At 39.9% G+C, this 72,089-nt stretch overlaps 2 protein-coding genes across 2 annotated transcripts; one reads left to right on the forward strand and one right to left on the reverse strand.

Annotated features, from left to right (window-relative positions):
- Window positions 1-40,684: 40,684 nt before the first annotated feature.
- Window positions 40,685-42,544, forward strand: LOC129417981 (uncharacterized). The gene is made up of 2 exons (XM_055172889.2): window positions 40,685-40,999; window positions 41,249-42,544. Exons 1-2 carry the CDS (start codon window positions 40,743-40,745, stop codon window positions 42,033-42,035), a joined length of 1,044 nt encoding a protein of 347 aa, XP_055028864.2. The 5' UTR covers window positions 40,685-40,742; the 3' UTR covers window positions 42,036-42,544.
- Window positions 42,545-43,475: 931 nt separating this feature from the next.
- LOC129417784 (uncharacterized) lies at window positions 43,476-48,933 on the reverse strand. The gene is made up of 12 exons (XM_073869450.1): window positions 48,719-48,933; window positions 47,955-48,080; window positions 47,333-47,386; window positions 46,735-46,782; window positions 46,449-46,574; window positions 46,170-46,340; window positions 45,885-46,093; window positions 45,038-45,107; window positions 44,737-44,951; window positions 44,021-44,289; window positions 43,793-43,947; window positions 43,476-43,714 (listed from the first exon to the last, which is right to left on the reverse strand). Exons 1-10 carry the CDS (start codon window positions 48,902-48,904, stop codon window positions 44,130-44,132), a joined length of 1,365 nt encoding a protein of 454 aa, XP_073725551.1. The 5' UTR covers window positions 48,905-48,933; the 3' UTR covers window positions 43,476-43,714; window positions 43,793-43,947; window positions 44,021-44,129.
- Window positions 48,934-72,089: the final 23,156 nt, after the last annotated feature.

The raw sequence follows: 72,089 nt of genomic DNA on the forward strand, positions 1-72,089 counted from the left end.
ACACGACAGAATAAAAAAGGAAAATATTGTCAATAAATACGAATAAATAAATCAAATATTTCATGACAAAATGCCTTAAGATATTGTTGGTTCTGCATTCATCCAGCCAGCATAAATTTAACAAGCATAAACAATGGGCTCTTGTTTTAAAAATGACATTTAATCCTTTAATCATATAAGGGAGAAAGGCGTTTAGCCTTCCTTTACTTTCTCCTCATTGTTCTGCAATTGCTAATGAATAAATCAATACTTAGTTTGTGAACTATCACATTTGTTATAAAAAAAACAATGTATGCTACATAATAATAGCAATAGAACTTGTTTATTTTTAACTACACTGTAAAAAAAGAATATGCTGGATTTACTTAAAAATATAGTTCATCATTTTTGCATCCAGTGTTTTTTTGTAAGTTTAAAAAAAGTTTTTTGTACTTAAAATTCCATGTAATATTTACTTTAAAAAATGGATAATGATGCACGATATTTTCAAGTAAATCCAACCTTTATTTTTTCAGTGTACTTTGAAAAAAATAATATGCTGGGTTTACAAAAAAAATAAATATAGGCCTAGTGCATTATTTTTGCGTTTACTTTCCATGTAAGTAAGTTTTACATGGAATTTTAAGCAATGAAAGATTACATTTTTTTTAAAGCAATTGCTTAAAGTTCCATGTAAAACTTACTTTAAAAAGTAAATCTTATCCAGCTAATTATTTTTAACAGTATACAAGTTCACTGCCTAGTTAGTTATATTTACTAAAATTATTCAAATAAATTAATTTAATTTCCTTTTTTAAAATATTACATGATAAATATTTAGTTAAATTTACTAAATAATGTGTTCATTTAGAATTACTCACCATTTCTGTGTTATTTTCACTCAAATTTGGTTAAAAAACAAGAATATTTTAATAGAATTTACTTTTTTTTTTTTTTTAAATTTACTAAGCCACAAAATCATTTTTACAGTGTGAAATAACAAAAATGAAGTCGGTAAAACCGCACACCCAGCTACACTCAAATCGAGTCAAAACGGCCTTGACTTTTAGACCCGCAGTCTGCAATCCACCCTAACCTGGACTGCAGGTGACATGTTAACTGCCCCCCTTCAGTGCCCACCAACCCCACCACCAGTAAATAAATAAATACATAAAATAAAAACAAGCAATTTAAACAAAAAGCACACAGAATTCTTATTTTTTATTGTTTTTTCACTTAGTGTTTCACAAAACACTAAAGTCTAAACCACCCTAAACCCTGAATTTGCAGTGTTAATTTCTAGTCCTCCCCTCGCGAGTTGTTCTTGTTCAGGGCCTGTAAATTTCCATTGAAATATAGTTTAATGTATTTCATAAAATTAATGAAAGATATAAAATTATGATTTTTTGTTGAATTATCCCTTTTCCCAAATATATATGTCATTATGCACAATGTATCAAACTTTGAAAGTGAACAAAATCAATAACTTAAAAGTTTTTCTAAAAGTTTCCAGTAGTTGAATGACATAGCTGCATATGTTGCATATGTATACTGTACATTGTATCCTTGGCACGTTTCTAATCCCCTTTTTATCCTGCTCAACTAAAGGCTTCCGCTAGACCGTTTCTCGTGACTCTCTATAAGGTTTTTGTGTTAAAGCTTTGAGTTTCTCCTGCGGACTATTCCCCCTCGCGCTCTGGCAATTGGCTACTGCGTTGGGCGTGTTGTCCGCATCCCTTACGAAAATTAACCATGGTTTTATTGTGGTAAAAGTGTAGTAACCATGGTTTTTTGGTGTATTGATTACCATGGTTTTACTACACTAACTATGGTTTAACTATGGTTTTTGAAAACCATGATTGTCAAAACCATGGTTATTTTGTAGTTACTATGGTTTTACTACAGTAACCATGGTTTTTTAGTTTTAACTGTAGTAAAACCATGGTAAATTTTCGTAAGGGATATCCAAGAGAAAAGAAGCATTGTTTTCGATTTGCTCTCGTTGTAGCAGGCCTGGAGTGGCCATAGGGACGACCGGGAGAATTCCTGGCCTCGAGGGCTGGTGTTGTTATGCCACTGGGTTGAAGGTTGCTGTCCCTAGGCTGCCAGCACTCACAGCAGCCCCCCAATTTGCGGGTGAGAGATGTCCCCACCGCTTTATGCCCAAGTTGATTGTGTCCCAAGTCCCGATCACTTAATGGACCCTAATGCAAGAATTCTTCCAATAACATCTAAAACAAATGGAAAACGCAGGACGCGCCACTTTCTTCTGGTTTTCAGTGCGCTCAGACGCGTCTATATTTGAGTGCGCTGGCTGCGCGTCTTGATTTAAAATGAACTTGAGCGCGACTTGATTCGAGTGGCCTATAAAAGGAAAATTATCTACAAACCGTATTTTATCGTCTATGCATAGTCATTATTCATATTTTATTGCAAGTTGATCAAAAATCTATTTGATCCAAAACTCATCAGCTTATTGGAAAAAAGTAAGTTTTATATGAAGGTGATGTTTTCTCAAGTAAATTTTTTTTGAAAGTCCATTATATATTTGTTCTTTTTTGACACAATGCATACATTACGTTGTTTGCAAGCGCGGGTGGGAAGGCGGGGTTATGAAATGAGGCACCTGATGACTCATTGTTTTCTCTATTCTGATTGGTTCAATATAACGCCAGGACTTTTCATAACCACTTGACCGTAGCCTGCCTGTAGTCTTGCTTACTAGAAGACTGCTGCTAGTTTTTACTTAAAACTTTCGTTTACACATTACAGTAAAACTGCTCTCATTAATATGGCTTCATTCATAAACATAATTTTGTTATACTTCTGTGATAGTATGCCTATCTTACAGTAACTTGTTTAGTAAATACGTTAAATAGAATATAGTTTTGAATTGGAATTATATGCTACACTGTTCTACTAACAATAATGAATACATCCATGTACTCCATCATAAACCATAATAATATGGCAAGGAATGGAGTAGCCTACTATTTATAAAATTACTTAATAAGAAATGACTCAATGTAGCACCAAATACTCCATCCTAGTCTATAAAATTAAAAACTGTCATGCTTTGATGTTCTTTCTCTGTTTTCTTTGTTTCTATTTTATTTGAAGCTGCTTTGGTATGATGAAAAATTGTTAAAAACGCTACTTAACTAAAATTGACTTTTTATATATTTTATATATATTCTTATTTATGTATATTACATTATTCTATATTAAATATTACAAAACACCAGCTTAAAATTCAGAATCAACACATGTCAGCCAGCTCAAAGGTTTATGTATTAAGTCATTATAGTAGTATTCCTGCAGCCTCTTGGACAATACTAAGAGAACCCCTGGGATTATTGAACCAATCAGAAAAGAGAAAACAATGAGTCATCAGGAGCCTCATTTCATAGCCCCGCCTTCCCACCTGCGCTTGCAAACTCAAATCAGTGAGAGAATCGTGACAAAACTGCAAGCGCAGAGGGACCAGTAGATGTCGGGTTATTTCAGGAAATAGTTTTCCCTTCGTATGCAACAAGTCATTTACAACTGGTTTATTTTACACACAGAGACAGATTCTGCGCGATTAATTCATATTTGCCGTTCATGAAAGTGTGCTTTTGATTGCACACCACTGTTTGCAGACTTACAATGCTTTTGGCAGTATTTCAGAGCAAAAACCGTGCCAAAAGTGTAAGTGCGGAAAAACTGAGGTCAGATGCATACAATTCATACTTATTTGCGTAAATATGAAGTTTCAGTTTTACAAGACATGAATTACACTTACGATTAACAGTAGAATGTTGCAAAACTTGTTTTCTTACGCTTGCAACTTGATTTACACCTTTACAAAACTCTTTTTGCACATGCAAATTTATTTTACGCTTGCAATGTCAAGTACATTCTTACAAATTTTATCCTGGGCATGCAAATCTTTTAGGCGTTAAATTACCTTTATATTCCAAACTATTGCAAATATGTTTTTACAAGACCTACCATTTTTTTATAGAAATATAGGGAAAAACAAATTTTTTCCCTTTTAGTATTTTTGAATAAGTTTACTTAAATAATATTAAAATACCTAGGGCTGCACGATTATGGCAAAAAGCATAATTGTTTAGGCTAGTATACTGTATATAATATAATAATTAGGGGTGGCACGGTTCACAAAACCCTCGGTTCGTATCACAGTTCTATGGTCACGGTTCTCGGTTCAGTACGGTTCTTGTCATTTTTTTAACACTCCAGAAATGTATTATCTTATTAATGTATTAATTATCCATAATTTAGGATACAGTATTAAAAAAAGTTATATCATGTAATCATGCACAAACTGAATTTGACTTTAAGCACATTATTGGGAACATCCCTGAGGAAAGCCAGGCGAGATTTTGACACAGCGAGAGGAAAGACATTGATGATTTCAACATGCTTTTCATTTATTTGGCAAAAAAGAGAATGTGTATTGCCATCTACATGAACTTTGTGTGCATTTTTAGCACACAAAGATAACTTGCATTTATCAAAATGCCAACTTCAGTGTAGCTTTAAGATTTATCACTGAGAGGCTGCTTAAAGGCGCAAAAGAGGATGTTTCCGCCGACTGAGAATACAAAGACCGTTACTGAGTTTTTTAAATAAGCGCATGCGCAAGAACAGCCTCCCTCCTTCACAGCTCATATCTAGGAAACGCCTTCCATAACTCGTGCACGAGTATTTGAACATGAGTGTTTGTTTACCACTGGCATATGCTGTGTCGCGTCAGTGGATTCATTATGTGAAAAGATATGATAATAAACACATAAGACGTAAAGTTAGATCAGTCGACGCTACTCCCATTTCAACTAGCGTGTAGCAGCCTGGTCACTTACAACTACAGTACAAGAACAACGTCGATATACCTGAATAACAGTACAACAATAATTATTCCACAAAGAAAGAATAATCACTGTTACCTGTCAAAGAGAATTTTTGCGACCTGCGCGTCTGACACCTCTCTGTTCCTTCATTGCTCTCCAGTGTTGAAATGTTTCTCCAATAACGACTCTGGTTAGATAACATTCTTCTGACAAATTTCTCCTCTTCTCAGCGACTTAAAAACTCTTTCTTTTGCGTCCTCCTTCGGGTTTCTTCTCTTCCATGGTGCAGATTCGAGGAGGAAAGCAGGAGCGAAAATGAAAACAAACCGAAACTTAAGACGGAGTTTCATGCGCTATGCGCATGCGTCACTCGTGTAACGTTACTGGAGCACGCACGTCTCTCCTAAGAAACGTAATGGCAGTGATTGACAAGCCAGAGGGCCAATGACGATTGCGATGATTGCATCAACGATTGGCTGATGTTTATAAGGCCCTACCTTATGCACAGATGACATATATTAATTTTATTACTTTCAGTGCGCCTAATAAATAGTCTTTTATCATTTAGTAAAGACAGTTTCAGGTAACATTGCAAAAATGTATTAAACAAACATCCTCTTTTCCACCTTTAAAAACTGCAGAGTATATGTGGACGAGAGAGAAACATAACTTTTACACATGTAATATTTAAATCCGTCTCTTTCGTCCACTTTTGACCATTTCTGTCCTGATTACTTTAAGGGGCAGTTTATGAAATAAGATCGCGCAACTTTCACACGCTAGCAAAATGAAACTACGCGGAAATCAGCCGCTTTCGTTTTATTAACGAAAGGATAAAAATAGCGCTGAATACGAAAAGACGTAAAACAGTGTTCATTACCTCAGATTAGATAAATGGTCGGAGAGAAGGTTGTCGCGCGTGTGGCTGTATCTATTGTTTTATTTCCGCTGTCATCATAGGTAACATGAAATAAAAAATGTTTCCACACACCAAACTTATACGACGCTGGCGCATCCTCCAACTGCGGGCAGACTTCTTTTTCTCTCCCTCTTGCCATTTCTACACGTAACATGACCGGCAGCACTCACTCTCCACACCAGTCACCTCTTCTTTCGCGCTATTCGCGAAAGGGGAACAGGCTATCTGAGGTCACATACAGGGCACGAGGCTACATACATTGCGCATGCCATGAACCGTTGAACCGTACGACACACACGTGCTCCGAACCGAGACAAGCAAACCGAACGGTTCAGATTTTTTAATGAACCGTGCCACCCCTAATAATAATATATAACAAATACTGTATATCAAATACTGCGTGACGAAATTTTGTGGCCGAGTCAGCATAAATTTGAAAAACAATGGGCTTTCGGTTTAAAAAAAATTTCAATTAACGAAAATTTTAAAATTACATTTAACCTAAGTTGGCTATGATTAATCTTTTTGTCGCAAGGTAGAAATACGTGTCGCCTACCTTTTGTTCGACTTTTCCTCGTTGATCTGTATTTCCCAATAAATAAATAAATAGTTTGTTTAAAACTGTCATATTTGTTATTAAAAAAATCACCAATATATGCTACATAATAACAGCAATAGAACTTATTTCTTTTTCACTAAAACAGGAAAGTTCCTTCAACGCCACAGCCATTATTTTGGTTAAATTTATATGTGTGCTATAGTAGTTTTTGTTGGGTAAATTACTGATCATATGCTGTATTAATATTATATTAGGCCTAAGGCCTGTTGTTTCTACACAAGGCTATAAGACACCCAGTTAAACTTTCGTTTTCTCAGTTAACTTTCGTTTCCTAATTAAAAGAGTCCAGGTGTGATCCTGCGACTATACCCTGATTGTTCTCGCCACGATTATCTTGAGAAGCAAGGTCGAAACAACTGATAAACAAGAGTACATCATTTTAGATTAGAGAATTCGTCTAGCTGTACTTCGTTACATTAACAATAAGGTATCTGTGCAAGCTAGGCCAAGGCCATGAAAACCAATAAACAGAATATATCATTTTTGATATGAGGCAGGATGCAGCTGCACTTCTGCTGCATCAAACAAATAAAATTAATTGTGGCAGACTGAGACCAATGCGAAGAACATACGTCATCTCAGATAAGAAGTGTTTGATCTTACTGTATAAAAATGGAGTCAGATGTTGGGAGGGCAGATGATCTTTTAGCGCCTCTATGAGGGGTATTGATTGTCTCACTTTGTTGGCTCGAGCGAATAAAGTAATTTTTGTTTGGCACCTGGAACCTTTGTCTCCTGAGTATTTTTTCTTATGAAGATTCAAGCTAAGACTTTTTGCCACAACAGTGCCTATTCTACTTTTTGTAAAAAGCAAAAAGAATTAAGTAAAAATAATTAATCGATACTTGATAAATGGGTGACTTGTTCATCATATTTATAATAATATAAAGAAATGCATTACATATTTGTTTTTTAAACAAAGCCCACCTTTTAATCTCGCTGGTGGCTGATCTGTCCTGACTGGAGCTGTGCGGCAGACACATTCCAAACGAACCTACAGGACAGAATGTGATAGACTATTATCAAAGTCCTTCTAGATTAACAAAAATCTATTACAAGAGTTACAAGAGTCGGCTAGATGGGTGGCAGGGATTTTTTTATTTAGGCATACTCCATGGCAGAGTCCTGCACGCGGGCGGGCGGGTGGATACGGGTATCCAGCGAGTGAGCTGTTAATATAGACCCCTTCACGGTTCACGTCACAGGCTGTTCCCACTGCGCATGTCGGGGTCAGAAAAGCCATTACAGCAGATTGAGTTGCGTATTATTCGGTATCGTCAAAAATGCATACTTACGTCGTGGGCTGTGAAAATCGCACCAGGTCTTCCGTTATGTTTTCGCGATTCATGCAGAATCTCAAAAAGAAAAAAATACAACATCTGCGGGTGCAAGCAATTAACGTGCAGACTGGGACAATGCAAAGATCAAAGAGGCTTGTGTTTGTAGTGCTCACTTCATTTGAGGTAAGTCATCATTTTTTAGCCCTGTTAGATTAAATTATAAAGCCTCGATTGTATAAACAGTTTGACCCCATGCTGCGCGCGCACCCAATAGTCATTCAATGTTTACAAACCTTGAAGAGGTCTATTTATTGTAACGGGTAGAATAATATTAACATTTCATTTTCAGTCCGGGTTAGGATGGAATGGCACAGGCAGACTGCGGGTCTAAAAGTCAAGTTTTGATTCGACTCCGTACACGCTGATAAGCAGCTGCTTTTATAAACGTCTTCTGCTTGTTTGTGTCCATGCTCAGTCTGGAAACAGTTAAAGATTTCTAATAACAGCGCGATTTGTGAGTGCATTCCGGTCACGGTCTGTATATCAAATGCTTCCGGTCAAATAGTTCAATTAGTGCTGCTGTCAAATAAGGCTCGGTTTTTTTGTTAATTACTGCAAGTTACATCAAATATAGCGGTGCACCCACTTGCTTCATGGTAGCTGCGGTCACCTTGGCTCTTCCCCTCCATCGAGACTTTTATTCTGAAATGACTTCCTTTTATACTGAAATGACTTCCTTTTATATTGAAAGTTTGTATGTATATGCGAGTGTTTAATACGTGTATGCGTGCATCTAGTTTATATGTATGTGCGAGTGTTTTAATATGTATGCGTGCATCAAGTTTATATGTATGTGCAAGTTTTTTTTATATGTATGTGCGAGTATTTTTATGTGTATGCGTGCATCAAGTTGATATATATATATGCAAGTGTTTAATGGGTGTATATGCATGGACAGAGTTAATATGTATGTGCGAATGTTTATATGTGTATGCGTGTATTAAGTTTATATGTATATTCCAGTTTTTATAGGTGTATGCGTGCATTAAGTTTACATGTATATGCAAGTTATTCACAAGTGTATATGTATGCATTACTAACTTAAGATGTATTGGTATGAATTTCACATTAGTATGCACATGTATTTCATAGGTATTTGCCTAAACATCCAACAGTATGCATGTATATGCGAGTGTTTATATATGTGTATGCATGCTTTTATATATGTATTCATAAGTAAAGTATGTTTTTTTAGCCGCACGGCCCCTCATATTTCCCTTTCATTCTCACAGTGTCTAATTTGTGTAACAACGCTCCCTATTGACCAGAGGTGTCTTACCCGGACATTTACTCGTACCTCATTGAGTCAACAGGGAAGACAGTAAACAATTTTACTTTGTATTTGAAAGTTACTTCGTATTTATATATTATGTCTTTATATTTACAGTACTGAGTGCAATTTTCCATCCAGCCATACAACTAGCCTTAGTGATTTTCTAGCAATCACTGAATAGCGTTGTTACAGAAATTTGATGCTGGGAGAATGAAAGGCACATGTTTTTATATTGACCAAATTAAATGTGTTAATGTATCTTTCACGCTCTATGGCAGGCAGGGTGGACAGATAATTACTCAACATGTTTAATCTGAGTGATTTCATAAGTTATTTACGCCTGCCGGCTGTGTAAAAACATTGCTTTCTTCCGCTATTTTCCCCCAAAAAGGGGCGGTGATGAAATTTACAGTCAAGTTCCCAGATGTGCCGGTAGTCCCAAAACTAGCGCTCTTCCCATAGACAGTAAAAGAAATGGACACAGCGACCCCATTGGATTCAACGGAGGCAAGTGAAGCCAATTAGAAGCACGCACTTCCTGGGTGTCGAGCGTACTGCGCAGACTCAAACTGAGCTTAATGACGTAGATGTCACGTGAGCAACCTGTCAGACAATTGTAAGTCTTCTAATAGCCGTGACACTGGAAATCTGAATCACCCACCGAATCTTGCAGAGACGGCGAGCATGAACAGGAGCACATTTTGGTAAGTATTCTGATTAATAATCTCCTTTGACTTTATGCCTTCACGTCCCCCCGATTGCCTCATAGTCAGTAAAAGATTGCCTCTGAGCCTCTCTCCCAGTCCATACGGTAATTTCTCTACTGTGCGACAGCGAGTCGCAGGTTATGATGCAATCGTTAGCCTATTTTTACAAAAACTGCTTCTACTGGGCCATAACGTAAGATACATGGTAATGTAGCCTTTGAAACATTTTCGTGTTTCTTTAGAAATAATTAATGGACAAATGGAGTCTTTAAAGGACAAGTTCGGTATTTTACACTTAAAGTCCTGTTTTCAGATTGTTTATGATGAAATAGAACGGTTTTGACTGAAATTTCGACATATGCGGCTGCCCCGAGAATTTTAGGGTGTTTGTGTTTCACCTCACACCTCTACAATGGGTTTAATGGTGCACTGAAACAATCCTTCCTAAAATGCATTAAACTTTCGTTTACAAAGACGTGAAACTCACCGAGTGGTCAGGGGTGTTCACTGGTATGCTCACACAAAAACGCTGCAAAATACGCATTCTAACAGGTGTTTTAGCATTCGTTGTAAACTTGTGGACCTATTTTTCCAAACGCCTCACACGTGTACATTCTTCCGCTTAGAGCTTGAATAATAGACACTCCAGCCCAGGTGGTGGTGCTAATCCAATTGCAAGAATAGAAACAAAGTTCCCGGCGTGGAGTAATACCGTACCTCACAGCACATCTAATGCAAGTCAATGGAGTTGACAAAAACTACGATAAAACCTGTTGGAATGCGTATTTTGCTGCGACCTTTGTGCGAGCATACCAGTGAACACCCCCGACCAATCGGTGAGTTTCACGTCTTTGTAAACGAAAGTTTAATGTATTTTAGGAAGGATTGTTCCAGTGCACCATTAAACCCATTGTAGAGGTGGGAGGTGAAACACAAACACCCTAAAATTCTCGGGGCAGCCGCATATGTCGAAAGTTCAGTCAAAACCGTTCTATTTCATCATAAACAATCTGAAAACAGAACTTTAAGTGTAAAATACCGAACTTGTCCTTTAAACACATCAGATGTAAAGTTATTCGCTGTCAAAGTGACGCCAAAATGAATGGGAGTCAATGGGATGCTAACATCAAGTGGGTGTTCGCTAAGCAATGGCGGCGTTTGGGGAAGCTTCAATAAAATATGAAACCCTGCCCCCCTGGCTCTTCCGCCATTGCTTTGAGTGAGCGATACCTGCTGTCATAATAAAAGTCCTCCTCCGTCTGGGTCTTTTGCACAATGATTCTAGAAAAGACTCTGTGATTGGTTGAAGGGAGATCGTGTCACGATTGGTCAGCACAGTGTGCTTGTTGTATGATTGGCTGGAGTAGACGGTGGGCGGAGTCCACCTATTTGTGGATTCTTGACGTTAGAAATGTTTCAAATCCACAAATGCACAGAACACGATCCACAAATGAGTGCAGCGATTCACAAATGCACAGAAAGCGATCCACAAATGCGCAGTAAGCCATTCACATATAAATAAAATAAGAAATATATTTATAAATATTTTTTCTTTTGCAAATCCCATTTTATTTATTTTGTGAATTTCCTTCCTTTTTATGAAATGTCTAACATATATTTATGGTTTGCTAATTGTGCATTTGTGGATTTAAAAAATATTTATGAAACTCTCTATAATTATTTGTGGATCATAGTATATTTATTCAGAAATACGAAACAATTCTGACCCCATATATATATATATATATATATATATATATATATATATATATATATATATATATATATATATATATATATATATATATATATATATATATATATATATATATATGTACAGGGGTTAAATTGGGATTTGTTTTGTGAGGAGGCTCTATTTGGAGGGAGGGTTCGAGGGGTAAAGCCCGATTTATAGTGCGTAAGTTCTATGCCGTAGGCTATCCGTAGCCTGTGCGTAGCTCTGCGTATAGCCTGACGCGCACCTCGCAAAATTTTTCACAGCGTGTCAGTTCTACGCGGACCGCAAGCGCTGTGATTGGTCCACCAGAACCCCCCATCAGGTAAAAAAACTGTGTCATAGGTATTTGCATTTGCGATGGTGAAAACAAAGAATAGCCAAGTTGAGGAGTGAATTAACTCAAACGGCAAAAAAGTCCCTGTTTATTTACTTCCATCATTGCTGGTCTTCTCAACTCATACACAACAAGTTGCTGTTTCTTCTTCGTTTGTGGGTTAACTTGCCAACAGTGTTGGGCAAGTTACTGAAAATTAGTAATTAGTTGCAGTTACTAGTTACTTCTTTTAAAAGTAATTGAATTACTCTACCAGTTACTGTATGTCAAAAGTAATTAGTTACTAGGGAAAGTAACTTTTAAGTTACTTTTATGTCTGCTTTTTAAATGTAAATATGAACAGGACTGAACAGTCAAACAATAAAATAATATGGATGGGTTATTTTACATGTAAGACTCTAATATATCACATACTGTAGGAGCCTATTTTGCTTTAGATTCAGCCGTTGAATATTTTTGTTAGAAATTATCTTAATATGTAAACTTAGTTTATTTATGTATATCATTTAGACCATTTAGGCAAATATTCTGGGTTTACATTGAAAATATAGTGTGTTAAAATGTCAACGTGTCATATTTTCTAAAATAAATTAAGAAAATATTAAATAAAAAAGATTCCATATTTATTTTAATAAGCCAGAAACGTCTCAGATGTGTTCTGCTGACAGGTGCGATGTGCGCGTGCAGCTGACGCAAATTAGACCGTCTCATTTCAGTTCTCTTTGCGAACTTCTGAGGCTTCCACCTTGAAAGACCGAGTGCCGCTCACCTTTTTAGGTCGCATGCTTAGCAGGGCGTGGCCATGGAATTGGGACACAGCTTGTGAAGCTTGCGGCGGTAGTGCGCTCTTTGGTCATATTGGTCATATTTGGTCTTTGGTTTGTATATGTTTTCTGTTGGATTTAATGCACAGGATTAAAGGAAGATATTTAATCAGAAAACGGAATACGTGAATTGTTTTGTCCGACGGACACAGAGCGAGTGGATTGTTTTGTCGGACACGGAGCGAGTGAAACTGAAACTAAATGCGCACTCACACATACTATGGAGTTTTAACACGTTTTAACAGTTGTACAGCACAGTGTGAATATTTTTCTGGAAAAACAATCGCGGATCGTTCTTCGTTTTATGAAGGCTGAATGAAGGCTGATGTAAAGAAGAATATATTAACATTTCTCAGATTTATTGCTTTTGTGGATTACAAATGCAAGTTAATGTCATACTGGGATTGCTTGGCAAAGATAATTTACAAACATGAGACCGGATGGATTATCACTTGCGCACAATTTTTAAACAAAGGTATTGTCCCGTTTAGATTTTTCATGTTCATTCTATATGCACTGTCAGCCATGAAGTTTAATAATTCATTGCGCCGCCCACCACAGTCCTGCGACGTTAAATCAGAAATGTCTTGTCTGTAAGTGTTCTTTTTTACAAAATAGAGTGACGCGAGTAACGAACTCATTTAAATTTCAGTAATTGTAATTGCGTTAATTGATTTAAAAAAATACTTCGTTACATGCTCGTTACTGATAAAAGTAGTTGAATTACAGTAACGCCAACCCAATTAATAGCAGACCTGACGTCTCTTTCTTACTTGTTCCCTATGAGCAGACATCTGACTACTAGCAAAAATGCTCCTAATATCTACATTTGAGCATCTTAGGAAAAAGGCTTCAGCATGGTGTGCAATGCTCTTTTCATGTTCCTCTATGCGTTGGTGAACATGCCTCCAATCTGACATTCCAGTATAAATATGTTGTCAGTCTTCCCAAACCCCATACACACAAAACGTCTCGGTTACGTATGTAACCCTCGTTCCCTGAAGGAAGGGAACGGAGACGTCACGTCGTGACCGACGAATTGGGAACTCGCTTAGAGAGACCAATCTGCTTCGTACTCTACTAAAACGGCAATGAACTTGGCATTGAGATATTTGCATAATGCTGGCGCCGCCCCACCAGGTGCGCATATAAGCCACAGGTGCAAATATGGAAATTAGCTTTGTTTCGCTGAGAAAGCCGGAAAGTGTGACCGGCCGATAAACAGCAGGGAGCAGCCCTGTGGCGACGTGACGTGACGTCTCCGTTCCCTTCCTTCAGGGAACGAGGGTTACATACGTAACCGAGACGTTCCCTTTCAGTCGGTCACTACGACGTCACGTCGTGACCAACGAATTGGGAATCCCTACCAAAACGCCACTGAGGGCTTACCTCTTCCAGTGTCTGCGTAAAGCCCTCCGGTTCCACTTAGGATAAGGAGAATTAGGTTTTAAGGCAGAAGGCCGGGCACTAGATGTTCCTTTAACCCCACAGTAGTGCCAGCGACTGGGAAGCACCCTATCTGAGCGGTATAGGAACGCTGCGGAAACCACCTCCCCTGTTAAGGGCTATTGGTGGGCGAAAGTCAACCGTAGTTGAGGTATAAATGACAGCCGTGGCTGTGTAAGCAAAGCAGTGCTCTGCTGAGGGAAACGTGGGCTAGTAGGATTAACCCCACGGAAAAATACTCACAAAGGAACCCGGTGGGACGCAATGTGGATGCACAAGCCAAACACAGGTTCGCGAGGATGCAGCCAGTGAGAGGCTGGCAGCGGATGCTCCGCAACATCAGGCTGCCAAGGCAGCGGAGGAAGGCAAAACAAATTATTACACGTTTTTGCCTCGATGGCCTTCCATACTGAGCTCAGTTTGGAGCAGCAGTCGGAGGCTGCAAGCCGACCTGCGAGCCTGTTCTCTGTGCTTCCCCTAACAAGGAAAGAACACGAGAGGAGACAGGCTCGACACGAACACTGTAAAATCTAATGAATGTATTAGGTGTCGCCCAACCAGCAGCTCTGCAGATGTCTGTTAGCGAGGAACCACGAGCGAGTGCCCAAAATGAGGCAACACTTCTAGTAGAGTGAGCTCTCAAATTAAATGGACAAGGAATGCCCTGCAGATTATAAGCAAGGGCGATAGTATCAACTATCCAATGAGACATCCTCTGCTTAGTGACAGCTTTCCCTCTCTGCTGACCACCGTAACAAACAAAGAACTGATCTGAAGTCCTGAGGCTTTGTGTGCGATCCACGTAGATGCCTAACGCTCGTACGGGGCATAATAAAGCCATGATTGGGTCTGGCTGCTCTGGGGGAAACGCTTGCAAGCTCACCACCTGATCTCTGAAGGGAGTGGTGGGAACTTTGGGCACGTAGCCTGGTCTGGGTCTCAGTGAGACAGCAGGACCAAACTGAAGGCACGAATCGTCAACAAAGAATGCATATAAATCCCTTACTCGCCTCACGGAGGCCAATGCTAGCAGGGTCAGAGTTCTCATTGACGAAAACTTCAGACTCGCAGACTGCAAAGAACGTGAAACCTGTAGTAGGGAGGGCGCGAGGGGTTTAGCCTGCGAGCGTCTCTTAAAATCTAATAACCAAATCATGCTGGCCAACTGATCTGCCGTTAATAAGTGAGTGATGAGCAGAAATAGCGGCGATATCAACTTTAATGGTGGAGGGTGACAGCCTACCATCTAACCTATGTTGAAGATATATAAAAGCACAATGTTAAGCATTCTCTGGGGTCCTCGCGTTGCGAAGAGCACCAGGTGGCGAAAAGGGTTTCATTTAAGCGCGTAAGCCCGTCTTGTGGACGGTGCTCGTACCGCGTCGATGGTGTTAGAAACCGCTTGCGATAAATCACCTAAACCTTGCGCGCACTCAACGACCATACATGGAAATCCCACAGGTCGGGGCGCGGTGCCATAATGTGCCCCTTCCTTGAGAAAGAAAGTCCTTCCTCAGGGGAATTTGCCAGGGAGGGGCTGTCGCGAGGAGCATTAACTCTGAAAACCAATTCCTGGTCGTCCAGTACGGGGCGACTAATAAAAGGCTCTCCTCGTCCTGCCTGACTTTGCACAGTGTCTGTGCGATTAAGCTCACTGGAGTGAATGCGTATTTGCGCGTCCCCCGCGGCCAGCTGTGTGCCAACGCATCCACGCCGAGGCTGCCCTCGGTTAGTGAATAAAACAGGCGACAGTGGGCAAAAACCGCCTTAACGGTAAATAACGCAACAGTCGCAATGTTGTCAGTGCCGGCTAATACATCCTTCCCTCGCATCTCCATAGCGGAGCGTACAAGTCCCAGATATACAGCGCACCGCTCGCGGCAGTTGGGGTGCTAAGCACACCCCTGAGACTGCAAGCCCGTCATACGTGGCTGCTCATCCCGTGCTGGGGGCATCGCATGTGCGACAGAATGCCAAGAGACCCGACTCAGGGGCATATCTTGCTATCAGAAATGCTGGGTCTGACCACGGGGTAAAATAGAAATGACACGCAGGTGTAATGGTTACACGGAGTATGCCGTTGCGCCACAGTCTCCTCGAGACTCGATCGTAAAACCAACGCTGAAGCGGTCTCATATGAAGCAGCTCGAGCGGTGTCAAAGCCGCATCTGCTGCCATATGTCCAGGAGCTTCTGAAATTGTTTCAGAGGGACCGCGTACTTCCCTCGAATTAAACCGAGGCAAGTCAGAACTGACTGGTTGCACGCTCTTTTAAAACACGCCAATTAGTCGATCGAGTCTATTTCCATACTGAGAAAAGGATCCTCTGCACGGGGCAAAGCTGCTCTCTTCCCAGTTGACCTGATGATTTAAACGAGCGAGATGCCGAAGCATTAAATCTCTGTGTTCGCGCATGTCTGCCAAGAACGAGCTATTATTAGATGACGTAAATATAAGCAGAATGCAAACAACGCTCTCTCTCTCTGAGATTTTAATGCCGTGACTGGCACTTTCATGGAGACACAGGGAGAGAGGGACAGCTCGAATGGTGTACTTAGTATTAATATACCCACCCGCAGAGCGAAAAACGGTCTAAGGCGAGGGGAGATGGACACATGAAGTACACGTCTACAGGTCTAAGGCTGCAACCGATCTGAATATAGAAATACGAGCCTCGGCGTATCATCCTAAAGGATCACATTTGTAGAGCCGGTGCGTAAATAAATCGGTCGTAACCCACCGCGTATTTTTGGGTACTATGAGATAAAGGTTGGAAAAACCTTATCATCATTCTCGGTAAGAGGGACCGGCTCGAAATGTCCTTCGCCAGCAGGACATCGACTTTTGCACGCAGTACATGTGCATCGGACGCTTTCACTATAGTGAAACGAATGCCCGAGAATTTGGGGGAGTGCCGGTAATTGTATTTCGTAACCGAGGCGGATAGTGCGTAAAACCCAACGAGGCGGGCTGGGAACTGAAGCGAAGCATCCAGGGACCGTACGAGGAGTATTAACGACACTACCGAAGTACCCGCGGTGGGGCAGCGAAGCGAGACAGGTAGGACTGCCGGTGCGTCTGCTGTGACAGCATAAACATCTACAGTACGTGTATGTGTGACACTGACCTGAGCCCCCTGAGGGTGACGGTCGTCTGGTCTCCTGCGCGGAGAGCGCAGACTCCGGAAAAACACCCGCTGGAGATAGAGGAGAGGTAGGTTGAGCTTGTGTGCCCGCTCACGGCTCTCTCTATCCACTGGAGACCTGGAGAGGGAAGAGGAATGCACGCTTATCTGTGGTTAAGTGGGTAACTGCTGGACAGCCGGTGGAACAGATGCAAACCAAGGATTTTCCACCCGTCCCTCTACCGGGGGAAGGAGCGAATCACCGTCTCCTGAAGAGTGATCCTCTGCCACTCCGGGTCGCCCGTCTCTTGCCACAAAGTCCAGATTTTAACGGGAAGCGGCGAAGCGGGCGGGGCGAGCTGCTGACGACCGGTTCCCCTGCTCTTCCGAGATGGGGTCAGAGGAGGAAACAGAGGTGGCCGCCGCAGGACGCCGATGGCGAGAGGCAGAATGAGGAGCCGGCGTGGTGGACCAAGGGCAGCTCTCTTTCGCCGGGGCATGACCTAGGAGATCGCCTCAGTCTGCGCAGCGGAGCTGTACGACTCCACGGGCTCGCCGAAGAGGCCGGTCTGTGAGACAGGAGCATTCAAGAAGTTGTTCTTGTCTGCGTCCGTCATGTAAGCCAGACATAGCCAAAGGTGGCGATCTTGAACACTGTGGTGGACATCGCACGACTGAAGGTCGCGGCTTCCCTCGTAAATCTTCGCTTGGTGAACCTGCAATAACGTTATTGCGTGCAGGGCTGAACCCGCGTCTCCGCATGCCTGATGGGCAGCGCCCGTAACCGGACGACTGTCTATAGAAACACGGGAGGGAAGGGTTGGGTGGTCCCTCCAGGAACGCAGCTGCATCGCAACCCCCCGCTCCACTGAAGGGATCCCCCCCTTAGCGGCTCCGTTGGTGAGGGAGGTGAGGGGTGAAAGCTGAACGGCCGAGACGGCCGCAAATCACGTCAGCTCTTCGTGCCGTCGAGAAAGGCAGGCACAGGAGGTGAGGACCGTAGAGGCCCGGGCAGCTCCGAAGTACCAATCATGTGGGCGGGACGGTTCGGGCGGAGAGGGGTTAACCCCTCCAACTCTACCGTATCTGCCGCTCGAGCGGGCACGGCCGCCATCTCCGGGACGACTCCGCCTCGGAGGGAAAAAATGGGCACCCCTCTGATGCTGCAGAAGTGACGGGACCAGAAGGAGGTCCAATAAATTCGGCAGAAATCGCAGAACACGACTCTGCAGTCTCCACTGGAGCCTCAACCGGCTGAGGATGAGAAGGCTGGTAGGTGAAGGACGCATCCTCCGTCCTACTCAGCGTAGTGATGCGAAGAGCGTCCTGCGAGCGCTTGACAGCCGCACCATGGCGGCGTTCAGCACTGCAAAGGCGCGGACGTCATTCCCGTAGAAACGACAGTCGTCTCCGCAATCCAAGAGGGTTATGCTTTCACAGAGAGAACAAAAGCTCTCCACGAACGCAGCCTCGGAGTGCTCGATGCCCAAGCACGAAGACAGCGCTCGTGACCGTCACTGGAATCCCTGTACTTCTCGCATCCAAGATCGCACGGAGGAAAAGCTATCCTGAAAAGCACGCTGATCTCCGAATATACGAGAGAGAAGGCTGTCTTTAAAAAGACACAAAGCTCTCACGTATCACTCTTTAGGGAAATCACTCTTTAGGTGCTCAGCTGATGATGCGCACAGGGAGAGGCAACGCACACACTAAACTCAAAACAAAAAATATGCAGAGCAGTGGAATACTGCGAGCGTCCGCTGTGTCAGTACTGCTTGTCAATCAACTTCAGCAACCGTTCCCAGAGAGCAGCTTCTCAGTAGCAGATAAAGCCGGCTTTCGAGGCGACAAAGCTAATTTCCATATTTGCACCTGTGGCTTATATGCGCACCTGGTGGGGCAGCGCCAGCATTATGCAAATATCTCAATGCCAAGTTCATTGGCGTTTTAGTAGAGTACGAAGCAGATTGGTCTCTCTAAGCGAGTTCCCAATTCGTCGGTCACAACGTGACGTCGTAGTGACCGACTGAAAGGGAACAGAACAATGCATGATGTCTCTCACAATATGTGAGCCACTTCCTGCTAGTTCCGTCCTTACAGGTGAATACCTTCTGTACAGCTGTAATTCTAGCATTTTGTTTTGGGTAGAAATCTAAAAATCTCTGCAAAGGACAAGTTGTAGGACAAAACTACACTGACACTCTCCTCTCTTTCGCTGACACTCTCCTCTCTCTTACTGGCCCTCTCATCATCTGGTGATGCTATCTCAACCAGGCTCAAAAAGACACAAGGAGAGACTATGGGGTTAGTTTTTGTTAACATAATACAACCAGGAACAGTAAAATTATTCTCTTATATAGGGCACACAAAGCTGCATCATCATAACAATACCATATAGGAAATGGATAAAAGGTGTCAAAATACATAAAGAAACAAATATAGCCCTGTGGGTGCCTCAATTTCATTTCTGTATATTGTTCATAAACATTTTTGTTAGGTCCTAAAATACAATATTCACTACACACTGCAGCCTATAATAAATAATGAACAAAACAAAAGTATTCCTAACTGATTAACTGTCATATTATATGTTGATTACAGTTTTTCTGAATTGCTAAAACAATAAACCCCAATCTCTGAGCCAAAATCAGCGGCCTAAACACATTTGTCAAATCATGCACTCTTTTTGCAAAACTCTAAACACAAACTTCTGATTAAAACACACATTTTACACTGCAATAAACTTGTTTTATAAATGCTAAACACAGGCAGGCAAAAGATGAACACAACTTCAACACAGTTGTCATCAAGCAAACACAACAACTCAAAATCTTTTTTGTAATGGTATTCTTTACCAATTGTGTGAATTGTAAACAGTCTGAGAGGCAGATGAAGAGTATGATGAAGAACAGGACACCATAGATGGAGCAATTGGCAAAATTTGCCATTGGATTGCTGACTTTTTACAAAATACAAGTGCTGCTTACAGTAATATTGAAAACTGATTATTACTTGCAGTACAGGAAAGTATTCACCACATTCACTGAACTAAACTTGTGTGATTACAGTAATAGAGATTTTTAACATTATCTGTCAAGTGTGTTGTTATACAATAAACACATATTTTTCTGTACACAGATCCAGATTGTTTGATTTTGCTTGAAGAGAATTGATAGGTTTTGAAACAGACAATCAACGAAAAATCTACGAATCAGATACACTCTCGTAGTCACAGAGCAAAGAGTGCAAGTATTTTATTGCAGCTTTATCACCATAATTTTGTGTTTTAAAGTCTTTACACCCCGGGACGTTTTTCGTGCGTGTTTTTCGTGCGCGTTTTTCGTGCTCGTTTATCGTCAACGTTTTACGTGACTTTTTTTTGCTTTCACACCCAAACGATTTTTACTGGCACTAAGCCGAGTGAGGTGCAAATTCACTCCCTGGACGTTAGATGGCACTTAATACAAAACAGATATATGCCAGTACACAAGGTGGCGCTGCAAGACGTTATGCGTCTGTTCTGACACTCACTTGTCACACAGAAGAAGAAAGCCAGTTTTACACTCGCGTGTAGTCAATAACCCTTCATATACGATTTTTGGTTTACGGGCAAACAAACAAACATGGATCTTTTAAGTAGCAGTTCAAGCTCCAGCAGCAGTTTGAGCTCGAATATATATATATATATATATAATCTTTGTACAAACAATATCTCTGTGAACTTGAATACACTTTTAAATGAAATCTATTTCATTAGATTATTTTATCATCAGTTTATCATCAGTTAATATATCAGCACTCTCCACATAAAATTAACTATTTTTGATAGAACACGTTATATCAAAATTAACGCTCTTTCACAAAATATAAGGTAAAGTGTGTACTTTTAACAAATCTTTTACAAGCACTTTCTCTGTTAACAATTTTCTCAAATTTCCTGCCAAATGTATTGTATTTTGTGATTTGGCTAGAGATTTAAGTTCTAATTTTAACCAATATACTCGTTTTATAGAAGGTGGGTGGGTAGAACAAGGAACCACCATTTTTGTTGTGCCCAAAAATGTTAATACTCCTGCAAATTGATAAGTGTTGCCTATAAATATAATGATGCAATAATAAGGTATGTAGTTATTACAATAAGAGGTCAACAATACTAATGTACAAATATATGCATAGTGCCAAAATGTCACGTTATGTAATCAAACATTTATTTTTGTGAATGAACTGCAGTTTGCAATAACAATCAGAGACATGACAGTAAAATCAAATAAAACAGGATTCAGAAATGTTGGTCCAGAAAAGTCACAATGACTGTAGTGCATCTGAACGGTAGTGCAAATCAACATTTAGAAATTAGACATTTTCAAATGTATTTCTTAAATGTATAAACACTTAAAATACATAAGTAAAATGGTATATAATAAACATTAATTTGTGTGAACAAGAACTGGCAGAGCTGTAGAGCACATAAGTCACAATGATAGAAGTGAACTGTAGTGCAAATAAACCTTTCTATGAAATGTACATGTTCAACTGTATTTCTGAATATATATAAACATAAAAAAACGAAATAAAATTGTATATAATAAACATCGGTGGGTGTGACCAAAAACTGGCAGAGCGCTCCTTCTGTGCTCCTCTTTCTCTTTCAATTTTTCCCTTTAGCATCTTTTAATAAGATGTCCCTCTCCAGAGGTACGTCTCGGACTGTTTTCTTTTGTTTAGATTGGACCTTGTCACGGCTGGTGCTGGATGATCCTGAAGACGTGCTTGCTGGGGCCTCCTCACTTTTGCTCACATCATTTTTAGCAGAAATATTGCCGTGAACACTTTAAAGATAAATTTAGTTTTCATCAGAAACAATCTTTCACACTGAGGGCCATGCCACGATATCCATGAGGTCAATATTTGATTACAAATGTAATTTAGATTTATGGTACTTTATCTGGATGAACAAATTCAGCAGATGTTACCTATACACAGAACACAAATTTACCTCCTAAAACCCGACCTTTGGTTTGGCTTGCATTTTAGATTCTCCAAGCTATTTGGGGTTAGGAAGAAGCAATGAATATAATAACCAAATATTTTTCTTTGAACATGAAGCAGTGTAATTGTCCACGTTTGTGTACAACAGGTTCCAGTTACACACAATGAAGTACTATGGTGTAAACAACAAAACGTGATATCACACGGTGTACAGGGAACATGCCATGGTATGAAGTTAATCAATGTTCAATTTGTTATTACTTGCACAGTTATAATGTAGATTTGCACTACTGGTCCGTTCAATACATTAATGGACTGTCTATTTCACACTCCCTGTTCATTTGCACTGCTGGACTACTTGAATTGCATCGTTTGCACCCCTGTACTATGTACTGAATATTAGAATAACTATTTACTGCATAATAACTTAAGCCATTGCACTCTTAACTGACTAGTTACAATATAAATTCATTCATGCACTACTTAAATATTAATTTCACTACTGTTCTGTTTAGTTTATTATGTACATATCCATTTGTAAATTTCTGTATATTATGTTCATAGCACCCATACCTGTAGTAAGTTTTTACATCCTATTACATAATCCTGCACCTATGCAAATACTGATATCCTGCACTTTTTATACTGCTTTTGCACTTCTGGTTAGACCTAAACTGCATTTTGTTACCTTGTACTTGTGTAATGACAATAAAGTTGAATCTAATCTAATCATATAGCCCTCACAGCTATGTATTGTAATGTTAATATATATATTACGTTACCTTCGAAATTCAGTCGATGATGTGAGGAACTCCGACACCTTCATAAACCTCCACAGCCTCGATGCATCTTCTTTGTGTGTTTACCTGTTCCACGTGCTCCGCAAGACCATTTTGTGCTTGAGTGCCACCAAGTCGTGTTTTACTGGAACTTCAGCAGCGCCAGGCACGTGAACAAAAGCGCCAATCTCATTGGTCGGCCAACTTTTAACGCGCCGCGTCAAACCAAAAAAACGTGTCCGAGGCGTTTTTCTGAAAATTATGCTTTTGCGCCTCGCGCTTTACGAGTGGGTGTGCGCACTCACATTGGCGCTCGTTCTTGAGTCACGAGACGTTAAACGTCGACGATAAACGCGCACGAAAAACGTCCCGGTGTGTAAAGACCTTTAGACTCAGTTTTATCTATTTACACTTGTGTTTTGAGAGCAGTTCTGCTTACTCACTTCTCCCTATTCTCTCTCCCTCTCCTCACTGACACTTTGTGTGCTGGTGCTGCCAGTGCCACCACCACCACCATCACCAGCGATGCGAGTTGAAGGTCCTGTTGCCGCAGAAAACATTTGTGTTATTTTAACACATTTTGCAGCATCTGCCTGAAGAGCCTGTTTCTTTTTGTTTTTTCCTCACTTGCATTTTTTTCCGTCTCTCTCTCTCTTTATTTTGAACTGACCGACGACGCACGCTCGTTTGCACAGAGACCAAAAATGGCGGCCGTCAGGTCCTTAAAATGACCATTACTCCCTTGTATTCCTCCTAAACCAGGAATACTGGTGCTGGAAACATGTTTGACCATGTAATATTCTAATAAGCATATTTGCATAATAGATGAGTGATTACAAGTACAATTATATATATCGTCGCTGTCCGGCGGAATCCTCATATCTCCAAAACCATTATTTTTCAGGAAATTAAAAAACGCCATATTTTTTCAGTAATTAAACATTGTATCTTTAAAGTTATTATTATGCCTTATATTGCTATCATATACTGTTGTGTACCAACATTAACACAACATTTTCCCAAAATCATGTTTTATCGGAGATACGAGCTTTATGACTTGGGAGCAGGGAGATATGAGATTATGCTGTCATTGATAAGAATGTCCATACCACAGACATCGCTGCTGCCAGCAGTGTTCAACAAATACACGTTGAGCCTTTTGACAAGAGACGAGGCTTCAATAGTTAACCAAAGCTGACTGTAGTTACATATCTTCCTAAACTCTATTTTAAAGGTGCAGTGTGTAAATTTTAGTGGCATCTAGTGGTGAGGTTGTGAATTGGCTCAGTCCACTGCTCACCTCTTGCTTTTGAAACAAATAGAGAAGCTACTGTAGCCACCACCGGACAAACATGTAATTGTCGGAGACAACTTAGTAAAAAAGTTTATCTGTGAAGAGCTTCTGTAGAAACATGGCGGCACAAAATGGCATCTTCCATGTAAGTGGACCCTCGGTTTATGTAGATAAAACATCTCATTCTGAGGCAATAAACGCATAACGGTTCATTATAAAAAGGTCTTTATACACCCCTGATAATATAGTTTTATATATTATTTTGCATTTCTGTCAATAGATCCTTCTAAAAATTACACACTGCACCTTTAAAGGTTTAAGATCTATAAGTGATGCCATACAAAACACAATGAGATAACTATGCTGTCTAATAAGTGGAAATTAATCTAATTTGCTCGCAAACTTACCTTCGTGGCTCACAGGCTTTCTTCTGCACAGAAGCATTACAGCTATCGAGTTATAATAAAACAGGGCTACTCAAATGTACTCAAAGCTAACTATTTTCCAACCTATTTTCACTTATTAGTGTCTAACAAACAGAAATATTATATTAATTAAACAGCCCTTTTTTTCTCCCATAAATAAAAACCTTGCTACTGTTGGACTTTAAGGCGTCCATTGCATGTTCATAATTAGAGGAAAGACACGGTATTAAAATTAAGTTATTTATTGATCAGATATGAAAAAGTTTTACAGTGCGCTGGGTCATCTCAAGCAATGAACAACCAGCTCAAAAAGTAACATGCATATTTATAAAATATGTGACGTCGATCTTTCTTCAGAAAATCTCCTCTCCCACTGGTCTTTCTGTTTATCTGACTCCATTACCCCACCCAATTTTAGCCTGCAGGAGAAGATAGACACACACAGACAAAGAAAAAACAAACTTTTCTCCGCTCATCCCTGAGAGCCATGCAGCCTGTCACTTTCTCCCCAGTACTCCTCCACTTCACATATGATTGACTTCACATAGAATATAATAATGCTTTCTTAAAAACAAATCATTAATAAAACATTCATTTATTCATAAAAAACATAAGCTGTAAGATGAAAGTGATTATTATGTAAAACACATTTCAATATCATGACATCATTTCATTATTCGTAAAATTGGTTATATGAATAAGGCACACATTAACTTCTTTAGATAGATAAACACATATTAAATCTTTTACTGCAATACTACTTCTAAGCAAACACTTTAATCATTATTAAAAAACCATCTGTTAGGGAAGAATACACACACACAAAGAACAAGCGCAGGAGATTCTGTTCTTCAAGGTTGAGCTGCCATCCCCCCATTAGGTTATTCTGTATGCAACCTTCATTTCATTGGTTAATCCACATTTATCCAAGACAACATCATATCTTTATTACATCAATTATTCAATGATTAATACTGATTAAGTAAGAAATATATTGCATATTTTATCCTGTGAATATTAAAGCATTAGTTAATACATGGTTGTCTGTTTGCTTTTCCTCTTTAAGCCTCGCTCTTTATCTTGACCGTTGCCAGCTGCAAATTCCTCACTAATCCAACCACGACCTTGCAACTTTTGCAAACACAGAGGCTGCTTCCTCTCAGTAACTTTCTCAGACAAACACAAACAATCTTTTACTTCAGCATACTATAATGATTATTGAAAACACTTCTAAATACAATATTAATAAAACATATGACATTAAAATCCCACACTACTTGGGGTGTTTTACATTCACAAAATAATTTAATGATGATTTTCAAAACATTCAATTTAATTCAAGTATTATATTAGATACATTTTAAAACTTCAATGCACATGTATATTGTTGGACTTTAAGGCGTCCATTGCATGTTCATAATTAGAGGAAAGGCACAGTATTAAAATTAAACTATTTATTGATCAGATATGAAAAAGTTTTACAGCGCGCTGGGTAGTCTCAAGGCCACAATAGGCAATCGACTAACAACCAGCATTTGGGGAAAACAGTTATTTATAAAGTATGTGACGTCGGGCCACTTCATTAGGTACCTTCACAGCCTGTAGTATGTGTCAGGCTTCGCTAGCATTTATTATAGGCCGGCCTTTCCTGATCTCAAACCCACCTTTCTGCCATATATACTGCACCAATCACATATGCAGAGTCACTATAAATAATCACCCTCTCTTCACCAGTGTAGTGCAAGGCTTTGATAACAGCTATCATTTCAGCTCTCTGTGCTGACTGTTTACCGTTCAACCTACCACTCAGTCTTGTTACAAAATAATTTTCAACCTGTTCAACAACTGCAAAACCAATGTGCCATCTGCTGCTCTGAAACAACAACCATCTGTAAACAGTGTGATTACCGGTGGGGGAGTTGTCAGTGGTACCGGAACAAACCATCTCTCAATTTGTTTGCATTTTTCAGTCAATGGTATGCAGTCATATGGCTCACCCTCAGTGATTAGATCAGTCATGTTTACACCCCCATGGACATAATTTCAGGTTTGGTTGGCCAGGATTTTTTGGTAAACTTTATCTAAGACACCATTTTACATATTGGTACATACCTTATTATCTATTGTTTGTTGTTTATAAGGCCCAAAAAAAATAATAAAAATAACAACATAAGTCTCTGGTCCTGGGTCAGACATAAGGCGCTATCTCTCCATAGTTTAATTAGCCATTCATTTGTTCCCCGTCCATCCGGGGGCACATTACAACATTGACAGGTCATAGTAATTTCTAGGTCCCTATCCCTTATTAACTAGTGTGTTGGAGGAATACAGAAATGTGTGCAAACTAGACTGGTTTGCTACCTTATAGGGTAGTGATGGTTGATAGTCACTTTTCAATTTTACCAGAAACCCATCACACTCACTGTTTTATTACTCAGGTCTTTTGACTGTATGGTGCCTCTTATTACAGTGGAGTATGTAGCTCCAGTATCCACTAGAGCTTTTAGTGGTGTATCGTTTACCACTTTGTCCATGAGGGGCTCAGCCATTCCCCTCATGGTGGGTTCTCTGTGAGCCCCGTCATTCCTCTGCACCATCACCATGACCCCATGATGGGTGCACAGGCGCCATTAAATCAGGTGATGATGAGTTGTGTGGCGCTGGTGGTCCCCTGGCAAAACCACCATTTCCACGCCCGCCACCTCCTCTATTGGGACCCCATCCCCTTGCATTTGGTGCGTTAAGTGGATACCTTACACTGGAATATTGGGGCTGTGACCCATTTTGAGGGCATCTTCTGGCCCAATGACCTTCTTGTCCGCACACATAACATGTATTCCTGCCAAAACCTCCAAAACCTCCCAGTTTTGGTCTACTACTCCTTCTTGGCCCTCCCTTCTCTGTTGGTTATATCCTTCCCACGGGTTTCCTGTATAGGGTGGGCCTTTATATGGATCTATGGGCTGATTGGGATATTGTACGTTGTCCGGAACACTAGTTGTCATAGCTACTGGTGTTGGTTGGGCCTGCTGGGGCATTTGTTTCTTTTTTGTGTTGGCCTGTTCCAGCTGCAGTTTCAAAAGCTCATTCTTAATCTTATCTACCTCTACAAGTTCTGTTTGTGTGATTTGTTTATGGCCCTGTCTGTGTAATACACAAGATCTCTTTCCCATATTGTTATCATTTATATTTCTCTGTAATCTTAATAGAGTTGTGATTATCTCTCCCTGTGTCATAATTGTTTGTTGTAATCTTTCCATTTTTCTTTTCAGGGCCTTTATTTCATCAAATTCAACATCTAGTTCACCGCTGTTTACTGTTAACACCGGCTGTTGGTTTGAGATCGAAACAGACTTTCCTCATAAGGAGGAGGTGTGTGCAGTGAGGGGTATAGTGACTTCACTTGAGGAGGAGCCATGGGTGGGGCTGAGGGTACTGGCACAGTGCTTCCTTGTTCTACTTCCTTTTGCCTGCTCACAGCACAACTGTCAACTTCCCCTTTTTTCTTTGTAATCGTCTCGACTTCAGCTGCAACAAAATCGATTCTCGTCCCCACTCTCAAATCTGTTTCTGAGTCTTTTACAGTTGGTCCCTTTCCAAACTACTTGCCTTTTTTCCATTGCACATACACTGGTGGACACCCATACTCATCACACTCTTTCTGAAATTCAGCCATTCTTTATACAACTGTAAATACAATTCCTCTATTTATATAATGTCAAAATGAAATATACCCAAATATAACTGCAGAATCAAGTACACAATGGAATTTCCTGGGCCTTTCACCCAAAGGTTTCCACACCCTTAATTTAATACTGTACTCAATTAGATGATTCCTAGGCCTTTCACCTAAAGGTTTCTCAACCCTTAAATTTAATACTGTAATCAATTAGATTATTCCTGGGCCTTTCACCCAAAGGTTTCTCAACCCTTAAATTTAATACTGTAATCAATTAGATTATTCCTAGGCCTTTCACCTAAAGGTCAATCCTTAAATTTAATACTGTAATCAATTAGATTATTCCTGGGCCTTTCACCCAAAGGTTTCTCAACCCTTAAATTTAATACTGTAATCAATTAGATTATTCCTGGGCCTTTCACCCAAAGGTTTCTCAACCCTTAAATTTAATACTGTAATCAATTAGATTATTCCTAGGCCTTTCACCTAAAGGTTTCTCAACCCTTAAATTTAATACTGTAATCAATTAGATTATTCCTAGGCCTTTCACCTAAAGGTTTCTCAACCCTTAAATTTAATACTGTAATCAATGAGATTATTCCTAGGCCTTTCACCTAAAGGTTTCTCAACCCTTAAATTTAATACTGTAATCAATTAGATTAAAAGTTTTTCACTCTGATCATTTCTTATTATTTAAATAATTAATTTCAGTTCGGATCTCCTTATCAACACAAGTAATTTGGTATATCCAACTAGCAGAATTCGATAAAACAGGTTTCTGCTTACCTTATTTTAGTAGAGCGCTCTTTTTGTGTTGAAATGGAATCCTCGCTTACTTAGGTCTCTGCAATGAAACCCTCCTTCCTCCCACTCTCTCCTTTCCCTCCAAAAAACGTTGGGGTCACAAATTGTTGGACTTTAAGGCGTCCATTGCATGTTCATAATTAGAGGAAAGGCACAGTATTAAAATTAAACTATTTATTGATCAGATATGAAAAAGTTTTACAGCGCGCTGGGTAGTCTCAAGGCCACAATAGGCAATCGACTAACAACCAGCATTTGGGGAAAACAGTTATTTATAAAGTATGTGACGTCAATCTTCTTATTAGAATCTCCACCCACAAAGGCTGTTCCCCTCGTCAATCTGACTCCATCACCACACCCAGTTTTAGCCTGCAGGAGAAGTAAAATTGGTTATATGAATAAGGCACACATTAACTTCTTTAGATAGATAAACACATATTAAATCTTTTACTGCAATACTACTTCTAAGCAAACACTTTAATCATTATTAAAAAACCATCTGTTAGGAAAGAATACACACACACAAAGAACAAGCGCAGGAGATTCTGTTCTTCAATGTTGAGCTGCCATCCCCCCATTAGGTTATTCTGTATGCAACCTTCATTTCATTGGTTAATACACATTTATCAAAGACAACATCATATCTTTATTACATCAATTATTCAATGATTAATACTGATTAAGTAAGAAATATATTGCATATTTTATCCTGTGAATATTAAAGCATTAGTTAATACATGGTTGTCTGTTTGCTTTTCCCCCTCAGGTCTCTTTTATCTTGATCATTTCCAGATATACATTCCTCAGCATTTGCTCTCCCCCAACCGAAACCACACAGACAACTTTCTTGTACTCAGCACAGAAATCATTGTTGTAACAATACACATTAATTAAGATTATAAACAGCACGATTAATAAAACAAAATCAAATCCCACAATAATAAGCCTAGTAATACATAAATATTTAAAATACATCAATAACTGATATCATAGGTTAACACAGATAAAATCATGTTAAGTCTTGCTTTATTAAGCCCATTACTGTGTGTATTTGTGTTTGTGAGTTTTTTGTCTGAAGTGGAGTTTCGGAGTTGGTGACTCGGATGTGAATGCCAGTCATCAGAATGGTTGATTTTCAAGTTCATCGTTCAATTCAATTCAATTCAATTTTATTTATATAGCGCTTTTCACAATACTTCATTGTTTCAAAGCAGCTTTACATTAATAGAAGCAGTAAAAGCACAGAAAAACGACAGATAGCACAACATAATACACGATAGCATAAGCAGTCAAATTTGCTGCGGCTATGACTCGACATTATAAGCGAGAGTATTACTAATGTAACGTCTAGTAGAGGAAGCTAAGTTAAGCCCAAGAAGGCTGCCTCCCCGGGGTAAAAAAAAACCCTAGGAGAAAAAAACCCCGGGCTGTTTAGCCGAGTAAATAAAAAAAGTCCTAGGAGGGAAAAACCCTTGGGAGATATATATGTATATACACACATATAAACAGATAAGGAGATTAAGCGGGTTCTGCCGGTGATCGTTGGTCAGGCATCAGCTGGGCATCACGTTGAAGGACGGCCAGTAGATCAGAGGTGTGCCGACTTTCACATCTACCGGAACTGGGTCTGTTTGTCCCATTGTCCTCGGGGTCGAGGACGAGACAGGGAGAGAAAAACAAAATCATATTAGCGTAGGGGCCGTTCACATGTAATGCAAGTGTCACACAGTGATGTGGTTTAATCAGCTTAGTTTCAGACAGACTAACTATTGCGGCATAATTATATTATCCACAGTTGAGGATTTTGCAAATTGGGGGCCCACTGCGATGGTATATATGGTAACTAAGGGTCACCTTCCGGTCTTTAAGAGAAAATAAAACCTGTCGACCCGTTTGACTAAGGCCTGTAACCCCACTGTCGTCGTTAATGCAGGTTCGGTGGCAAACGGGTCTATATTGCATACCATTTTACAAGACCACGAGAAAACGCCAACATCGCAACCTGACCATACGTGTCAACCCGTTTGACTAAGGCTGGAGGCCCCACTGTCATCGTTAATGCAGGTTCAGTGGCAAACGGGTCTGTATGTAATACTATTCACAAGACACATGAAAGGGCCAAATCGCAACCCGACCATACTTCCCAACCCGTTTGACTAAGGCTGGAGGCCCCACTGTCGTCGTTAATGCAGGTTCAGTGGCAAATGGGTTTGTATGGCATACTATTCACAAGACACACGAAAGCACAAAAAACGCAACCCGCCCATACGTGCCAACCTGTTTGACTAAGGCCGGAAGCCCCACTGTCGTCGTTAACTCATTCACCGCCAGCCTTTTTAAGAAAAGTTGCCCACCTGCATTTTTCTGATTTTATCAAAAGTTTCACAAAATTCCTTGCAGGAAAAATTATCTTCTATAAATATATAAACATACAAATTATATCAAATTAAAGAACACACCCTCTGCTTTCAAACAAACAACAAACAAACAAACAATCAAACAAACAAACAAAATGGGGAAAAAACGTTTAATTATATATTTACTTTCTTCACTTAATTTAACAAGTGAAATATGGATATTTCTCTTCAAAAATACAACATGTTGAGCAAAAAGCTTAAAAAATTGTTTTTGTAAAGGAATTTATGTTAGAGATCAGACTCAGAATGACTATCAAACATAAAGGCAGTTAAAATAAATCAAATATTTATTAGTTAAATATTAACTCATAATTGACGAGATAACTCGTCAATGGAGGTGAATGAGTTAATGCAGGTTCAGTGGCAAACGGGTCTGTATGGCATACTATTCGCAAGACAAAGAAAGCGCCAAAATCACAACCCAACCATACGTGCCAACTAGGGGTGGAACAATACATGTATTCGTTTCGAACCAAATCGGTACGGGGGTCACGGTTCGGTGCATGAATTTAAACGGAGAATACACGGTATTAAAATAAAAAAACTCGCGTGCAAAATAATTAATGTAATGCGGAACTACTGTTAGATAGGGGGGTTCTTTATGGACAGCTAATCTGTTGCCCCGCTTTAGCTCTGAAGCTCTGATTGGCGCCGATGCTTCCGAGCTCTGCCTATGTATGCGCTCTATCAGAGGAGCCCGTCTACATTCTCTGGCACTCTGCAGTTTTTTTGTCAGGTCGACGCCGCTCCAGTCAGTTAGTGAGCAGCGATAGCGAGGATGGCAAGTGGTGTTCCACAAGAGTTAGACGCTCTGCCAGCCTCTTTAAGATCGCAAGTTTGGCAAAACTTCAGTTTTCCAGTCAGTTACAATAGTACAGGCGAGAGAGTGGTGGAAAAGACGAGGACTTTGCGTCGGCGTTGTTCAGCAGTTGTTAGGTATGTGAGTGGAAATACATCTAATCAGGGCTCTCAAGTCTCACGCATTTACCTTGACACACACGCATTTCAGTCAGTTCAAACGCCACACTTTGTATTTCTCACGCTGAGAAGTAGGAGATAAATTGTCCTGCTATATACAACAGGCATACGCAGGGCAGTTCTGTCGAGTTCAGCTGCTTTCAGTTTTTTAAGCGTGCTCATCTTTACGCAGCGCCATCAGCGTCAGAGTACCGCGAGAAATCTTGCAGAGGAGGCTGATTTCAAATCGCTCTCGCGTTACTCTGACGTCATCCACTTGTCGTTTCTTGCAGCGCCTCGTGAAGTCGTACACACCTATTAATTTATCCTACAAGCCTATGTTTTTGTTCTTTAGTGCATTGATATGAAATAAAAATGTAATTTTAAAATGTATTTAGGTTACACTTGTAATACATTTGAACCCATATTTGTATGAAAGATGAGTACAAGATTACTTAAAGTGGTATACATTTTTGAAATACGAGAAAGTATGTTAAATGCATTTCAGTTCATATTCATGACATCTCAAAATAACACTGATAAGGACACCTATGTTTTTAAGATTAGCTTAAGTACTAAAAAAAATGCCTTCTTCATTTTTGTTTTGCTTTTCCCTCCATTGTACCGAAAGTGAATCGAACCGTGGCGCCTGAACCGAGGTACGAACCGAACCGGGACTTATGTGTACCGTTCCACCCCTAGTGCCAACCCGTTTGACTAAGGCCGGGAGCCCCACTGTCGTCGTTAATGCAGGTTCGGTGGCAAACAGGTCTGTATGGCATCCTTTTCACAAGACACACGAAAGTTCAAAAAATCGCAACCCGACCATACGATAAGATAAGGTTTTTATTTATTTATTTGGTTGGTCTGTGTCATGACCGCGAGTGCTTTGTTCCGTACCAATAACTATTTCGAGTTAAGTACCTTTACTAGACAAATTATGCGAATGCTTTGTTGAAGAGAAAAGTTTTAAGTCTAGATTTAAAATGATCGACTGTGTCTGATTCTCGGACATCGGTTGGTAAATCATTCCAGAGCTTAGGGGCTAAGTAGGAAAATAATCTTCCACTTTTAGACACTTTTGATAGTCTAGGGATAATCAAGAGACCAGAATTTTGCGACCGTAGTGTGCGTGATGGATTGTATTCTGACAGTAATTCTCTAAGATATGAGGGTGCTAGCCCATTTGAATGATGTATAAATCATATCTGTATGTCAAAAATCAGCAGAGTAATTTAAGTCTATTTGCGGAGTGATTGAAAAATAAAGAGTTATCGACCCCAGAGTGTTAAAATAAAGTGTTAACCACTTTATTTTGCGTAGCTTATCCCTGTGTAATGTAAATGTAATTTAAATGTAATTAAGAAGCTAATTCATGTAATTAAACTGTGAACTAGTGAGTTGATTCAAACATTGTTACAGATGGATAAGGTATGTCGATACACATGAAGTACACTTAAGTACACTTTTGATACACTTTATTTTACATAGCTTATCCCTGTGTAATATTATGTAATTTAAATGTAATTAAGAAGCTAATGCATGTATTTAAACTGTGAACTATGTAACTAGTAACATATGTAGGTACTTGTTGTTACATAGTACTACACAAAGTACTTTCAATATGATTACATTGTAACACATATGTAACAAGACCTTTTATTACACCAGTAGTTAGCTTTGTAACAGACTTGACCTGTTACATATGTGTAACAGTTGCAGCTTATTACATGTGCATAATTACAATCTGTAAGTACATGCTGTTCCATAACTTAGTTACATATTAAGTACATTTAGTTGCATGTAATTACACCGTCTACTACTAAGTACTTAATGAGGTAATTACTCTGTATTAAGGACACCTCTATTCTGAAACCCCTCCATTTGCTACATATTATGGTGTTGGAATGCGGGCAAGTTTTAAGCTTTTCGTTTGATCAGACTTTGTTCAAATCTGTGGATATTGTATCATGTATGTTTGTTTGCTGCTAAACTGGGTTTCTGTGTGTGAATGAAGAGGTAAACCCATCCCCCTTCTTCACACCTTTTACAGCACTGAGTCTTCTCACTGAGAACCTCAGTGACTGTTAATAAACTGAGTAACTGCAGTTAATAACTTTAGTAAGGGATATTATAAAAACAAAGAAATGTTTTATATGCATTGATCTTATTCTGCGCCACCTAACTTGGGGAAGGAATCCTCAGTGTTATGTGAAGTAGATGTGGAAACAATGCTGTTTGAATGCAACTAAACCAAACTGGTTTCCTTGGTGTGAGGGGAAAGGGTAAACCCATCCCCATTCTTCACACTTTTGACAATCACTCTGCCTTTTCACAGAGAAGGCCCAGTTTTTGTTAAACAGTTGAATAACTGCAGTGTAATAACTTTAATAGTGACATTATAAAAAAACGAAGAAATCTTTTTATATGCATTAATCTTATTCTATGCCACCTAAGGTGAGCGAAAGAAATCCTCAATTCTTACATGAAGAAGATTGTTTTACAAGGCCTTTATTCTAATATCTTGGGTAACATAACTGGAGTAGCTAACCAATTTGTTTTCCCTTTCATTCACACGAGTGGACCTAAAATTGCAAGCACAGACTTGTTTAATTTTAAAGAAGATATTCGTAAATCTTGATCAAGTATTAATACCAATGGAGAAGAAATCCCATTGAAGAATGAATTTTGTGTTCAGCAATGGCAGGCCAGGACAGGCTGCTAACTAACACTTTTAACCTTGTAAGACCCAAATATAGAAAAAAAACTTTAACCTTTTATATGTTGTTGTAAGTGTCATCTAATGCAAAAATCAATGGGTTTTTACATTTTTTTTTACATTTTGGTAAGTTTTTATGGAAATGTTGCAATATTACAACATTGGGCCTATGGGGTAGCATCATAATTGTTGTGATTTCACTCACTGTCTGAACAAATGTTATTAACATCTAAGAGTTACTCTGCAGGGTCTACTGCTTATGTAGCTCAATAACAATAGCCTATAGCTCAATATACATAATCACACAATACATAATAACCAGACAAACCATATTTTTTATGAAAAATCATTTTATTATAAAACAATATGCTTATATTGGGTCTCGGTTATGTATGTAACCCATGTTCCCTGAAGGAAGGGAACGGAGACGTCACGTCGTGACCGACGAATTGGGGAACTCGCTTAGAGAGACCTATCTGCTTCGTTTACTACTAAAACGCCAATGAACTTGGCATTGAGATATTTGCATAATGCCAGGTGAGTATATAAGCAGCAGGTGCAAATAGGGAAATTAGCTTCATTTTGCTGAGAAAGCCGGAAAGTGTGACCGGCCATAAACAGCAGGGAGCAGCCCTGTGGCGACGGGATGTGACGTCTCCGTTCCCTTTCCTTCAGGGAACGTGGGTTACATACGTAACCGAGACGTTCCCTTTCAGTCGGTCACTACGACTGCAAGCCCGTCGTACGTGGCTGCTCACCCCGCGCTGGGGGCATCTGTGTGCTACAGAATGCCAGGAGACCTTTCTCAGGGGCATATCTGCCCTCAAAAATGCTGGGTCTGACCACGGGGTGAAATTGAGACGACACGCAGGTGTAATGATTACACAGTGTATGCCGGTGCGCCACACTCTCCTCGGGACTCGATCGTGAAACCAACGCTGAAGCGGTCTCATATGGAGCAGCCCGAGAGGTGTCACAGTCGCAGCTTGCAACCATATGCCCCAGGAGCTTCTGGAAATGTTTCAGAGGGACCGCGCTCTTCCCTCGAAATGAATCGAGGCAAGTCAGGATTGACTGGACGTGCGCTTTTGTTAAACCTGCCGATAAATCGATCGAGTCCAATTCCATACCGAGAAAAGAGATCCTCCGCATGGGACAAAGTTTGCTCTTTTCCCAGTTGACCCGAAGACTCAAACGAGCGAGATGCCGAAGCGTTGAGCTATTATAAGCGCCGTAGATATAAGCAGAGTGCGAACACCGCTCTCTCTCGAGGGTTTTAACGCTGTCTCTAACACTTTAATGGAGACACAGGGAGAGAGAGACAGCTTGAATGGTGGTACTTTGTATTGATATGCCGTCCTCTCGGACACAAAGCGGAGAAACGGCCTGTGGCGAGGAAGGATGGACAAATAAAGTACGCGTCTTACAGGTCTACGGCTGCAAACCGATCTGGGGGCAAATATATTGAAATATTAGTTTCGGCGTTAACATTCTGAAGGATCGTTCTCGGAGAGTTCGGTTCAGAATGCGCAAATCCAAGCGTCGTAACCCGCAGCTTATTTTGGGTACTATGAGATAAGGCTGGAAAACCCTATAATCACCTCGGTAAGAGGGACCGGCTCGATAGCGTCCTTTGCCAGCAGGACATCGACTTCTGCACACAGTACATGTGCATCGGACGCTTCACTGTAGTAAAACGAATGCTTGGTTGTGCCGGTAAATTGTATTTGGTAACCGAGGCGGATTGTGCGTAAAACCCAATAAGATGGGCTGGAGAGCTGAAGGCAAAAACCCAGAGACCACAAAAAAGAGCACAAACAGCTACAGTGTGTGATGTGACACTAACCTGTAAGAATTTATAGTCAGCCTTGACAAAGATTCCACTCCAATTTAGCTGTTGAAACAAGCTCATTCCTCTCAAAGGCTTGATAATCATAAAAGGTAATCTCAGTACAATAATACAGCAGAAGTACAATAATATAACCTGAAGTAATACTTTCTTAATAGGAGTATGGGAGCAAATGTGGGACTTCTTGAACCAACACAGGTGAAGACATCTATCTAAACATTATATGATCACTTGGTTAAGCACACAGTTGGGTACTAAGATAATCTGATCATATAAATACAATGACCCATTTGGGCACAGTGGGAGACATAGAGGTCATTTGTAGTATTAGTCTTAATTTACATTTAAAGGGATACTTCATTAGCATTAGGGGTGGGAAAACAGGTCTGAAACTATAAAGTGTTAAGACTGACTTTGCTCAGGGTTCAATCTGACTCTGCTGAACCCAAAGCACAACGTGCTTTGTCACTGCTACCACAATAAACTACTTTCATCAAGATTTTCTATGTCCTCATCATTTTTTCTCACACTGGCAAACCAAGCAGCTAGTGATTTCCACAAAAATGTGGGGAAAGGTAAGAAAGACTGGCTTTTCTTCTTTAATGCTGTTTTTGTTTTAAGGAACCCCCTTGTTTAAAAAAATCTAGAAAAGAAAATTGTAAAGAGAGGAAGCAATTTAGTTTGTTTAATTTAGCAGGAGGAGTTCTTAAGCCTACTTTATACAATTCTGTTTGAGATTCTAACAAAACTGAATTAACCCGACGCAGTGTGGTGGCAGAGGAATTTTTGTTTCTAGCGTAATTGAAGCAAAGTGTTTTAGTTTGTGTGTTTCTAAAGTAACTGAAACGTGGTGTTGTATTGTTATTATTTCTGTTAAGATTCTAAAGTAACTGAATCAACCTGACGTACTGTGGTGGCAGCATTATAACAAAAAGTAACTGAAACTTAGTGAGAGCCCGACGCACTGTGGCTCTGTGAAGTTTATATGGAACGCGAACAGGGACAAATGTATTAACAAGAAACGCGTGAAATTTGGACGCTTCAACATGTACAGTTTGTCCGCATCAATACGGTTACTTTGTTCGGGTCTTTGCGTCAAACCGGACACCAGCCAATGCCATTGCCATATTCAAGGATATATTTGCATTTGTGATATGATGGTAACATCAGACGTCGAATTTGTTCGTGAGGGATGACACGACATCAGGTAAGCAAATACCTATGCAAACGTCAGACGTAATATTTGTACGCGAATGACATCGTGATAATGCGTTGGCATGTACGAATGCAAACGTAAGTATAACGTGTTGCTTCGTTGTTTATGATGTCAGATTTTGTCATGGTTTGTCATGCATCCCAGCATGCCCTCGTGTAAGTTAGTGGAAAGTCAATTGTAAAGTAAGTTAGTTGTTGTTCTCTAAAATGGCGCTTAGAAATTTTTTATTAAATTGCCAAAGGACCTTTTCGGACTGCATACGATTGGCCTCTTCTTATCAAATAAATGATGATTTGAATGTTGTGATAACAAGGTATGGTCAAAATCATTACATTTATAAGATGGCTGCCTTCCAATAACGTGAAATCGAGGGCTGGTGTCACGAGTTTAGCTCAAACCCTAATCAAACACACCTGAAGTAGCTAATTAAGGTCTTGCTATGCATACTAGAAACTTCCAGCAGGTGTATTAAGGCTTCGAGCTAAACTCTGCAGGACACCGGTTTCAAGACCGAGTTTGGGCACCCCTTCCCAGTGTTTTGATTATGAAAATGTTATGTTAAATGTAAGTAAATTGTGGACAAGCAGGTAACGTGACAAATCTGTATTACTGCTTTATTTACAGTAATTTGCAGGCAGAATTTGAACACCGTTCTTTTAAAGTATTCTGTTATTGGACTCCTGATACAAATTTTGTTACTTATTACAGAATGCAGACAATGGCGAGAAGTGTGGTATGGTCCAGAGGATGATTGCTGGATCCTGAAACAGCAAATGGCATCCTGGATCATGTGTCTGAATTTCTGGATGCTTTGGAAACATTGCCCCAACAGGACGGTATGCTTCAAATAGCCAGATTGACTCTTCCATTAATCAATCAAATTTGTTTTTAAAAATTTCTTTTTTGTTTACCCTAGTTCTCCAGGCTTATAGTGCTCCATTGGTAAGGGGTTCTCCTGGTCGTCCACACTTATCTATCACACGAGCAGTTGCAGTTTCTGCTAAAATATAATTTTTCAACAAAACAAATGGCAGAAATCTTGGGAGTGTCCAAACAAACTGTGAAGCGGCGTTTAAGGTGAGATTGTTGTTTTCAGTTTGTCGTCTTAAAAGGCTGTGTTCAAATAACCACACCTGCGGTCTTTGCACTTGACCACTTACATGAAGTGTTCTAGTGGGCTACGGGCGTGAAGATCCCAGCGTGCATGTAAAATGGGACTGATGGGACACACTTAGCAAGGGTAAAAATGTCAATAAAGGTAGTGGCAGCAATTTTCACCAAAACATATAAATTTTTTTATTTAGGCTACTTAAAATATATATTTTAAGTTTCTCTTCAAATAAAATGAACACACAAACAAATGGATAAATAAATTAGCATTTAATGATTATTATCTACTTACCTGAAACTTTCAGAAGCAGAATTCTTTGCATCTGTAAAAACTCTTCATTTTGAGCATGCAGCTTTATTAAAGTTTGTTTATTCAGTAGTCCTTGAATATACCACATAATTAATGTTGTTTCTAATTATGTGATAAAAGCAGTTACAGATATTTTACCAAAAACATGCTGACACCAATGAAATGTTCACACTTTTCATTTTATTAACATAATATGTAATATCCATTTATACGTTTCCGCGAAATCTCATGAGGTTTGGGCAAAAGTCTCACGATTTACATTCAGAAAATGATGCATGATGGGATACGCTTAGCCTTGAATACCGCTCCAAAGCGCTATTTGAGAGAGTGTGGGTTTAGTGTGCATTCACTTTGCTAGTTTGAAGACATGGAAAGTCTTGGGCACTTGTCGCGTGCATGCTCTCTCCAGTGGCCAAGACCGCAAGTTAGGTATTTGGAGGCAGCCAAAATGTACAAATCTTTAGTGCACCTGAAACTTCATTGCAATATCCATGATGTTTCATCTATCATCCATTGATGTGTCTGTGCGTATCCAAATGTGTATGTTTGTAACCACTAAAATAATAAATCAAATATGCCTATAATATAAAAAAGATGGAACAAATTCCATGTTACACAGTAAATTTGCTAAAATTGGCACTTTCAGTGACTATATGCCAGTCTTACCCTAATGAATGGTATCTTCAACTCTTTAACTGGTAGCTTGTAATTATCCATGTGTGGTTATTTAATAGGCAGAAGCAATAACAAAGTCAAAAGCAGGCACAGGTTAAAACCAGAAAATGCAATAGTCCAGGGAGTTTAACTACATGTGAGTGAGTAGAAAGGGTAAAATAAGTAATGGGTATCATAGTTTTCAAAATAATCTAGTTAGCATTGTATCTGAGTTTGATACATTATTGCATTGATATAACTGCTTTGAGATTTTAACAAGATCTACACAAAATAGTTTTGTATAATTCAATCTCATTTTCTCTCTTACTTTTTTATACAAACAGGAAATTCAGTATTTCACTGAGAGACAGATATACTGATATGTCTGATTCTGATCTTGATAACCAAGTCAGAGAACTAGTTGGAGGAAACGATGAGCTTGGGGCAGAATCAGTAAGAGCACGTCTGGCAGGTCAAGGGATAATAGTGCAGCGTCACAGAGTGCGACAAAGTTTGATCAGGACCAATCCAGTGGGAGCAGCTCAGAGAGTCACAACACGCAGGCTACACAGAAGAGTCTACAAAGTTGCCGGGCCAAACGCACTATGGCATTTGGATAGCAATCATAAGTTAATCAGGTACCCATAATTCTTTCGGGTTTTTTTAGGTCACTTTGTTAAAACTTACAAAGAATTTTACATATTTTTGCATTTTTATCATTCATTACAAGAAGTTATCTAGTCTCTTTGAATTGTATTAAATAATTTTATTGTAATATCAGTGATGCGACCTATTTTAAGGGGTAGTTCACCAAAAGATGAAAATTCAGTTTTATCAGTGCTACAATATGCTTTTTATTACTATCATGTATCTTTATCTCTATGAAGGTGGCGAATTGTAATACACGGCGGCATAGACGGCTACAGCAGACTTGTTTTCTTAAAGGCTTCAGACAACAATCGCAGCAACACAGTTTTCGAGAGCTTTGTGGATGCTATTGGCAAACATGGAATACCTTCAAGAGTTTGCTGTGATAATGGAGGGGAGAACAATTCAGTCTGTCTATTTATGAATGTGTTCCGAGGCTCAACAAGAGGAAGTGCTCTGAGAGGAAGGAGCACGCACAATCAAAGGATTGAAAGATTGTGGGGTGATGTTTGGCGGGGCATCACCAATACTTATTATTCCTTATTCACGCTCTTGGAGAGTGAGGGTAAAATTGACACTAACAATGAAATGCATCTCTGGGCATTACATTATGTATATATACCTAGAATCAACAGGGATCTCCAACTGTTCATTAATCAATGGAACCACCACAAGCTGAGGACTGAACGACACATGTCTCCACACCAGATCTTTATTCGAGGGTGTCTGTTACAGCCAACTCAAAACCAGACTGGCATACGTGGAGTTTTTGGAGCAGATGAGGAACCAGCTCCAGATACGAATGCTCCCCCAGTTGCTGAAGTTGAAACCCCACATCCTCAAACTGTGTTCCACTGGCCAGAAGCTGTTCAGATCCTTGCCAACCAATTCAACCTTCAAGAAGGACAAATAGAACAACTTGTGCAGCTTGTCAATCCACTTGGTGGAAGACGTGATGATTTAGGAACTGATCTTTTGGAGCAAGCCATTAGCTTCCTTGAAACTATTGTCCATCAGGGAGAGTAAATTCTTACCATTTCAACTGGAAATGGAGTTTTTATTTTGAGTTACTTGTTTTTTCATTCATTTATATAGTTACATATTCATTGACGTTCTCAACATTCCACAACAATCTATTAAAATATTTACGATGTGTATTGAAACCATTTAAATGAAGTCAAAACAGAACTATTAAAACATGGCACATTTATTGACAGTGGATCACCTTGTTTTACTTTAACCTCTTAAGACCTGGCGTGTCCACATATGTGGACATCACATTTTTGTTGTTTGCACCTTAATACTTAATTTGTGTAACTGCAACCTGTTTTACACAAACCTAGACAATTTTACACTGCTTTATGTTCAAAGAAAAACATTTGATTCTTATTTATTGGTTCTTCCTTACCCCAAAATTTGAAATAAAGACAAACCAAAGCTCAGATCTTAGGAGGTTAATGATTACCTTAAATTTGTAAATTGAGGTTGTGCAATATTGAAACGAAAATAATAAAGAGATTTGTTTTTTACATTCACTTTTTATTGGTTTTCAAAACATTCACCAAACAAAATGGAGATGTTATGAAATAATTAATGCCCAGCAGTTTTTAGTGTCCAAAGTGCTTTGCTTTGCTTTCTACTTAATGTCCATCAGAAGGGTCTTACCCTTTAAATTGGCTATTTTCAAAACATTCTGATGTTCAACATTGAACTTATTTTTGAACTTGTTAACAAAGTTTGCAAACAACTTTAACTCCTGTTGTAATATTCTGTTAGAACATTTTAGAATGGAAGCATTTATCTAATTTGTTAATTTAAATTTTTCCAAATCCAAGGTACCCTTTGAGTGCTGTGTTGAGCATGTCAGCTAGTTCCTCCTCTTCTTGAATGCCTCTAGGTAAAAACAGAACCATGCCACATGTGGATGCAAATGGAAGTCTGCGATTTTCTTGTGTGTAGAAGTCAATTGTTGGTTGTCCTTGAAAGCCCAATGGGGGAATACTGTCTGTTCCAGTAACAAATGTCAAGATCTCCTCAAAGGTTATTGTTGATTGTTTTTCTGTAAAATGAGGAAAAAAGCTGTGACTAATCCAGATACCAGTAAGAGAAAAACAACTACAAAAGTCTGTTGCAGCTAGTAATTAAAGAACAGTTTTAAGATTAGAGATATGTAGTTAACAGCACTAGAAATTTTACTGTCTGCATCACTGCTTGTCCCAGGCATTCAACAGTGTCATAATCATGGTAGATTTTAAGACGCAATTACCCGGACAGGGTTTAGTTACATAAGGACATTTAAGTAGTTTTTACAAACATACCTTACAAAAAAAATATTACCGGTGTGCATCTTCAGACAAAACAATGGCACTGATATAGGTTAAGAAATGTCAGTGCAAGATGTTTTTAAATTAAAGCAGCTCAAACATGCATATTATTCCATGATTAGGATAAAACCTGTCTGCTTACCCTGAATTTTATTCAGTAATAGCTCCCAGCAGAAGATTGTATCTTCCTCTTTATCTTTAAGGTTTCTTCCCTCCTCACTCCAGGATATTGTAAAGAGAGCTCTGAAATCCTCTCTGGAGAGTGGCTTCTGCTGATTGGTAAACACTGGAAGGAAAGCCTTCCAGTTTCTTTCAACAACTTTCCATAAGTTGCCACAAGAGTTCATGCCATCCTTAAACTGATTAATCATGTCTGCTGTTCTAAAATATGAAAAAAAAAACATTATTTTTTTAAAGGCAATCTGAAACATTGTTAAAAAATTATTTTGAGTTTCATACCTGAGATACATGTAGTGTTTTATCACCTGCCCATATATCCGTCTCATATCTTTAGGTTTTGCACTGTATATTCCAGGAACACCACAGTCAGCAATCCATTCGCCAAGGCTGGATTGTATTACATTCAATTCATCTTGTGTCTGACAGAGATATACCTTAATTAAGAGAAATTGCATTAGCCTCACAAAACATAACTGCTTTCTATTTAAACTTATATAAGATGGGTACCTGTCGTGCTTTATCTTGAGTTTCACTATCTGGGAGGTCATGCCAGTCAAAGTCCTCTGTTGTAACTTTTTGACCACACATTAATTTGAATAATGTGGTATCCAGTGCTTTAACTCCTGGTCCTCCGTGCATCAGAGACCAAGAAATCAGCTTTCCTGCAGTGTAATATCTTCTCATCTCCACAGATGATTGATCGTAAGTAAAAAAACATCTTGCCTGTTTTCCCCTCAAAAACTCCAAATGAAGACTGAACAGCCTGCATTAAAAGCCTACACTCTTAGAACGAATGTGTTAAAAACAACACATTAGTGTTGATTCTGGGACAACACACTAACTGCGTTGTCCCAGAATCCACCCATCTCTGTGTTATTATTGAAACTACACATTTTGTGTTACTTTTAACACAACATGTGTTATATTTTAACACAGAATCAACACAAAATGTGTTAAAATTACACACAATGTGTTAAAAGCTTACCGCACAATGATGTGTAAAAAATTAACACATCCTTTCTAAGAGTGTAATACAAAACCAAAAAAATAATTAATTATTGAATTATCATTAAAATTAAGGCCTATAATATGTGTTAAGTATTAGACTATTATAAGACAAAACATTCTGCTATAACTTTAAGAAACAAACAAAAACTGTTTGATGCTACATTTTTGATGTATGTATAAATTTGAACTGCAACAGCAACAAAAGAAGAGTTAACCTGAAAAATTCCCTACGAGGTCCCCCATAATCATCAGCACTTTCACCAACAAACTCAATTTGTGGTGATTTGTGCCAAGCAAAGTAGCTGCTTTTCAATGCAGTACATGCACTGTGCAGAATCTTTCTTCGTCTGGCCACAACAATCATTCTGTCATCCAAATCAAGATTGTCTTTCTGAAATTTCCTAAGAATATCTGTAGTGGTAACTTCATCCTAATTTATTACAAAAAAGCAAAATTAAAACAATAGCAAAAACTATTAACTTTTGACTTGTCCTTTGACTGATCTGGCATACTTACAATATCTTCGAAGTCAGAATGCACAGGTGAGGTTAGCATTTCCACAATCTCCTCATCTTCTGAATCTTCACTAGAAGGCAACAAAATTAAAGAACTAGTGTGAGTGCATAATCTGAAACAATCCACATGATGATTACCCTAACCTTATCCTAAGGGAAAACACCACAGTTTCTCAATATTTTACTATAGTGAGAATATTAATATTTTTACCTCAACTTAGCCTAATTAATACATACCTATCTTTTCTCAATGCGTGCACTTCATATTCCTTTCTTAGGATCCAAACAGGGATGACTTTAGAACCCACCAAACACTTCCATGTTTTCCCTATTTAAAGACTGTTACATGAGTAGTTAAACCAGTAAGTATGGTGGCACAAAATAAAATGTTTGTTTGGATCCTAAGGAATGAATGGGGCTAGGCTAAATCCTAACACATTTACCAGGCGCTGTACAAAGATTAAAAGTGGATGCATTGAAAAAAGATAGGTATGTATTAATTTATCTAAGTTGAGGTAAGAACATAGTAAAGTATTGAAAAAAGGTGGTGTTTTCCTTTAACTATGGCCGTTTCTCAAACAAAAGGCTGCATTCTCCGGAGGTTGCATTTGTAGGCTGCATACGTCTTATTTTAGAATATGAACTATTATAAAGTTGACTATTCTTAGTTAATCGTAAATTGTTTTAATATGCTTATGACTTGTGAATGTAATGCTCAGTTGACTTAAACCAGGCTTGATGACGTATTCAGCCTGCATATGGGACCTCCGGAGGCTGCAGCCTTTCTACTGAGAAACTGCCATGGTATCTATAAGGAAATAAAAATCAACCATGATAAGACTACATACCATAGTGGTATTGAGGGTGAACAACTAGTTTCCTGTTGTGGTTGAAGAACGGGAGAAGAAGGGACAGCTGGTAGTGGAAGAACAGGAGGTGGACTGGGAGAGGAGCCAATACACTCTACTGAAGACTGGGTGGGGACCTGAATGTTTGCTAGGTTCTGAGCAGCAGTTGACTGGATATCTGAAGATTCACCACTGGATGCAGTTAATCCCTAAATTGCAAATCAGATTACAGATGTAAGACCATTTGTTTTCTTGGAAAAAAAATGTTTTTGGAGATGAACTTACCTCTATTTGAACACTTGACATCCAAAGCACGTACAAGGTTGAGGGGCTACTGATATCATGATTGGAGAGGCTGCCATCAGCAGTGCTAAGTATCTGATTTGATGACCAGGCCAGTTGTACAGAAAACACTTCACTAGCCATATTGTCTGAACCAGCAAAGGCAAACAGGTCCTTTATAAGACATATGCAAAAATAGCAAATTCAACTCTGAATCATGAATGTACTGCAGATAAAGTGTAGGTGGAAAAAGTCAACTAAGAAATATTCAGCATAAAATACCTGAACTGGTTGAGACTCCAAAAATCTCCTAGTTTTCCTGGAACCATCAGGGTACTGAAACTGTAGTAAAATGCCTTGCTCTGGCTCAGTAATACCACTTAAATGCATCCTCCTTTCAGCAATTTTCTTTAAAATAAGGAACAATGTAACATAACATAACAGTTGTGTAAAAGGTCATGGATTCGAACACAGGGAACACAAATACTGATAAAAATGTATAGCTTGTATGCACTGTAAGTCGCTCTGAATAAAAGCGTCTGCCAAATGCATAAATGTAAATAAATACCTGTCTTCGTCTTTGTTCCAAGGTTTCCATCTGGCGCCGCTGATGTTCCTTTAAACATAATCAACATATTCCATGTTAAATCTCTTATTCAATTTTAGTTTAAACTCTAAGCAACAAATTGTACAGTAAACTGTTGAGAATGTAACTTTTGACATTATGCCAAAACCAAGCCAATTAGTTAAGCCATGGAGTGTCATTATTTAAAGTAAGCCTAGTTACAATTATTAACAATCATTTGTTATTAACAAACAACATGTGAGCAAACTGCAGCTATTGTAGTCCTGTACAAAATGTCTTACATTACCACATTACATATTATGTTGTTTCAAGATTTCATGTAGGTTCTCAGTTTGATTATTTTTATCATGTAATCCCAGACTGACCCTATGATGATGAGAGATCAGAACTCTGTATGGGTTAAACCATTTACTGTGACTCCTTATTCATACAAAAAAAATACTTTTACTGTACACTAAAGTAAGTTGTGTAAATAATTAAATTAAAAATATTTTTGTTAAATCAAAGAAATGTCACTTATATAATGTGTATTTAGATTGCTTTGAATGACTTAATAAATAATGAGAATCATTATACTTACCCTATTACATGTTTCTGGATTACTTAAGACTTCTGCTGTTCCACTGAGGGAATTCTATCAAGAATAAAATACTAAATCATTACACAGCCTTTTCAAGTTTATATATTTTGGGAATTCTATCAAGAATAAAATACTAAATCATTACACAGCCTTTTCAAGTTTATATATTTTGCTATTTACTTATAATTACTTAATTAGTAATTTAGTAATTATTTATAATTACTTAATTTCATTAAAGAATGTATGGCTATATTCATATAGCAAGAAACAGTTAATCTACACCCAATATGAGGAAGGACAATTTGATATCTCCAATTAAACAAACCAGCATGTCTTGGGCTGTGGAAGTACCTGGGGGTAAACCCACATAGACACACGGGGTTCATTAAAACTCCAAGATCTCCTGACTAACTGTGGGCTCAAACAAAGGACCTTTTTTCCCACTGAGCCACTGTGCTACTCCTAATTTTATTAGTGAATGTTATATTTTACATCCAACTGTCTTAAAAACTGTAAGTAGGTTTGTCAGAGGTACTAGTGGAAATATTGTAGTAATTTATTCGGTATATCTAAGGATTATGACATGCAGCAAATTTACTCTAACACAGTTCTTACAGTTTACCTCATTACTGTTGTCATGTTGTACACCAGGATTACTGTTGTCATGTTGTACACCAGGATTACTGTTGTCATGTTGTACACCAGGATTACTGTTGTCATGTTGTACACCAGTCAATCTGGATGTGTCCTGTCAAAAAAGGAAGTACAGTTTTTGGTTAACATTTTAATTGATCGTTACAAAGAAAGTCAATGATGGATAAGCAAAATCTAAAATATAAGCAAAGCTCAAAACTGAAAAATGAGTACTTGCCATGTTTGGACTTTGCCAGCAGTTGCAAACGTCAGTCCTGGAGAGCTGCAGTCCTGCAAAGTTTAGTTCCAGCTCTGATCAAACACACCTGAACAGGCTAATCAAGGTCTAAAGGTTCACTAGAAAGCAGGTGAGGTTTAATCATGGTTGGAGTTAAACTGTCCAGGATTACAGATCTCCAGGACCGTCATTTCTCTGCTGAAAAAACCAGCATCAAACCAGCATGGGAATTATGCTGGCGCATGCTGGTTTAGCTGGTGGTCATCAGCATACCAGCACCAAACCACAACATATGCTGGTCTTGCTGGTATGACCAGCATAGGATGCTGGTGCTAGTGCTGGTTTGGTGCTGGTTTAGCTGGTTTGATGCTGGTTTAGCTGGTGCTGGTTTAGCTTGTGTTCACTAGCAAACCAGCACCAAAACACAACATATGCTGGTCTTGCTGGTATGCTGGTTTTTTCAAGTAGGGTTGCCATTACACCTATACAGTAGCTTAATCGTTTACTCTCCTTACCTTAAGACGTACATATATTGCCGACCTGCCAAACTCTGGGCATGCTTTTATGGATGCAGGGCAAACAGAGCTCAGCGGAACTGGAAGGATCCTTCGCCTTCTGTCAACTCTGCACATTTCAATTCCCCCCTCTCCCATTATTGGAAAAGTTTCTCTAATTTTCTGAAGAAATGCTCTCTCATTCATAGAAAGGGGCACAATAATTTTTTTAACTGGTGTACCTGTTAACAAAAAGACTCATCTGTCACAAATATCACAACTTACACATTTCCCAAGACCTACATAGACACTGCATAAACACTTACGGCGTGCTGTCATTAGATGCGCCTCACTACTGTTTTCAAGAAAAGAAAGCCTAATGATGCTCTGTCTCGCAGCTTGTCGCCTGGTTGTAGCCGAGGCATTGCTGGGGATGTTGCTTTGGAACATTCTCAGTCTTTAATAAAGCAGTCCACACAGACAGACAGTTGCTTTATAAACAAAACTTAGGAAATAAAAAGAATGTTATACAGTAAAGTGTATGTTTAAAATCCAACGAGTTAATGATTTTATTCTCAGCATTCCCATTTATCTTTTCTATTGACATTAATTATTTACTTTCCCAGTTTCCCAGCCCCACTGAAAAAAACAGCATAGACCAGCATAATTCTCATTCATCACCAGCATACCAGCACCACAACATATGCTGGTCTTGCTGGTATGCTGGTTTTTCCAGCAGGGAGGGGATTTAGATTAATCCAGGACTAGGCCTTAGTTATAAAAGGACATTTAAGTAGTACCGGTGTGCATCTTAAGACAAAACAATGACCCTGATTTATGTTAAGATATGTAAGTGCAATGTGTTTTTAAATGAAGGCAGCTCAAACATGCATTTAATTCTGGGACTAGGGTAAATTCTGTTCAGGAAACCACCCCATAACTTAGGTATTTAATGTCTTAAATACATATGGTAATCCACTTCTGCAAGTTCTGTGGAATAAATGTTATCACTAATCTACATATTGAAACCCAAGTTTTAATTTAGCTTACCAATTCAACTTAGACGAAGTTGTTCAGATTTGGCGCGAAATACAAATTTCATTAACAGGCATGGACAACAAACCTCTCAATGGTGTTCCCATGTGATATTGTGTTATCCTCTTCTAGGTCATCACGTCTAAGGCGATTTTGTATTAATGCATTGAATCTTGTATTTAATGCTTCCAGTCGAGTCCTCAGGGTCATTATGGCCCACCGATGTCGCTTTTAATGGTGATGATACCTTAAGATTTATAAATGCACGTACAGTACCTGTAATTTGAATGTAGCTACACCTAGTGGCATGATTCTAAACTACACAGTCCAGTCTATTCCCACACAGACTGAACATGAAATTACAAGTCATGAAATATGTTTGTAAATTGAAGTAAAAGGGACAATAATGATAAAAAATCTGTTCCCACCATGTACGTTTACTCACATTAAGAGTTTTAATGTGACACATAAAACACAAACTGCAATGTTCAATCCAATGATCCTGATTACTTTTATTATTTTTTTATTGTTGTTCTACTCAACTTGTGATTCTATTTTTATTGTTTAAATGCATTAAACAATAATTACACAAACACAAGTACATTAATAAAAATGTTACTCTATGTACAGATAAACCTAGAAACATTGTGAAAGATTAGATTTTTTTAGAATTAAGATGATTTCTTGATATTGCAAACTCTTACACGTTGTATTAAAATAATTTGCTACTGCATTTTATTTTTGCCTTACATTTTTCTTAAAATCACATTTAAACCTTTGCAATTAGTCCTGCAAAATAAATAGACATAGAGAAAGTCCTGTACATTACATATAGACAATACAGGTGTTATGATTTCGGTCTTATTGGCTGCTTTGTCTTTGTTTCACTATGTGTTGTGTTTTTGTTTTGACAGCTCCACACGTGCGCGTCTTCCACCTGGTGATCTCATTACCTCTGACTTCTCTCACCTGCGTCCCGCACCTGATTCTTATTATTGTCCAATCCGGTTTGATTTAAATTCCCCTCGTTTCCTTTGCTCTTTGCAAGTTCGTCTTTGTATGTACCTGCCCGCTAGCTTGTCTAGTTCTAGTCTTGTTGTGTCTAGTGTCAATTCTCGTTTATTGGATTATTCACCGAGCTCTCTGCTGCCTTTGCCTCTTCAGATTTCCCCGTCCTGCCGTCAGCCTCTCCCGATTGGTGTGTCACCGTCATCACTCTGTGTACTGTCTGTGGAATCTCCGAGCGCTGGTTTACATCTTGCGCTGTCCAGCCGCAGTGCGCTCTCGGGCGCGTAATTCTGCGCGTTTCTCGGACTGCTACAGTGCGCTGTCCAGCACAGACTCTGCTGAAGCATCTGACCGCCTCTCTCTCTCATTGTCCCGCCAGGATCTCTCCCTGTGCCCTGCGAAGATTACATCTAGTGTTTTCTGAAAGTGGATGTCCTGCTGTGTTTCCCACTTAGAGTTTTTGCCGTTACATACACACACACACACACACATACATTACATGAAGACATTGAGTGTTTTTTATTATACATACCCACTGATTCTGTGTCTCATTAAAAACCCTCTACATTGGGATTCTTGAGTTGTGTCGTTCGTAACAGGACGAACTTGCCAGGATGGATCCCGCGGAGGTTGATGCTCTCCGGTCGGCGCTTGCCCAGCAGGGCTCATGGTTAGGCCAACACTCGGCCCGTCTCACCACCACGTCACAGGAGGTCGAGGATTTATCCACACGCATGTCCGACCTTTCCTCTCGTCTTGATCAAGTGCGGCAGAACACCTCGCAAACTAGTCAGCAGCATGTGACGGAGCCTCATGCCTCAGCCCCACCATCATACGCTGGCGATCCTGCCTCCTGTCGAGCGTTTTTGTCACAATGTTCCTTGGTCTTTGCCCTCCAGCCACGTCGTTATGCTTCTGAGCGCACCCGGGTTGCATATGTTATTACCCTGCTGACTGGCAAGGCTCGTGAATGGGCTACAGCTGTGTGGGATGCCGGTGATCCTTGCTGCCGATCCTTTGATGAATTTCGCGAGGAGATGTAGAAACTTTTTGATCGCTCCGTTCGCAGGGACGCCGCTGCGGCTCGGTTGGCACATTTGGTTCAAGGAAAACACTCTGTCACCGAGTACGCCATCGAGTTCAAGACCTTAGCGGCTGCCTGCCACTGGAACGAAGCGGCTCTTCGAGCGCAGTTTGTCGAGGGGTTGACAGACGGGCTTCAGGATGAAATCGCTGTTCACGATCTTCCCCCCACTCTGGATGCCATCATTGATCTTGCTCTTCGGATCGAAGCTCGGAGGATGCTTCGCAGTCAGCGCCGTTCTCTGCATCAGCGTGTGTTTGTGGATGAGACCTCCATTTCTTCCTCGGCCCCTGTGTCACCCTCAGTCGAGTCGGAACCCATGCAACTGGGGCGCATGCGCCTATCACAGAGAGAGAGAGAGAGGCGGTTACAGAATGCCCTCTGTCTCTATTGTGGAAAGCCCGGACATTTCGCCAAGACTTGCCCGTTAAAAGCCGCCGCCCATCAGTGAATACGGGAGTCCTGGTGGGCGCCACCTCTTCAAAACTCTCCCCAGTTTCCAGTACCCAACTCCCCGTTATGTTGTCCTTCGCTGGGCGGGACTATCCATCCACTGCCCTTCTCGACTCTGGCGCGGAGGGCAACTTCATTGATGAAGCGCTGGTTCACGCCTGGGGTGTCCCGGTTGTCCCTCTCCAATCCCCTTTGGATGTCTGGTCCCTTAAGGGGCAGCAGATGGCGCGGATTACACACCGCACTTCTCCTGTGAGTCTCTCTGTGTCTGGTAATCATCGTGAGGAGATTGTGTTGCATATCCTTCATGCATCTCTATCTCCTATTATTTTAGGGCATGGATGGTTAGCGCAACACAATCCTCACGTTGATTGGCAACATAGTATTATCTTGTCTTGGTCTCAGTCTTGTCATGTGTCATGTCTTGGTTCTGCTGTTTCTGGTTCTGTTCTTTCTCTTCCTCAGGTTCCGGCAGTCGATTTGACCGGGGTCCCGGCGGAGTATGCGGATATCGCTCAGGTGTTTAGTAAAGCCTGGGCCACCTCCCTTCCTCCTCACCGGCCATATGATTGCGCTATTGATCTCCTCCCCGGCACTTCTCCGCCTAAAGGTAGACTTTATTCTTTGTCGGGTCCTGAGAGAGAGGCTATGGACCAGTATATTAATGATGCCCTGCGTGCCGGTCTCAGGGACGGCCCTCCACCTCGCCCGCAGGGGCAGGGTTTTTCTTTGTTGAAAAGAAAGACGTCTCCCTGCGTCCTTGTATTGATTATAGGGGTTTGAATGACATTACTGTTAAGAATAGGTACCCCCTTCCTTTAATGTCTACTGCGTTTGAGCTTTTGCAGGGAGCGCAGGTCTTTACTAAGCTAGATTTACGCAATGCCTATCATCTGGTGCGTATAAGAGAGGGAGATGAGTGGAAGACAGCATTTAATACCCCTACTGGACACTTTGAGTACTGCGTTCTGCCTTTCGGGCTTTGTAACGCTCCCTCAGTCTTCCAAACTCTGGTCAATGATGTGCTGAGAGACATGATTAACAAGTTTGTCTTTGTGTACATAGATGATATTCTCATCTTTTCCCCCTCTATGCAGGAACACACTCAGCATGTTCGCCGAGTCTTACGCCGGTTGTTAGAGAATAAGTTGTATGTTAAGGCGGAGAAGTGCGAATTCCATCGTAAGTCAGTTTCGTTCTTGGTTTTTGTTGTTGCCCCAGGTGAGATCCGTCCTGATCCAGCCAAGATCAAAGCGGTTGCTGAATGGCCAATCCCCGAGTCCCGTAAGGATTTATTAAGGTTTCTGGGTTTCGCCAATTTTTACCGGCGATTTATCAGAAATTATGGTCAGGTTGCTCAGCCTCTTACTGCTCTCACTTCCACTAAGGAGAGGTTTGTCTGGAATTCAAGTGCTCAGGAGGCCTTTGATAATTTAAAGTCCCGGTTTATCTCTGCTCCTGTTCTCTCTATTCCAGATCCGGCTGCTCAATAGATCCCTGCCCTGGGGAATAGAACAACGGGTGAGACGGGCCGGCCGGGAGGGGGAAGTGCCAGAGGGGTGCCCAGCGGGTCGATTGTGGGTGCCGAATGCGCTTCGCTCCGAGGTCATCCGGTGGGGTCACGAGTCCAAGTTTGTTTGCCATCCGGGGGTTCGGAGAACGTTGGCTACCGTACGTCAGCGTTTCTGGTGGCCCTCTATGGGTCCCGATGTCAGACAGTTGTGTTAGCCTGTCAGGTTTGTGCCCGCAATAAGGCCTCTCATCAAGCCCCTATTGGTCTGCTTAAACCGTTACCCATCCCCTCTCGTCCTTGGTCACATATCGCCATTGATTTTGTAACCAATTTGCCTAGTTCTAAGGGAAACACTGTTGTTTTGACCATTGTGGACCGCTTCTCCAAGGCGGTTCATTTTGTCCCTTTACCCAAATTACCCACTGCCAAGGAAACTGCCCAGGTAATGATCGAACACGTCTTTCGCTTACATGGTCTGCCCACAGACGTTGTTTCAGATAGGGGTCCTCAGTTTATTTCTCGTTTCTGGCAGGAATTTTGTAGACAAATAGGCTCCACAGCTAGCTTGTCTTCAGGGTATCATCCTCAGACCAACGGGCAATGTGAACGGGCTAACCAAGATTTAGGTAGAGCTCTCCGCTGTCTGACATCGCAATATCCGAGCTCCTGGTGCCAACAGTTACCCTGGGTTGAATACGCCCATAATTCTCTCCCTGTTTCGTCTCTTAACATGTCCCCTTTTGAGACATGTCCCCTTTTGAGGCGTCCATGGGGTTTCAGCCCCCTTTATTCCCGTCACAAGAACCTGATGCTGTGGTTCCGTCTGCACTAGCTTTTGTCCGTCGTTGCAAACGCACCTGGAGAAAGGCTAGATTTACATTACGTCAAGTTTCCAGAAGAACCAAAGCCGCGGCCGATTGTCACCGTAGAACCGCGCCCCGCTTTATCTGTGGGCAGAAAGTATGGCTTTCGTCCAAAGATTTACCTCTCTGTGAGCCTTCTCGCAAGCTGGCTCCACGATTCCTTGGGCCATACAGCATTGTTAAGGTTATTAATCCCGTGACGGTCAGGCCTAGATTGCCCCCAGCACTCGGTCGGGTTCACCCAGTTTTTCATGTGTCTAAACTGAAGCATGTGTATTTTTCCCACCTTAATCCTGTTCCCTCTGCCCCCACCCCTCCCACCCCTCAGCTTATTGATGGTGCCCCTGTGTATTCAGTTAAGTCTTTACTGGATGTGCGTCGCCGGGGTAGGGGATTTCAATATCTCGTAGACTGGGAAGGATATGGTCCGGAGGAGAGGTGTTGGGTACCGGCCCGGGATATTCTGGACCCTGGGCTGATAGAGGATCTCCGCCGGCGACAGGGTGAGCCTCCTCATGGACCGCCCGGTGGCGGTCGTGGGGGGGGAGTCCTGTTATGATTTCGGTCTTATTGGCTGCTTTGTCTTTGTTTCACTATGTGTTGCGTTTTTGTTTTGACAGCTCCACACGTGCGCGTCTTCCACCTGGTGATCTCATTACCTCTGACTTCTCTCACCTGCGTCCCGCACCTGATTCTTATTATTGTCCAATCCGGTTTGATTTAAATTCCCCTCGTTTCCTTTGTTCTTTGCAAGTTCGTCTTTGTATGTACCTGCCCGCTAGCTTGTCTAGTTCTAGTCTTGTTGTGTCTAGTGTCAATTCTCGTTTATTGGATTATTCACCGAGCTCTCTGCTGCCTTTGCCTCTTCAGATTTCCCCGTCCTGCCGTCAGCCTCTCCCGATTGGTGTGTCACCGTCATCACTCTGTGTACTGTCTGTGGAATCTCCGAGCGCTGGTTTACATCTTGCGCTGTCTAGCCGCAGTGCGCTCTCGGGCGCGTAATTCTGCGCGTTTCTCGGACTGCTACAGTGCGCTGTCCAGCACAGACTCTGCTGAAGCATCTGACCGCCTCTCTCTCTCATTGTCCCGCCAGGATCTCTCCCTGTGCCCTGCGAAGATTACATCTAGTGTTTTCTGAAAGTGGATGTCCTGCTGTGTTTCCCACTTAGAGTTTTTGCCGTTACATACACACACACACACACATACATTACATGAAGACATTGAGTGTTTTTTATTATACATACCCACTGATTCTGTGTTTCATTAAAACCTCTGCATTGGGAATCTTGAGTTGTGTCGTTCGTAACAACAGGGCTATGAATGGGGGAACTCAGGAAGATGTAAAGTGGTGGTCACATTAAAAATTTTTTTATCTTTTATTAATGAAATAGCTACAAATAGTTCCCAGTGATTTTCAGCACTGCATAAATGACATGTCATCATAAAAATACTTTAAGGGAAAAACACATGCCCACCATCTTGTAACAGTCTTCAGGGTTGTTCCACAGGTGAATCTACATTAATTATTTCAATAAACAAGCATGAACAACACTGTTGAAACATTTCCCAAAGTAAAAGATCTGTACAGTTTAAATGGATTATATTTTTTTTAATTAGCATTTTAACTTACATATAGGCTATAAATGATGTGTTATATCATGTGTGCTGTTACTTATGTCTTGTAAAAGTTTTACATAAAACAATATAAGTATGTGAGTTATACACATACAACAAATGATATAAATAAGGATTATATAATTCATTATATTTATTTATTTACCTCAGCAAAATATGATTAAGGTCACATGTTAAAATAGTAGCCTACACGTTCAGAAATTAGATTGTAAAATATGAGATTGTATAAAAAATGTTTCCTTAGACAATATGGACAAGTTTAAATTGGCTATAGACAACAGATTGTTTGTAAAAACAATGATGTCTCACTCCGTAAAATGTGATAAAAATATTTTTATTAACCATGCAGATGTGGTTCTGTTAACAGGTTACCCTGCTGAAAAAAATAGCATCAAACCAGCATGGAAATTATGCTGGTTTGATGCTGGTTTAGCTGGTGGTCACCAGCATACCAGCACCAAAACACAATATGTATAGATATTATTAAAAATATACAAAGCAATAACAATAAGTGGCCCAAATAACATAGGTTAAAAAAATACTGGAGCAACCTTTAATGACATCATTAAATGTAAACAATTAGATGTTATTAAGCTCAGTCATTGCAGTTATAGGTGAAACTCCGTTACAGTGCAGTTTGGCACCTCACAACACCAGCGGAACTTGTGGAGCAGTCGATTTCTTACTAAAAGATGGAGGTGATTGGAAGAGTCCACGTATTAGATGGGCATATTCTAAAGACGTGTTTACTCTACAGGTCTTAATGGGACACTCAGGATAATAGGGAAGAATAGCGGTTAATGTACTGAATGTCAAGTTATGGAAAATGTAGATCATGTTTTGTTTAATTGCAGGAAGTACACAGAATATAGACAACAATGGAAAGAAAGAGAGGCTGAAAGTGGCATAGAAAACACCCTTAAGGAAGAAGGAATGAAGAGTGATAAGATCAAATCCCTATTTATCTTTTTGAGTGAGTCAGGTTTAATTAAGAGGATCTAGGATCCTTTTTTTATTTTATTTTTTATTTGATAGTCTGATAATAGTCTGTTAAGTCCCTTTGCACACTCCTGTACAGTGGGTGGTGGTATGCACCAATGAGATGTGATCTGCCAATAAAGTAATGAAGAAGAAGGAGCAGAAGCGTTTACTCGATTGAAAGTTTCGTTTAAACACGCAGCAAAAAACACGCTCGAATATATCGCGTCGATGCGACTCAAATGATCATGTCTTAACGTTCCAAAAAAAACACGGCCAAAAACTTCGTGTGAAGATCAGCAGATCACGTTAACTGAAAACGCGTTTCTTGTTAATACATTTGTCCCCGTTCGCGTTCCATAAGTTTAAAACTAAAAACCTGAAGCAGTGTGGTTTTGCTCAACGTACTGTAGCAGAGTTTTAAATGTGATATATAGTGTTGTAAGCCCAAAGTACTGTAGCTAGATAGTTTTAAAATATAACACAGAAGCCCGATGTAGTGTGGTTTTGTCCAACGTACTGTGACAGTAAATTTTAATCTATTTGTAAGTGTTGGCGTAGCAGAGGTTTAGGCCCGAAGAAGTGTGGCCTCCAAAGTAGTGAGACTTCAAGTTAAAAGAAACTTGGTTTGGAATTGTTATAATTTCTGTTAAGATTCTAAAGTAATTGAATTAACCCAACGTAGTGTGGTTGCAGAATAACAAATTAGTTCCTAAAGTAACTGAAATTGTTGTGTAGAGAGCCCAAGGCACCGTGGCTCTATGAAGTTTCAAACAAAAACCTGAACCAGTGTGGGTTTGCTCGAAGTATTGCAGCTGTGTTTTTAACTTGATAACTGTTGTTAACCCTAAAGTGCTACAGCTAGGTAGACTGTTGTAAAATATAATACAGTGTGGTGTGTCTGACATATTGTGACAGTGTTATATTTTAAACTGCTTGTGAGCAACCTGATCTCACGAATTTCCATGGCATAGTCAAGGAATTTTGTGCTAATTTTTCCGTGGCATTCTCACGGATCTCCGCATTTTTCCGGGGCCCTGCTACGGACTGTCTTTTTCCGTGGCATTCTCACGGATTGGTTACTCAACTGTTTTGTCCTATTTTCTTACCATTTTCACTTCGGTTTAGAGTTAGATTTACATGAAATGACATCCCTACCCAAACCCAACTCTAACCCCAACACCAGGCGACAATTGTTTGAAGTTTAGAAAATATAAAAGAATAAATCAGAAAAAAATAGTATAAACCAATAGTTAAAGTGACATACTAACGCAAACACCAAATCTAACCCTAAACTGAAGCAAAAATGTTTTGAAAATAGGAAAAAGCAGTTGAGTAACCAATCTGTGAGAATGCCACGGAAAAAGACAGTCCGTAGCAGGGCCACGGAAAAATGCGAAGATCCGTGAGAATGCCACGGAAAAATTAGCACAAAATTCCGTGACTATGCCACGAAACTTTGTGAGATCATGTTGTTGTGAGCATTCGTGTAGATGAACTTAAGGCCTGACGGACTGTGGCCATGTCTGAAGCAGGAACTTTCAGGTTCAAAGATTTATAGTTGTGCGTAGCTACGGCGTAGGCTATCCGTAGCCTGTGCATAGCTCTGCGTAGCCTGACGTGCACCTCGCAAAAATTTTAACAGCGCGTCAGTTCTACGCGGACCGCAAGCGCTGTGATTGGTTCACCAGAAACCCTCCCGTCAGGTAAAAAAACTGTCTCATAGGTATTTCCGTTTGCGACAGTGAAAACAAAGATGAGCCAAGTTGAGGAGTGATTTAACTCAAACTGCAACAAAAGTCACTGTTTATTTACTTCCATCATTGCTGGTCTTCTACGTTTGTGGGTTAACTTGCCAAGCTTCTTCTTCTCTGACGTTCGCGCTACTACTGTGGTTACACGCATGGATACTGCCTACCAGTGGTTTGCGCGTGTGTTTGCACGTCGACGCGGAGGACGACTCAAAAGTATAAATGAAAACCGACGTTGAACCTACGCCGCTGCGGCTATGCCGTAGGACCTACACACGACTATAACGAGCCCTTAAGTGTCCGACGTACAGGAACTATGAACAAACAGACTAACAAATATCTTAAAGCAACTAGATAACGTGTAGTCATAGTAAGAGTAAGTTGTAAATACCTATGGAATTATTGCACATAAATCAGTAAGACGTACGAAATGGAAAAGTTGATTGTCAAATACATTGCTAAGCATGGCTCACAGGGAATGTTTGAGGGGATAGAGAACATTGTTGATAAGCCATATGAATGGGCTATCTCTAAGTTTGAAACTTATCCTAAAATGCCTAAAAATAAAAAAAGAAAGATTTCCAATGCGCTTTAAGCGGTTTTTAAGCGTAATTAGGAAGAGAGTAGATGAGTTAAAAGCTGAAAATTAAAACTGCAAGCAGTGATGGAAGGGCCCTCGCACGCATGTGCACCGCCACTCTATGGCCTTAGTAAAGCAATGAACCAGGGGATTGAAATTTAAGTGGGTAAATATAGGTGGATATTCAAAGGAACTTTGAAGTGCCACACCTCATTTGTGCAGCAGGTGGCGCTTTGATTGTAATTGATTGTTGTAACATTGATGTGTTGAGGCCAGGACCCTTGTCAAACGTATGATGTCTGTGACAGGTTGGACATTGCATGCCTGAGTTACAACAGCTTTCTCATGGCAAAACATCAAACTTTGCCAGGCCACCACGGACACGCCCCTTTAACGAAATGTCAAGATCTTCACAATTTATCATTGTGAAGTCCTTAAAGGATTTCTTCATCCAATTGAAATTTGAATATATTATTAAATTGTGTCACCTATGTAGTAGAACTGTGAAGTTATTTTAGAAATTTGTGCCTTCTAGGCCGAGAAAAGTCTGAAAATGTGGTTTTTGGCTCACATGGATGAAAAACACCATGTCCCAGAATGCATTGCTTCGCTGCTCTACGAGGCCACTCCCTAGTCACGCCTACCGGTTCGAGACGGCAGGAGGGAGGGAGATTCAACTCGGCTAAATACAACTTTTACAGACACGTCTGCAACGATTTAGTTGATATATTATTATATATACTACCTTTTCCACATTGAAATGATGATACGTTGCGTTGTTACGGGATGTTCAACCAAAACCGGGAAAGGACAAGCAGTAAGTTTTCATCATTTGCCGCGGTGTAAACAATGGCTGCGGGCTATCAACCACGCAAAGTTCAGAGAAGACAACAATGCGGTAAAATTGAAAAACCTGAGGGTTTGCACTCTCCATTTCAAGCTGGAAGATATCGAACCCAATGTACTCAAAATAAAGCGAAACACGCTAAAGGACACTGCGATTCCGTCTACATGTACCTTCACAGACACGACGAACAGCCGGGGCCATCTGGTATCAAACGCATTCGTCTACGTTAGAGGTAAGACTTTTGCTAATACTCGTTTCTGATTACACAGTAGCCTTTACATAGTGATACAGTTGTAAGCAGTAAAGTTAGCAAAGTAACGTTAGATAGACAATGACATATAAGTTGGCTGCATAAAACAACTGTTAGCTACCGAGCTACTTCTAAAGTTTTACTTTACCATGCAAGCCTGTTGCTGTAAAGTTATTCGAGATAACTGCAGATACATTTGCGAGATATACATTATTAATTAAATAATATTTATGCTTGCTACACGTACCATATTCTTATTCAGACTTTATTGATAATGTGGTGTTGATAAATTCAAAAACTACATGCAAAGTCAAACTTCTGCTGTTATTTTGGTGAAAGTAATGCAAAAGTATTGTTCTGCATTTACTCTCAGGTTTCCGGAAGAAGATGCAGAAGAAGGGGAAAAAAAGACTAATGAAATCCTCCTTGCATGGACCAGGTCAGTGTTGGTTTGTAATGTGGGAGACTTTACATTGGTTTGCAAGGTTCAAAGTTACTAATTGTATTATCTTTCATAGGTCTGTCATAAATCATATGGTGGTTTTCCTGTGCAACCAGTAAGGGGGACGTCGATGTAAGTAAGACATTTGATTCTAATTTGTTTATTTTTTTTAGGAAAAAATATTTTTCTAGACTTATTAATAATATTCATATTTTCATGCAGGTACTGAAATGCCGGTGGAAGTCCATTCTACACCATATATTAAACATAATATTATATTACTACTCTTATAATGTTAGTTCCGGCACTACAATGGTACCACACTGCCCATAGCTGTACATATCTTATCTATATGGTTCTTGCTGAATATGAATATTTATTGTGTTTTTCTTATAATATATTCTGTTTATACACTACATCAATATTATTTATACTACTATTAGGTTACTGCTGCTAAATCACACATATCTGTACATGTTGTTCATACATGCTTCATATTACAAATCCATATTTATTCTGCTCTTACAATGTAACAGCTAATAAACTGCACACATTTATATTTTGTTTATATTACTCTAACCACCTTCTGTAAACAAACAGTATACTACTGTCTATACTGCACTATATTTTTTTGCAGTTCTGGTTGGAAACAAATTACACTTTGTTTTTTTTTTTGTACTTGTACTCTGCATAATGACAGTAACGTTGAATCTAATCTAATTTCCTACCCTTTACAGGAGAAGCACAGTTGAACCAAATGTTCTGCAAGAAATCCAAGCAGTGGGTCTTGAAGAAAAGCTTCATACCACACACCACACAGTTTGTAGACGAGTTCGTCTACAAACTGTGTGGTGTGTGGTATGAAGCTTTTCTTCAAGACCCACTGCTTGGATCCAGAAGGCCATTGACAAGACTCAATCCAAACATTGTGTTCAAAGTGCCAACGTCCTCACTTGCCCTGCCACAGCCTGTGCTGCCACCCAACATTGCACCAGTGCCTAAACCATCAAAGGAGGCTGCCACGACTTCTTTCAAAAGTCGCTTCTGAGACTGACACTTTCTAATAATAATAAAAATCACCTCTTCCCTGAGTCCTGTTGCTGTGTCTAATCAGATTCTGCCACCACTCTTTATATTTATATTATTAAATACTGTGTGTATGTATACACAATGTTTTTGTATATATTTTTGCTTTGTTTTTATTTTGTGCAGGACATTTTTAGATGTAAATTATGTCATTGTTTATTTTAATGTGCTCTTTTCACTGGTGACACAATATTTTTCCTTTGTGAATAATAAAACATAAATGTCTTCATCTAACCCTGTCTTTTGTACACCAAATTTATACATTATAGACTTGTAGAGGCGCAATGATTACTGTTACTGTGATTTAGCTGTCATTACTTACTTTACAAAATCATTTGGGTTAAAAATAAAGCAAAATATTATGTTTGTTACACAATTTAGACTTAAACTTTTTTAAAAATGCAAGAATGCTTTCCTCAAATTGCAGTCACTCTAAAGTAGCAGCAATAAGGACTATAACACGAACCACAATCAATGTGAGTATTAACTTTTTATTAAAAAACATAAACAATTCACACTTATAGCTCATCCAGAGCTTCATCCGTTTATTTATAGCCGCTATAATGTCCGTGAGGAGCTGGATATCTACGTCTGATGTACTGGACAACGAACACAAGCAGGTAAAGCAAGTCTATGTCCTTTCCCCAGTCTTTCGCCTTGCAAAACTCATTCTAAGAAATGACGATAGGATGTAAGTCGATTGTCTAAAAACAGCAAGCACGACGTTAGCAATGCAAGCTATTTCACATACAATAGGCTAACATAGGTGTAAATATAACAACCATAGCTCAGCTGACGGACGTGAAAAACAAAATACTCACTTTATAACCATGCCTCCGTTTCTCCTTGCGGGTTCAAGAAGAAAATGCCATCGCTGATATTCGTGACAGCAATATGATTCTCTTTCGGTGTCCATAGGCGCACAGCGAGAGCACCTACACCACCAGACCGGCACCACCTCGGCTACAGCAGCCGCAGTGGCAGCCTCTTGTTCCTCAATCATCCGTAACTGTTTCTCGTTGTATTGCGGCTCGTACAGGTACCACGACAATCAGATTCAAGCAACAGCGAGGCGCACAGCGAGAGCACGTAAAACCACCAGACCGGCCCCACCTCGGCTACAGCAGTCGCGGTGGCAGCCTCTTGTTCCTCGATCATCCGTTCTGCTCCTCGTTGTATTGCGGCTCGTACAGGTAACCACGACCATCAGATTCGAGCAACAGGTCATCCTGACCAACAAAATCCCCTTCTGCCATCCGTTTTCAAAACTACACTCTGCCGTCGTGGTTTGTTTACTCTGCTTTCTCCACAAAGCAAGATCCAGGCTAGCTTAGCTTAGCGAAGATTAAAGATGGCTGACTCTCGTTTTGATTCGGGCTTTTCCGAATGAACTCGCAGTCCAACCCCTATGGGTGGGGAGAAAACATGCGGAAGTAGCTCCTAATACTGGCTGTAGTCTTTGCCTCTGGCCAAAATCTCCTCCGAGGCCTTTTTGCGTCATCAGAGGACTTTTTTGCACAACCAGAATACAGATATCTCTCCTCTCACGGGGACATGAGGTAGGGAAACATGGTCATTCAGAAATACTGCCAGGTTTCTACTGATACAAAGCTGAATGCTAAATTGGTGAAGTATTCCTTTAAGTTCAGACTGACCAAGTATGATGATGATCTGAATACATTTCTATGAGCAGTAAATCACAGTGTGTAAAACATGTCATTTCCTGCTTCCAGCAGGAGGCGCTATAACTTTTACTGAATATTGCCATGTTGATGTGTTCAGGCCAGGACACTTATCAAACTTGTGAAGCGTGGGTCAGATTGGACATTTTAAACCTGAGTTTCAGGTTGAGAAACACAGAAATTTGGCATGCCGCCACGGACACACCCTCCATTGAAATGTCAAGATCTCCGCAATTTAGCATTGCAAAGCCCTTTAGATGACACAGACCAACTATGATGATTATCTGATTAAATTTCTAGGAGGAGTTTGTGAAAATACGAAGGCCAAAAATGGCAAAATTTGAACTCAAATTACAGAGAAAATTAAAAATGGCTGACTTCCTGTGGGGTTTAGAGCTTGGCTCCAAGAGACTTTTTTGTAGGTCTTGGGGTGATACATGATCCCACCGCATTTCGTATCTGTACGATTAACGTAGCGGGGGGGGGCTGCTCTATTGAATTTTTGTAGGTGCCGCTATAGAGCCATTTTAACACCCCAAGTTCTGAAGCCTATATCACATGAAAATTTTCGCCACCTTTGACATGTGTGAAACGTTTCATGACTTTTTGAGCTCATTTAGGCTGTCAAAAATGCGATTCATTTAGCGATACTTTGCGAGGCCGCCACAGACATGCCCTTTAACGAAAAGTCAAGGTCGTCGCTATTTATCATCACACAAGGTCTTGAGATTAGACTGATGAAATATGATATTGATATGGTTAAATCTCTAAGAGCAGTAAGTCACAGCGTTAAACATGGCATTTCCTGCTGCCTCTAGGTGGCGCTATGACTGTTACAGAATTATGCCATGTTGATGTGTTCAGGCCTGGACCCTTATCAAACGTGTGAAGTCGGGGGCAGATCGAACAATGTATGCCTGAATTACAACAGCTTCCTGTTTCATGGCGAAACATCACACTTTGCCAGGCCGCCACGGACACCCCTTCAACAAAAAGTCAAGATCTTCGCAACTTATCATCGCAAAGGGCTTAAGATCAGTCTGACCAGATATGATTATGATTTGATTAAATCTCAAAGAGCAGTAAATCCCAGCGTAAAACATGGTATTTTCTCCTACCTCTAGGTGGCGCTATGATTGAAGCTGAATATTGGCATTGAAATGTGTTCAGGCCAACACCCTTATCAAACATGTGAAGCGTGGGGCAGATTGGCCATTGTATGCCTGAGTTAGAACAACTTCCTGTTTCATGGCAAAAATGCTGAAATTTGTCAGGCTGCCAAGGACACACCCTCGAACGAAAAGTCAAAAGCTCCGCAATTTAGCATCGCAAAAGCCTTTAGATGATACTGACCAAATATGATGATGATCGGATTAAATCTCTGGGAGGAGTTCGTTAAAGTACGAAGCCTGGAAATGCCAAAATTTGCTCAGAAATCACAGTGAAAATAAAAAATGGCCGACTTCCTATGGGGTTTAGAGCTTCGCTCCAAGAGACTTTTTTGTAGGTCTTGGGTTGATAGATGATCCTACTAAAATTTCGTATCTGTATGTTTTTCGTAGCGGGGGCTGTTCTCTTGAAATTTTGCAGGTGGCGCTATCGAGCCATTTCTACACGCCCACTTCTGACGCCTATACCACATGTAAATTTTCACCCCTGCTGACGCGTGTGCAAAATTTCATGAGTTTTCGAGTATGTTTAGCCCCTCAAAAGTGCGATCCATTTCGGGAACAGTAGTAATAGGCATTTAAGCATGTAAACATAGGTGAACTATTTAAAAGTGTAGTATAATGTTCCACATTTCCTGTTGCTAATTACAAATTACAGCGAGGTAGCATCGTGTAAGATAGCATGAGAGAGAGAGAGAGAGAGACAGAGAGAGTGAGCGAGTGTGTGTGTGTGAGTATAAGTGACTACATGTAAATATTGGCACGTAGATGTGTTCAGTCCAGGACTCTTATTGATCATGTAAAATGAAGGGCAGATCTGACTTTGAATAATCAGTGTAAAATATGTTACTTCTTGTTGCCAGCAGGTGGCGCTATGACCATAAGTGACTATTGGCATGTAGATGTGTTCAGTTCAGGACTCTTATCAATCATGTGAAGTTTGGGACAAATCCAACATTGCATAATCATTATAAACATGTCACTTCCTGTTGCCAGCTGGTGGCGCTATAACTATAAGTGACTATTGGCATGAAGATGTGTTCAGTTCAAGACTCTTAGCAATCATGTGAAGTTTGGGACAAATCCAACATTGCATTATCATTGTAAACATGTTACTTCCTGTTACCAACTGGTGGCGCTATGACCATAACTGACTATTGGCATCATAAGTGACTATTGACATGGAGATGTGTTCAGTCCAGGACTCTTATTAATCATGTGAAGTAAGGGAAAGATCGGACATTGCATAATCAGTGTAAACATGTCACTTCCTGTTGCCAGCTGGTGGCGCTATGACCATAAGTGACTATTGACATGTAGATGTGTTTAGTCCAGGACTCTTATTAATCATGTGAAGTTTGGGACAGATCAGACATGGCATAATCATTGTAAACATGTCACTTCCTGTTGCCAGCTGGTGGCGCTATAACCATAAGTGACTATTGACATGTAGATGTGTTCAGGTCAGGACTCTTAGCAATCATGTGAAGTTTGGGACAGATCAAACACTGTATGCCTGAGTTACAGCAACCTGTTTCATAGCGAAACATCAAACTTTGGCTAGCCGAAACAGACACAAATTTTAACATGGAATCAAATCCTTCGCAATTTAGCATCACAAAGGCCTTAAGGTGAGACTTGCCAAATATGATGATGATCCGACGAAAACTGTAGGAGGAGTTGGTTAAAGTATGACTGCTGGAAATGAGAAAAACTGAGCCAAAATCTGAGAAATAATTCAAAATAGCTGACTTCCTGTTTGGTGTAGGGCGTTGCTCCAAGAGACGTTTTTGTAGGGCTTGTAATAATACATGAGCATACCGAAATTCGTACATGTACATTAAACACAGTCCAAGGGCTGCTTCATTCAATATTTGAAAGTGGCGCTAAAACATGTTCCTTCAGGTTGCCAGCTGGTGGCGCTATGGCTATAAATGAAAATTGTTATGTAGATGTGTCAGGACTTAGCAATCATGTGAAATTTGGGACAGATCGGACATTGTATGCATGAGTTCCCGCAACTTCCTGTTTCATTGGAAAACATAAAATTTTGTCGGGCCAGAACCGACACCAATTTTTACGTAGAGTCAAATCCTTCGCAATTTAGCATCACAAAGGCCTTAAGATGACACTCACCAAATATGAAGATGATCCGACGAAAACTGTAGGAGGAGTTGATTAAAGTATGATGCCTGGAAATGACAAAAAAGCTTCGCCCAAATCACAAAATAACTCTGAATAGCTGACTTCCTGTTTGGTTTACAGCTTCGCTCCAAGAGACTTTTTTTAGGTCTTGTCATGCTACAGAAGTGTACCGAATTTCGTAATTGTACGTTAAACACAGTCCGAGGGCTGCTTCGTTGAAGATTTGTAGGTGGTGCTATAGAGCCATTTTCCCACGCCTAATTCCAAAGCCTACACCACATGTAAATTTTCATCACTCTTGACATCTGTGCAAAATTTCATGAGTTTTCGAGCATGTTTAGGCCTTCTAAAGTCCTGCTGAATTCAGAGAATAATAATAACTCCTTGAAGAACAATAGGGTCCGCACACCCCGGTGTGCTCGGGCCCTAATGAGTGACTCAGTGTTGAGGTAATTTCTAAAAAACAATTACCAGGCCATTGAAACAATTTGGAAAGAAGAAAAGGTCAAGATTCAGAATGAGATTGCACTGCTTAGAACTAACAAAGACATGCTCAAATCATCTGTGGAAATTTTGGCCAACAGTTTGGAGGGAGCACAGACAGTATGTCAGTGTAAGATAATGAATGGCACAACTGAGAAAAATGCTAGTAAGACATTGTTAGATGTTACAGCGTGTAGACATTTCCAGATATGCCAGATTTGCAGGAAGATATTTCTGAGGGTTGGGAAAGAGATTCTCAGTCATTCAGTAGTCAGTATTCTGACTCAACAGTTAGATTTCCAATGGCACCAGTTCATGTGACTACAACTAAGCGTGCTAGTGAAGGAAGGGAAGAGCAGATGTCCTCTACCATAATCAGAGCATTTAATCCAACTGAACTAGAAACTGTGAATAAGAACATTGGGATCCATTAGATTTTCTAAAGAATCTGGAACGATATGCAGATCTGTATAATTTTGCAGATTGTGATGCCTGTGTTATGCTAACGATGTGTCTGCCTGATACTTTGTCTGGAGCCTTAACTCAGAGAGTAAAGCACAGAACTGCAAATAAGTCAGAGAGGAAACTTCTTGAAGTTTTAGGTATGATGTCAATTGATTGGGATAAAATATCTGAGATGCACATGAGGAAAGGAGAGCACCCAGCAGCATTTTCAGAACGATTACTGGAGACATTTAAAACTTTCAGTGGCAATCCTGATATTACTAAGAATGATGTCACTTTCAAGCAGAGATGGGACCAAGTCACACATGTGCAAGTCTCAAGTAAGTCTCAAGTCTGAACCTTCAAGTCTCAAGTAAGTCCCAAGTATTTGTTTTCTTGGGCAAGTCAAGTCACAGGCTATGTCAAGTCAATTCAAGTCGAGTCCTGTAGTAGGTCAAGTCAAGTCCAAGTCAAGTCACCTTATTATTGTAATTTTACCTGCAGAATCTGATCTTAATAAAGTAAAAAGACAAACTATCCGTAAATTACAATAATTTGGATTTGCATTGTAAATACTTTTGTTCAGTAAGATACATCATGGAATCAAACAAAATTGTAACTTCATAAAATATTTATTTTTCACTTCTGCCAACCGTGTTTGAATTTTTTGAAATTTTCAACATTGAGTCCATAAAACAAATAACAGCTTAACATCCAACAGACTCCACTCTGAACACCTCCCCCCCTCTCTCTTAAACTTTTAAATTTCTTCTTTCTCTATATCTCTCTCTCTGTCTCTCTCTCTCTCTCTGTCTCTCTCTCTCTCTCTCTCACACACACACACACCGCGTGCGCGTCTCTTCTGTTCGCGCGCCTACATTTGAAATAACGAACTTGAGCGCGCAACAGACGCGATATGAATTGTGAACCGCTCATAACATTGTAGAATCGACAAACTTAGAAAAAGTAGCCAAGTCTCATTCCGCTCAGATCAAGGCAAGTATTTTTTAAAAATAAATCAAAATTACGAACGAAACTGGAGGTTGTCGTCTTGCTGCCCATGATTTTAATGTTGCATGTCTTGCAATGCACTGTTCGTCTTTTGCTATTTTGTTGAAGCCGAAAGCGATGACCCTCGGTACCCCTCCAGCTGACATGTTGATATCTGATCTAAGTGGGCGTGGTGTGCCAAAGGTACGAAAGGGCATGACTGATGATAGTGTCGTGATTCAGCCATGACAACGCCATTCTCAGCCTGCGCTCCAGCTCGGTCAACTTTATTTTTTAAAATAATTATATTTTATATTCAAACTGAAAACATGATGTGATTAACACTCAAGTCATTCAAGTCATCGTGTCTCAAGTCAAGTCAAGTCCCGAGTCTTTAACTTCCAAGTCCGAGTCAAGTCTCAAGTATTTTATTTTTTGTCAAGTCAAGTCACAAGTCACAAAAATAGCGACTCAAGTCGACTCGAGTCCAAGTCATCAAGTCACAAGTCCCCATGTCTGCTTTCAAGTATGCCTTGATTAAAGCGTAACTAAACCCCTGGTCGGAGCCTGACTCCACCCACTGGCAATTTTGAAAAATGCAAGAAAAGTGGGCAGATCCCAACAGAGATAGAGGGGACGAACTAAGCTTGTACCAAGCATGTGGTGAGAGATCGTAACAAGGGCGTGGTGAGCTTGAACCTGCTTACGTCACGAGTTACTTTTTGGACCCAACATCCAATAGGAAAATTAAACTGCAGTAGCCACCGTTCAACCTTAAGAGGGCAGCACTCAGACGTTTTTACACCATATATTGTAGTATTGAATCACTTTATATCCAAATGTCAAAAAACTTACTAAAATCAATGAACAGCACTAATAAAGCATCATTCTTACAGATCAGTAACTAAAAAAAGTTGGTTAAGGGTTTAGTTACTCTTTAACAAGTGTGATCCACTCATTCTGCTTGTGTCAATGTTTGTGACACCTTTCTCTGAATATGATGACATTATTGATAAAATGACACAGTTTTACAACAACAATAGTCAAATAAAAGGTGCAAAATGTAGACATCCAGTTGCTGCTTTTGGCAGGACAGAATGTTCTAGGTTAACTGATGGCTTCCATCATAGACCAAGCAGATTTGCAGGAGTTAATTCAGAAGGTGTAATTCTTTGCTATGCATGTGGAAAAAATGCTCACATTGCAAGGCATTATTCTGAGAAAAGATGGAAAGATCAGGAAGTTGTTTGTTTTAAATGTGGAAAGGCAGGACACAAGGCAAGACAGTGTCACTTTTTACATAAAAGAAAGATGGGCTTTCATGATTTGCTTAAGAAAATAGACAATTTAGAAACCCAGTTAGCACTGTTAAATGGAAATAAGGAAGAAACCTTGCCAGACACATCACTGTGTGAACAATATGACTGTAACTCAGTCACAAGCAGATGTTGATGTGAACTAGAGAATTGTTTTATGATAGTTGCACATTTTAGGAGAAAATGTTTACTATCAAAAGGGGGGTGATTCTTGAAGATTCATGAAAAATGATTTAATGTGATTGATATGTAAATGTATTTAGAAGAAATGTTTTAATGCCATTCATTAAAAAAAAAAAAATATATATATATATATATATATATATATATATATATATATATATATATATATATAATTTTTAAAACATTACTAATGTTTGATGTTCTGTGATTAAACGTATGTGACTTTGATGTTTTGAATGTGAAAAGTTCTTGTGGGGGAAAGGGGGGGCAACCTCTTCTATACTTCTTGTTTCAGGTGTAAGCATGGAGATGTCTAAAATGTGTAACCTTAGGGAGAAAACAATTTGGACAAAAAAAGGAAAAGGACCAGAAGGCCAACAGGACTAGTGATGCCAGCGGACTTCCTCAAGAAAAAGGAATCAGCCCTATCAGCCAGGACTTCTCCAGAGTTACTACTGGAATAGAAAATCCAGACATTTCCAAACCTGCTAAGATCCAGAACGACAGGTCTAAAAGATCCTGTGACATACAATTCGGGACAATAGCTATGAATGCTTCATCTAAGGAACTTAGTTTTCAAAATTGATAAAGATTGGACAATTGAAAGGAGAAACAACTTCCAGGTAGTATGGACAGCAGTATTCCTACCAAGGGGGAAAACAAGTGGAAAAATGACATACCCACACTATAAAGTTTCTCACTACACATGACATTGGAATGTTTGCTATGCTTTAAACAGTTTTCCAGGAGCATGAAAATTTTGAGTTTGAGAAAATTTTAAAGGTGGACAATCTTGGAACATTACAGGAGCATGTTCTTAAAAGAAAGAAGAACCTTCCTAGATTTGTTGCAAAGGTGTCATCAGGAGAATGGCGAATGGGGAAAAAACACAGTGTTTTGACAAAACCCCATTCAGTTTCATCTGGGAGTGTGAATTGTTGGACTTTAAGGCGTCCATCTGCATGTTCATAATTGGAGGAAAGACACAAATATCTAAATTGAATATTTATTGATCAGATATGAAAAAGTTTACAGCGCCGGGTTGTCTCAAGTCTTAACAGCAAGATTCGACCAACAACAACCAGCTCAGGACAAAAACATGGGTATTTATCGTCGTTCTTTCTTCAACATTCTCCTCCCCCAGATGGCTGTTTTCCTTATCAGATTCCATCACCACATACCTGTGGGGGGTTGCATAGAAAACAGACAGAAAGACATACACAGACCATTCTGTTCCCTGGGGCATTATGTCCTTATTTGGACATCTTTGTAACTTTGTAAAACATAATTATTCAACAACACAACAATTCTCCATTGTTCATAAATTGGTTAAATGCATTCATTAGTTAAACACACTAATTTTCACTTTCTCTAAATGTAACATAGTTATAAAGCAAGCAACTTGTTTATTGAAACCATCTGTTCTGGGTGTTTTACCTCCAGGGCTTTTTACAG

This window comes from Misgurnus anguillicaudatus, chromosome 7, assembly GCF_027580225.2.
Source record: "Misgurnus anguillicaudatus chromosome 7, ASM2758022v2, whole genome shotgun sequence".
In the NCBI taxonomy this organism is placed as follows: Eukaryota; Metazoa; Chordata; class Actinopteri; order Cypriniformes; family Cobitidae; genus Misgurnus; species Misgurnus anguillicaudatus.

Bases quoted from the DNA above. Each gene is read 5' to 3' on its own strand.
- LOC129417981 (XM_055172889.2), top strand. From the start codon at position 40,743: ATGTCTGATTCTGATCTTGATAACCAAGTCAGAGAACTAGTTGGAGGA. The intron at 41,000-41,248 runs GTACCCATAATT...ATCTCTATGAAG, and splicing joins AGCAATCATAAGTTAATCAG to GTGGCGAATTGTAATACACG.
- LOC129417784 (XM_073869450.1), bottom strand. From the start codon at position 48,904: ATGAATGAGAGAGCATTTCTTCAGAAAATTAGAGAAACTTTTCCAATA. The intron at 48,081-48,718 runs GTAAGGAGAGTA...CTTTTTTGACAG, and splicing joins CAATATATGTACGTCTTAAG to GACACATCCAGATTGACTGG. The intron at 47,387-47,954 runs GTAAACTGTAAG...TATTCTTGATAG, and splicing joins AACATGACAACAGTAATGAG to AATTCCCTCAGTGGAACAGC.